Here is a 61078-nt window from a genome sequence, read left to right as displayed (position 1 = left end):
AACTTAGTTAACGAATATAATCAAGAGTGTAGAAGATTTATGTCTATTTATCTATACATATAATAAAATTGGAGTGTCTGTTTGTAGTATTAAAATAGCCCTTTTTCACGTAAAATGTTTGTGTATGTATGTACATTTTTTGTCTGTCTATCTGTCTGTTTGTTCCGGCTAATCTCTGGAACTGCTGGATCAATTTTGACGGGACTCACTGACAGGTACCTAATATAATAAGCAACTTAGGCTACAATAACTTTTATTTTTGTTAAATTCGAACGCGTACAAGGTTGCGGGCACAGCTATTTTACTATACGATCGATAGTGTACAATTATTTGGAATTATGTTTTTATGTGTGTGTCAAAAAAGAATTCTTCAAATTAGTGCTGTGGTTTTAGAGTTTACTTTCTGGAAAGCCAAAAAATTCGCTCTATCTTGATAAGATTAGCAAAGACATAGATTTGATGATAGATTATATTTGAGAGTCAATTTGAAACAAATATAATTTTATTGAAGACGCCGCAATTTAAAGAATAAATTAACTGGTTTAAATCTAATAGATAGTCTCATATTTACAGAGACTATAATACTGTACTGTACTTGTGTGTTAAACAAATTCAAGTCAGAATTATTTAGGTTATATCCTATAAATTGGACATTCAAATGATTCTACTTTTCAGCTATGCTAATATGTATTGAATCAAAACTAAAGATTGCGGTTACGAACTCAGATAAGTGTCACTGATTTATTATTTGTTTTTATTATTCACTGTAATTTGTGGTGAAGGAAAACTACTTGAGAATCTGCATGTTAAGAAAAAAGATCTATATGTACCTATATATCAAATACACATTTATATTAAAAGGAGAGGAAGCCATAGAGGGACATATACGGGCTGTTACTGTGGAAGGATATATTGGACTGCGTATAAAAACTATAGCAATTAAAAAAGCAAAGAGAAGTAATGATAAATAAAACTCAACTCGTCATACAAATCCTCATTATATATTCACAAGAACCAACACTGAAGTACCCAAAATCACAATCAAATTTTAGAAATATATTATTATCATACCTTTAATTGAAAAAATTACAAATATCATTATAACCCTTAAAACAATCAGTACGACAAATGTTACAAAAAAAGTACAAAATTACCTAACTAATGAATATTTTACTCGGTACTGGTATATTTGCCTTAGAACTAAAATAAATTAACCATATAACTATACGTTTATTAATAACAAATACTTAATATAACGATTAAATTTTAATGAATACTTTGTAAAAAATTTATTACTACCAAAACTCCCAACAACGAGTTAAACAGTAATCAACAAAATACTTAGCAAGATTCGTTTTATATTATATTTAAACTTCTATCGCGCGCTGGTTCTCGACCATATTCGTTACAGCATTATTTCCAATTTTGTTACCTTCATGTGCAACTAAAACTCTATTAATAATATTAGCACAATCCTTATTCTCAATTATGCTGACATGGTTACCTTCTACGAGGTGAACGGTCACGTTACTTTCAGTGAGTTTATCTAGACCGTAATTCTCTTCGATAACCATGAATTGTGGATTTTCCTTCGGACGCAATAGAATTATTGGTGCCTTGACCTTCTTGAGCTTACCTTGATTCAGGACCATTTTGAGACGATCGAAACTAGCATTCGCAATCGACGCTACGAATTTATTTGAATATTTATTCTGTGCGGGAGATGCTTGCAAAGCATATTGAACTCTTTCTTCATATGATTCGATATCTTTCAGTTTGTCCATAAGTTTGTCGCTTAATTCGTTTTTCGGACTGATGATGTCCATGGTTTGGCAAATCAAGCTGTTCTGTAGCTGTGTATCGTTTGTAACGGACATTGTCAAGGTAAGTAGCGCATAGAGGAAGTCTGGACTGCCATCTAAGCAGAATATTGTTCCATTGTGTCCTGCAAATTTAATAAAATCGTTAAAAATAAATAAGGCATTTAGGTTTTATCAAAAAGCGTCAGTTAGATAAATCAGAGAAAAAAGAAACGGTAAGACATTTCAAAATTAATCTTTTAGACTTTTGTTAATTGATCAACTAAATTATCTATACCATTTCAGTTGCTTTTTCTAAATAAATTGTAAAGCCTATATAAGACTAGATATATTTGGTTTAGTAATATTAATCTTATATTTTACAAACCTTCGCTTTCCAATATGCTCGCCAGTTTCAACGTGGGCAAAGTACCAAAACTGTACCCGAGAAGTATGTACGGACTTCCAGGAGTTAATCTGGATTTTATCGTCTGAAACAAATGAACCCATGAAACCATAAACATATTTTGCCAATGGTAATGTTATAAAAATTGTAACATTTTTAGTAACTATAAAACAATCTATATTCATATTATAAATGTGAAATTAACTCTGACTGTCCGTCGTTCTTTCACGACGAAACCGCTGAACCGAATTTAATGAAATTTTATATGAAGCAAACTTGAAAACCAAGAAAGGACATAGGCTAACACATGACACAGACTTTTTGCCTAACACATGACAACCAATAACCTAAAAATCGAGCGAAGCCAAGGGCAAATACTAGTGATTAATATATTGAGAAGGTGATGATGCAACGATTCATACCTTGTGTAACCTATCGACTAAAGAATCTAAGGTGTCCCGTTTCTCTTCGTTACCAAACTGCAGGACACAAATCTTGACCTTAAGCCTACGACATAGGGCCGCCATTCCCGCAGCACAACCTTCTAAGCCGGGTAGAATGAACATTATCAATTCCTTTTCATGAACGGAAACGTCGGTCTGCGAAAAAAAACTTGATTGTTATATACAGTATTGGATGACTTATCAAGGAATTAGGGTTAGTAATTACTATATTAATTATAGTACGATACAACTTAGATGTAGCATCAGCAAAATTCGTAAAACCGATCACATCCGAATCATATATGCTATCCCAAATTATCAATATTCGTTTCTTATGTGAATATGATCTTTACACAAACGTAATAGCTTGTAATATCATATGACCTAATATATTCGTCAATTTGAAACGTCGATTTACATGCACTTGCTTTTTCGCGTTAAACTGACGCGAGAATCTATAGCGACGAATGGCGCGATAGGGAGTTATTTCTATTGGTTATATAAATAGGCAGTTATCGGTTTTATTGAACTTGTCGATGCTACATCCAATTTGTGTCGTACTATACCTAAAATGAGTTATGTTGTCAACACTTAAATCTGAATTTCTTACCTCTGAGCCATCGCTAACCATAGACGGCATGTAAATGAATGGTTCTGATGCCAATTTTTCATCGCCGAAGTTCCTCATGAGGACTCGGAGACCAGCCGCTTCTTCGGGGACAACAAGACGTGCTGATACTGATGTCGATGCTTCCGCTTCTTTTTGAGCTGTTAGTTCCACTAACCTGTTTGAATATTATTATAATATAATGATTAGCGGCAGAAGCATTTCTAGAAGCTTCGAGAATTATTGGAAGTATAGAATATAAATAGTTGAGGTGCTATATCACAGTTATCTATTATGATCAATAAATTACCTTGCAAATGTCAAAGTTCTGATATCCTGAGCTGTCAGGAATATCTCGAATTCCCGCTCCAAGGTCTGTTTGATCTCGACCGCCATCATACTGTCCATGCCCAGTTCAGCAAGAGACACTTGTTGGGACACTGTCTTGAGATCCTTAATACCTACAAATTTTAGAATATAAAGTAGTATTCTACCATTTAGTTAAATTAAATGGAAACAAACTAATCATAACAAAAATAACCTGTAAGAAGAGACCATTGGCTCAATCTTAACCAAGAATAAAACGGGATTTGATATTTATGTAATGATACATTTCCAATTGTGATTTTATAATTCACGATTAATTTTATTCGTAGCTCCACATAATATTTCTGTTCAGTTTTTATTTAATTGAATGTTCACCGATGATTTTATTATATTGAAGTTAAATTTTTAGAAGTCTAGGATATTTTTCCTATACCTAGCTGATTATGATTTAAGAGAGTTTAAAAAGTTCACTTTTCACTGTTGACCGGCTAAGGTCTCCTCACCCCTCTTGGAAAAGATTTGGAGCTAATTCCACGACCCTGTTTTAACGCGGGTTGCTGAGATAAGACACATGCAGGTTTCCTCACAATGATTTTCTTCACGAGATGAATTATAAACACAAATTATTATTATTCTTGGTATTGGTTCTTGTCTTTTTATTGGATGTGAACCAACAAACAGTCGCTAAAATGCACTCGTTCTAACCGCTGGTGATCTCAGCTCAAGCATGATTATTTCTTAACAAACAAAGTTCACGTATACGAGGTATAGTGACTACACTTTTTTTAAACTTTTTAGTGTTTTACTTAAAACTTCGATTTCCTTACCCATAATCTGAGCAACTGCATCCACAATGTTTCCACACCCAGAACCACCAGCCTTCTTTTCGGCTACCACTATCGAGGAGACTATCACGGCATCCTGTTTCAAGAACTTGTCGAGAGACAGCAGACAGGAGGAAATCCTTTGCTGCAACGTTCCACCGATTTCCAATTGGACGTCTTCATCTTGCATGTCTGCCACGAGACCGACCTACGCAAAAATATGAAACTAGTTAGTCATTTTTGTTTAACTATTAACGACCCTCCGACGGGCGCAATGCTGATACTAAATATACTACAGATTTTTTCTTGTTTCTTTACTGTATTGTCCATGTACTATATACAAAAAGTTTCTTCTCGAACCAATTCTTCTTATTAAGCTGCATCAAAATCCGTTGCATAATTTGAAAGATCTAAACATACATAGGGATAGACAGCTTTAAGTGACTTTGTTTTATACTATGTTATGATTACAAATTACAGACTACAAGTTTTGAGAGAGCTATAAATTTAATAAAATGCAAAGAGCAATTTTCTTAGTACCTATTCTTTTTGAAACCAACGTCAATTTTATTTATCTATTTATACCCATCCCTCTGAAAAGATCTTTTACGAATATATATTGCATATTTTTGTGGAGGTAACAGTTTTCTAACTAGTCGATTAAAATGTCATCATGATCGATGGCGTCCCCGCTTGCGTTTGAATTGATCGCTGCTGCGATACCTTCGACAATTTATAGAATGAATTTATTTCATACAAACATTTGCCGTAATTTATGAATTGGAAACGACTTTTTGGTGTTTTTTAATACACATAAAACAGAAGTAATAGCAAAGTTGATTTAATGAATATTTTCTTAACAAAAAAGAGTTTGAACACGCTGGATGAATGGAGCTAATATTAAAAATATCGGTTTAAAGACATTTATTTCTCATAAAGAACACAAAAGTTCACTTATAATAAGAAATTACAATTATTTTTCCTGAGGGTACATTTAAAAGTCTGCCTTATGAATTGTATACACTGAGGTAAAATGTTGCGGGTAGTTATAGTACACAAAAATGTTAAGGTAGGGGTTACATTAGCTTATAAATTATTTTGCACATATTCCATTACACGTTTTTTGAATATAGGAAAACTGAAAACTTTGAACTCCTTCAAATAAAATGTTTTTCTTTCCATAGTTGGTTCTGGTTTTTGGAAGTTCTAGTTTATTACGTTTCCTAGTGTGGTATGTATGTGTTTTTTTATGAAAGTGTAATTGTGAATGTGTTTTATTATAGTATTATTAGTATGACCGAACTATTAGTTGTACCTCAAAAGTATATGTTAATATCATCTCTTAATTAACTTTAACGGACCACTTTTCCAACTAAAAAATCACTTACATCTCCGACAGCACCCCACTGAACAGCAAGCGCGGGGAGGCCGAGCTTCTTTCTCCATTCACAGATCCTCTCCATCACGGAGTTGGAGAAACCGTAGTTGGTCTGCCCAGCGTTACCACGACCGCAGGACACGGATGAGAATATCACGAAATCTCTGGCAGATAACAAGAAAGAATTTGTAATGGCTTTATATTAATAAGGTATAAATGTCCATGATCCGAAGTACATTATGATTAAAAAAATAAGTTCAATACAATAATCACAATATTTTTTTTATGTCGGACGAGCAAATGAGCCACCTAATGGTAAGTGATCACCGCCGCCCATAGACGATGGCGCTGTAAGAAACATTAACCTTTCCATTCATCGCTAATGCGCCACCAACCTTGGGAACTAAGATGTTATGTCCCTTGTACCTGTAATTTCACTGGCTCACTCACTCTTCAAACCGGAACACGACAATACTGAGAACGGCTATTTGGTGGTAGAATATCTGATGAGTGGGTGTTACCTACCCAAACGGGCTTGCACTAAGCCCTACCACCAAGACAAAGCCCTACTACTAATACAATACTTACTTCAATTTAGGGCACAATTTCTTTGACAGCTTGTCCAAGTTCATCGTGGCTAATGCTTTGGGTGCGAACGACGCCTTAAACGATTCCAGACTTTGATTCTGGAAGATGGAATCTTTCAATATCACTGCCAAGTTGAATATCGCCTCGACAGTTCCCATAGAGTTTGCCATCTTTAACATTTGTTCACATCCTGCCTCTGTTGTGACATCGTGAGTCGAAATTTGGACATCTGCTCCATAGCCTGCCCATGCTCTGTTAAAAGATAAGTTAAAACTTGATTTGACTTTGAATTAACAAATACAAAAATATATAGAAAGTAACAACAATACAACTGTCTTAAAAAAAATCTCAAAATTAAAAAAAATACTACCACTCTTAGCAATACTAACTTTTTGATCTAAAAATTCAGCTAAAACCTTTTTTTATAAAAAAATATTACTCACCTCAGCCGTGATGATTGGTAACCATTACTAATGCCTCTCCTTGAGGTGAGCAGCACTTTCCTGGCTCCTCTAAGGATGAGCCAATCTGCAAGCTCCAGACCGAAGCCGCCGAGACCTCCCACAACGATGTATACTAATTCTTCATCACACATGTATCTAAAGGATAAATCAACTTAGTTAAGGTTGTACGGAAATACCAAATATTACTAAGTATATTACCTAATGTTCAAAGATCAAACTCTTGAAGAGATTAAACACTTTTCAACCGACTTCCAAAAGGAGGAGGTTATCAATTCGTCTGTATTTTTTTTTTTTTTTTTTTTTTTTTATGTTTGTTACCTCATAACTTTTCACTGGATGGACCGATTTTGATAATTTTTTTTTTGTTTGAAAGGTAGTGCTTCCCGTGGGGTCCCATTTTTTTTATTTTTTTTTCCGATGATGGTATCCATGTGAAAACGACATAAGTCTTAAATTTGCGTTATGTATATGCGCGACAAATAGGTCAATAACTGAAAATCACGTTAACCAATTTTGAAAATTCTTTTTTTATTATAAAATATATAACGGAGCAGCATGCCCGAGCGCGTTTTTAAAAAACATGACGTCAGCACAGCTGACGTCACGAGTGTCAGAGTTTCGATCTTTAACCATCTTCGGTGGTATGAAATAAAACTCAGGAAATAATCCTCTCTGATTTATTCCAATATGAGACGGTCCGATCGCTCCGACGGCTCGACCAAGTCTGTCGATACCGGCGGGCGCTTGATCTTTTATAACAAAAATAGGTGGGTAGACTTATTCACTCAAGATAACAGTTGTTTACAAACATTAAAATATTTCAGAGTAATTTAACATTTCAAAATTCACTAAAAAATTATTCATTTAACAATGAAACAGTTTTAAATTATTAAAATAATCATAAAATAATAATTTCTGGACACGTGATTTCTTAAATTCGTGGTTTCGCGCCGACACGGCCATTCTGACAGGCGGTGCGCGCTCTGCACCTGCCTAAGTTGTGCGATTGGAAATCTGTGAATCAAAAATATTTTTGAAGCAGGTATCTGTAAGCAACACATCATGTTGACCTTTGATAATTGTTTTGTAAAACAGTACACAAAGAAATCTCTCATGCACCTTTATTATAATAAATATGGGCAGATTTTACGCATACTATGCTCATAACTGTTAAAGGTTCTCGTAGATCTGTGGTGTATACATGTCTATACCACGGTCCACAAGGTCTCCCTACGGTATCTCATGGTTCTCTGTGGATACATCAAGGATCCGTGGGTAGCTCGAGGGTAACACGTGGTTAGCTCAGAGGTATCACTCTCCAGACTATGGTATATACATGGCTACTAAAGGTTCTCGTAGATCTGTGGTGTATACATGTCTAACCACGGTCCACAAGGTCTCCCTACGGTATCTCATGGTTCTCTGTGGATACATCAAGGATCCGCGGGTAGCTCAAGGGTAACACGTGGTTAGCTCAGAGGTATCACTCTCCAGATTACGGTATATAAATGGCTACCACGGCTCCACAACGCCTCCCAACGGTATCTCATGGTTCACTTTTGGATACATCAAGGATCCGTGAGTAATACGAGGGTAACACGTGGTTAGCTCAGAGGTATCACTCTCAAACGAGAGTGTACGTGTGTAGTTATGGTTGCATGAGGAATCTCAATGGTAATTAATATTCAAAATTTTTTTTTTTCTTTTTTGTTATTGCTCTTTTTTATTTCTTTAGATTTTAAGAGGTAAGATAAGTAAATTTTGCCTCACAGTTTTATGCGATGATTAGTTCTCGTCGATGCTGACCACTCGCACTGACTGACCAGCTCGTGATATGGACGACAACTCCCACTGTCACGGCCATTCTGCGGGACGGTGCGCGCTCTGCACCGGTCGCGTTTCTGGTTGTGGTGCTCGGCGAAGCTGATCACGAGCGCCCTCTGCCAAGCTGATCACGAACGCCCTCTGCCGACCACCTTCTCCACTGTCTTAATTTTTATGAAACCTGTAAATCTCGAAAGACACACTTAATTAGTCATATCATGTAATAGTGGTTACGTGGACTCTTAGTCTTTATGTTGAAAATAATTAATTTTAGTTTTCTGAGAATAAAAAGATGACTGTTATATTTCGAACAAGGGTCATTCGTTGCTGTAGTTGTGTTATTAGTGACATTCTGCGGGATGGTGCGTGCTCTGCACCAGTCGCATTTCTTGGTCGCCCGGCTGCGGTGCACGACGAAGCTGATCACGAGCGCCCTCTGCCGACCACCTTCGCGATGCGATGCGTTCTTATGAAACCTGTAAATCTCGAAAGACACAATTAATTAATCACATCAAGTAATGGTGGTTACGTGGACTCATTAATCTTTATGCTGAAAATAATTAATTTTAGTTTTCTGAGAATAGAAGCGATGACTGTTTTATTCCGCACAAGAGTCTCTTGTTGCTGTTGTGTGTTGTTAGTGCTGCAAAGTCCTCTGGTTATTAATGTCCATCAGGTTTAAGAAATTCAGGTGGTATGTGATGTTTTCTTTGTGTAATAAGAGAGTGGTGCAACTCCATATACTAGATGCACTGTTCAGTCTCGTAGTTCTTAATAATAATCAAGAACTAATCTTAACTCGTTTTTGAGGGTAGTAATAACTTTTTCCACTTAGCCATTTGCTCGGCTGTTTCCTGACGTGTTGTTTATCTTAGTGTCTCATTTCCCCGCGATATCCATGATCTCCGTGATATCCATGTGGATCACTTGTTGAGTTTTCAATTAAGATGTTCCACACATATGAACAGCATGGCAAATGAGGATGCCCTTGAAGCGTATTGTTTTTAATTGTAAGAAGTAGCCGCCTCAAGTGTTGACGAAGTGGGTACTCCCGCACTAGTCGGCTTTGGAGCTGATGAATGATTTATTGGATCCGTGGCTTGCGGTTCTGCCACATAGATGGGCCCCATTACACCGAAGTTGCTAGCAGATGTACCAAGCAGTAAGTGTGCAGTGCTTAGAGATCTTCTTATCACTTCGCAATATGGTTCTGTCTTGTAGCGATCCTTCTATGACAGGTGGAACCGAAGCTGATGAGGACGTAGCAGAGATCGGAGCTTGTTCCAATCCCACTTCTGATAACGGAGCAGCATGCCCGAGCGCGTTTTTAAAAAACATGACGTCAGCACAGCTGACGTCACGAGTGTCAGAGTTTCGATCTTTAACCATCTTCGGTGGTATGAAATAAAACTCAGGAAATAATCCTCTCTGATTTATTCCAATATGAGACGGTCCGATCGCTCCGACGGCTCGACCAAGTCTGTCGATACCGGCGGGCGCTTGATCTTTTATAACAAAAATAGGTGGGTAGACTTATTCACTCAAGATAACAGTTGTTTACAAACATTAAAATATTTCAGAGTAATTTAACATTTCAAAATTCACTAAAAAATTATTCATTTAACAATGAAACAGTTTTAAATTATTAAAATAATCATAAAATAATAATTTCTGGACACGTGATTTCTTAAATTCGTGGTTTCGCGCCGACATATATACTTCAAGGGTAATTTGGTGAAAGTTTGGTAAGGTTCTGAGCACAGGATCCATGACAAAGTGACGGAACGGAAGGGAACGGAACAATTCTGTGGAGCACGATAGCGATACTCGGTCGAATCTTTTATTTATAGGTTATTTGGATATTTGAGTCACCTTCCGTAATGTGGTTATGTTTATGTAATTATCATAGTCGAATATTGTAATCAACTAGCTACCCGACCCGGCTTCGCACGGGTGCAATACTGATACTAAATATACTACAGAATTCGTTTATATACGACATCACATCGCAAACTTCTAAAATTATCAGTGTTTCTTTACTATATTGTTCATGTATTATATACACAAACCTTCCCCTTGAATCACACTATCTTTTAAAAAAAACCGCATCAAAATCCGTTGCGTAGATTTAAAGATATAGGAACAGAGAAAGCGACTTTGTTTTATACTATGTAGTGATGGAACTCCTATACGGCTCGCAGTTAGGGTGCGATATGGGGCAGAATTTCTTACTATCTTTAATCAAATTTTGTGTATGTGATGTGATGTCATATGATGTACGAAATATAGTTGTACTCAACATATTTTTTAGAGTCTTCCTAAGTTAAATGAAATGAAAAATATTAGACTACTTAAAAGTCGATTAACGATTATATCATGTAGTTATAATTATTGTTATATTTGGAGTCGGTGTCAGCCAATAAAACCCTACAGTATATCTATCAAAAAACAATACGAGAATTCTTTAACAAATATGTTTTTTACAAATTACCTTTTTTACAATAATATACTGGATCAATCAAGGGGCTCGTATCGCTTCTATCTTTTGATTGTTGGGGCAAGGGCACCGTGGCTGACACCGGCTCCAAATATACCAATAACTATAACTACATGATATAATCGTTTATCGACTTTTAAGTAGTCTAATATTTTTCATTTCATTTAACTTAGGAAGACTCTAAAAAATATGTTGAGTACGCAATTATTTTTATTACTTTTTCGTGCATATTCATTTGTTTTAAAATAGTGTTTTGTTTGAAGTCGGTTTTTCTTTTTGTTAAAATTTTTATATGTATTTAAAAACTAAGTTAACAGCGTTTGTCAATTTGTAGAAGATGTTTATATCGTTTCAATTTTCCTTTTCTATAATATTAAAATTATTTAGTTTGGCAATGTTTTTTAATTGTTACATATTCATTAATTAGTTACGTACCTAGGAACAGCGTCAATGGGCATGTATGTTGGTTTCGTTAGACGATTGCTTCGTTCCTCGTCACGAATTTTAATGATGACCTGAAAGATTTTTCTTAATAAATAAAGGACTTATGTCCTACAAGTGGTAGGATTCAATGTCACGTCTGCTGCTCACGCTAACTAATTTGGATTATTTAGTTTTCAGATACTTTCACGTAAAGATATTACAGCAAAATAATGTATGTACCAGTATGTACTTAGATGTGATTATATATGTAAATGTTGTGCTGTAATTCTAATCAATTACTTTCTTGTTATTCTTCATTACTCACCTTTCCAATATGTTTTCCTGCAGCCATGTACCTGAAGGCAGCTTCGATTTGGTCCTTCTTGAAAGTGCAGTAAGTAAGTGGACGTACAGCTCCGCTCTCGATACCAGATAACAGCAGATCTTGAAGATTCTGATCAAGATAATATTTATATAAGACGCTAAAGTCTCGGAAACAATAATTTTGAGTATTATTTGCAAGCAATATAGTAACCGTAACAGCCTGTAAATTTCCCACTGCTAGGCTAAGCCCTCTCTCACACTAAGAAGAGGGTTTGGAACATATTCCACCACGCTGTTCCAATGCCGTTTGGTGCAATTCGCATGTGGCAGAATTTGACACATGCAGGTTTCCTCACGATGTTTTCCTTCACCGCCGAGCATGAGATGAATTATAAAAATAATCAAGCACATATATATAGTGGTGCTTGCCTGGACTTAAACCAGCAATCATCGGTTAAGATGCACACGTTTTAATCACTTGGCCATCTAAGTACTTATTTACAAAACAAAATATTAATTGAAAATAACCTTTCTAAATTCGTATCCCTGATCGAAGATGTAGTCCAACATGATTCCGTGGAAGGAGATCTCCTTAAGGAAGAAGTACATGCCGATTGGTGTATTGTTGCTGATGTCGAACTTTCCGATTTCCAAGAAGCGTCCGCGGTAGCCGAGACAACGAATTGAAGCCTAAACAAGTTGAAAGAGCAATTAGAATATTCTAACGCCAGGAAATGTTGGCATTCCCAAGACAAAAGCATATATTGCGTGTTTTTAGAACATAGTAAGGATGAATATCTGTTATTTAAATATGTTTTTTTTTAATATCTTTCGACGAAGATATAAATAATGATAGTATAACAATTTATTAAAATTTAATTTACAAAAAACAGCAGTCCCTCAGGACTACATGATTACCATTTTATTTTAATTAGTTTACAAACAGTTTCCACTTTTAAGTCTGTATATATAGTTTAATAAAGATTCTAAATCTAAAATACCTGTAATTTCTCATCAGCAAGAGAATTGAGGACCATATCCACACCCTTTCCATTTGTTTCTTTCCGGACCATGTCTTCGAAGGATGTGTCACGAGAATTGCCGATATGACTGTCTGTGAATTAAATATTCAAATTAAATTCAATTCAGGAGTACCTTGTTTTCGTAGCTACGATTATTTTCTATTATTTACCACTGGTTCTTGAATTACTAATAACGGGTTCTTGAATTGCTAATAACGTAATTAGTGGCATTTTAACATACCTTTAAGTTGTGGGAAGAGTTTCTTGATAAAGGCTCGTTTCTCTGGAGTACCAACAGTAGTGAACACTTCACATCCAAAGTGAAGGGCAACGTTGATGGCGGCCTGACCAACACCACCAGAACCAGCGTGGATCAAGATAGATTCTCCTCTTTGGATCTGGCCTACCATCACCTGTTAAAATTATGCATTTAAAATATAACTATTTCATTAGTAAATATATTATCTGAACTAAACTTTTATCCTTATCGTTAAAGTTTGAAGGTTTAAATGGATTTATTTTCATTTCTCTATTTGCTGTATACAATGTATATGATATATGTAGAATAACGTTTTTCTACTCTATGAAAGTTTACTAGTTACTATCCATTTAAACTTATGTTAAGTTCAACTAAATACGTAATACTTAACTTACCAAGGCATAGTATACAGTTCCATAAGCTACAGGTACACTAGCAGCCTCCTCGAAAGTCCATTCATCAGGAATGCCCCATAAGAGCGCCTTATCACCTACCACCATGTTCGCCATACCGCTGTTCCTCACCATGCACATAGCTCGAGTACCACTGTTATAGGAGAGACGAAAGTCAGCAATCACAAATTTCATTAAATATATTGTTGCTTTGGTTCATGTTAGCTGACCTTCTGTTAATATGAACCAAAGTAATTTGACATTTAATGCAAAACGATTAAAGAATATTTTTGCAATGATAGGTAAAATGAATAACGTACTTGGTAGTTCTGCCCACGACCTCGAACCCTTGCACACACTCTTGTGCAAGTCTGCCTCTCGCGACGGCATCGACTGTTACGCGCCCCATAGCCGTCATGACGTCACGGAAGTTCAGAGCCGCACAATATACCTGGATTGACAACCGAATTAATTTTTAAATGGCAAATTCCTATAGTTATGTTCTATAAAACCTGTTAGCACTTCAATCAGTATCAACCATTTAAAGATTTTGGCAACAGACTTGTGTTGTGTTACTCACATGTATTAGAATGTTTTCTGGGTTCTTGAAAACTGGATTTACTCTGATAGGTCCCTCCAGCCATCTTAGCGAAGACAAGTCTCCAATAGTGACGGTGTTCACGTAAGCGTGATGAGCCTTGACCGTATCCAAATCGCCCAAGAGTAAGTGCCGGTACGTACCCCACTGACCCTTAATATAAAAAAAAGACATATTTCAGTTTTTCATTTTCCAATTACCAAGTCTTACTCTCAAGCATTTTTTTGTGTGGCTTATAAAAATGATGAAATAATAAAATTTATTGCCGCACACTTAATTATTAATATAATTTGATTTATAAATGCACTTACTTCTTGATAAACATTGATAGCCAAATCCAAATCCAGCTGTTCCTCATAGAATTCCAAATCTGGATTAAATGGTGGGGCTGAAGGTTCGGCAATTAATAGACCATAGACTATTTCACCACCAGGTTCCTTTCTTAGACAATTGATAAGACCTAATAGTCCATTTATAGGTTCATCTTGGCTATATAAAACTACTTTCTGTCCGACTTTTAGCTCCTCCTTGACTTTGTCTATCCATGCATACGTTTGGTCAGATGAAACGATTTTGACGAATTTAGCCGGCTTTGCACCAACACGTTTCCGGAAGAGAACTATATATTCGAAGCCAGTGTCTTGTATGGTTATGATGTCGTATTTGTCAGAGAAATCTTTTCGATTGATGGGCTCTTTTTCTCGACTCATAATAAAACCTTTTTCACGGAGAGTTGCCAGCGCATTTTTGAGTACCTACAAAAATATATAAAAAAATAAGTTTCAAGCAAAATGAAATAAAAATAAAAGATCTAAAAATAAAAGTAACTTAAAAAGCATAAAATAAAGAAATCATTTGTAATATGTACCTCAGGTCTCTGAAGCAGATTAGCCCCAATAACTATAAGGGTATTATTTTCGCCAACCAGTTTCTTATTCTCCACGGATATGTTTGATGGCATTTCAATTGGATCCTCGGAGATGATGGATAGCTCAGCTTGTACCAACGGAAGATCACCTAAGACTTCTGCTACTTGTTCAATAATTGGTTCCCATCCGTTATTTTTATACTCTTCATCAACTATTTCAATACTTTTAACTTTGTAAGTTTGCATATTTTCAAGGACGAGCTGAATATTACTTCTGAGAATATCCTCAATCTGAAAAGTATTTTATTACTATAGATACGAGACATAAATGACACGACACAGGAATCCCTGTTTTATCATTAATATTATTACATAAAATGAAGTATCCAAAATTGCAAGTTACATTAGTTAAACTTTATTTTTAACAACAACAAACAACAAGAGCAGTCTGTAAATTCCCACGGCTGTGCTAAAAGCCTCCTCTCCCTTTGAGGAGAAGGTTTTGGAACATATTCCACCACGCTGTTCCAATGCGGGTTGGTGGAATACACAACTGAAAAACTTAAACTTAAACTTCTATGAAATTTGTCACATGCAGGTTTCCTCACGATGTTTTCATTCACCGCTGAGACGAGATGAATTATAAAGACAAATTAAGCACATGAATCAGCGGTGCTTGCCTGGGTTTGAACCAGCAATCATCGCTTAAGTTGCACGCGTTCTAACCATTGGGCCATCTCGACAAGTTACATTAATTAAACTTTATTTTTAAATCGTCAAAATAATGTAAAGAAAAATATTATTTAGTATTCCTAGTAAGAAAGCCCAAAAATATTTTACGTGACTACGAATTGGGAAGTGTTTGGCAGGTATTTGGTCGTTGGTAACCGTCTCGATCTTAATTATTGTTATAATTAGGTCCATCGTTACCTTCATCTTAGATTTTCCGAAGTTAGGAATGAATACGTTCTTTTCCAAAACTGGTACGCCGAGTGGGATTTTTCTTGAAATCGGTGTCGCATGTAAGCCTCGAATTTCCACGCCGCCAGCCCTGGTTAAAATATAGATAATTAAATGAGCTACACATTACAAATACCTTATTGTGTAGTAGGCATTTATGGTAAGGTACATTTCTTTTTAAAATGTATTTGATGACGATGACGACCTCCGTGGTCGAGTAGTGTCTACTCCGGCTTTCATGGGTACGGCAGTCCGAGGTCCCGGTTCGATTCCCAGCCGAGTCAAAATAGAAAATTAATTAGTTTTCTATGTTGTCTTAAGTCTGGGTGTTTGTGGTATCGTCGTTCCTTCTGATTTTTCATAACACAAGTGATTTAGCTATATACATTGGGATCAGAGTAATGTATGTGATGTTGTGCAATGTTTATATCTATTTAATTTTATGAGTTTACCTGATAACGTCAACATCCGGATACACCCTGATCTCAAACGACTGCCTCGATGAATCTGGATTCATTTTGGATAGAGCGTCGTAATGCATATTAGCATCTATAGACAACTTCTCAATCCTGGTGGGCACAAAGAGACCTCGAGTATCTTGCCCGATGATCTTCATTTGTAACATACAGTCCATGAAGGCGACCCAGTTGTTGACCCAGGCCAAGCGGCCTCGGGTTCCCTCCACGTTACATCCGATTATGCCTCGGAAGAGGCCGCTGTGAAAATAAATTTCCATTACAACTAGTCCAAAAATTCTTACTATTATAATATCCACAAATATTTAATGAAGACATTTTGAAAAATCGATATTTTTTCTAATACACAGAAAATAGCATTATACCTCGGAAAGGGTGTCTAACAAAATAAAACACTTACGAGTGACTTGTTATCAATGACACCGTCTACGTATTAAAAAGTTAAAAGGAACCAATTTATAAACAATCAAAGATCAAGGGTTAAATGCGTTGAAACAATCGTCGAAAAATTCATGATACATATTAATAATACAAACTGGTACACCTCGTCGCTGCTTTGTTCGAATTATTAGAAATTTTAAATTTAGAATCTGATTCGTGAAATGCTAGATTTTTTAGATCTCACAGCCCATCTCACCTGACGCTTAACTTTAACGTTACGTCACGGAAATCACATTTGTCTAACTTCAAAAATTAGTTTATCGCTTCATTGGATTAATAATAATGATATCCTTAACAAATATTTTGGCAGCTCATAATGATTTATGTTCATAAAATCGATAGTCTTAGAAAATCATTATCGAACTTACTTATAATTGTATCTTACAATAGTTTTTTCGAAAATAGCTACACAATTGACGAAAGTTTATACGATGGTATAAAATAGCAAATTTTGATTTTTAGACTTGTTTACTTTAAAACTTTTTATCGCATTGTAATAAGAATAATTCACAGAAAAATATATAATCTAGTCCTCATTCATTGTTTTAGGAATCAGTTTCACTTGCTTACTGAAATAAATAGAATCTCCATAACAAATTTCAACGAAATCGTTTCAGCAATTTAAACGTGAGAAGATAATAGATAGTTAATTAATTTCTATTTTTTTCTATATAATGAAGAAATATTAAACTTTAATGAAATATATTTTTAAATATTAAAATCATATTATTCGAATGAAGATTTAACTCTAACTATGAATAAAATGGTTGAACTACGTGCATAGTATTATCGAAACTAAAATGGCTGCTTGCATAATGAATAATAATGAATCGAATCAACGTACTTAAAATTTAGTGTATCGTTTTATTGGAGTAAAAAACTAAAATCTAAATATCAAAAGCATCGTTGCTTCATTAATATAAGAATTAATAACATTAAATGCCTAAATATATAAAATATGAACTAAAACTAGTTACTGTATAAATCTTGACCGCGTGGAATGGTGGCAAGAATGCTGGCAGCATTTCCCCGTTGAATCGCAATTCCGATCCTCTGGGCAAAAAACGAACCAGCCCTCCTGTCACCAGTGGAGGCAATGAGGCGAGGTGTTATATTTTGATGAAGCTTTTTGCACCACTACTCCAAGGGCCAAGCGTTTCGATAGTAAATGTATTATTATTATATTATTATTATCATTGCTTTTGATATATATTTGTTAAATATCTTTATGAGAAAATAATCAAGAGCAAACTTATGTAAGTAGTTTAAACTACCTATTCGACTAATGAAAAGTATTATCGACTAACCGACAAGAACCTCAATAAGTACAACTATTTCGGAGCGATTAATTAAACATTTATTTCGTAACTTATGGTAACAAAACTACTTGACTTTGACTTGGATAAAAGGATTGCTAAGACGTAACTTAGCGTTACAATTTTTAGATTTCTTATCGTGTTCAATGATATTCGTTGAGCGTATTGAACCATCTCAATCATCTATACATATAATGATATTGAAATGTTTGTTTGTAATATCAAAATAGCCCTTTTTTATTCAATGCATATGCATGTATACACGGTACTTTACATAAATAGTATTAGTATAGGAATAGTAAATTCCGGCTAATCTGTAGATGGCTGTGTCAATTTTGACGGGACTTTCAGCCAAATAACTGATATAATAAGGAGTACCTTAGGCCATAATATTTTTTTTTTATTAAATTCAAACGCATACAAGGTCGCGGGCACAGCTAGTTATGAATATTAAACCAATCCAAATCGAATTAAATACACTTTATTCAACTACAATGAACTACAGATAACTTTACAACATAGCATTTTTAATTGTTATTGCTACCAACGCTTTGGTAAAAAGTTTGCAGCTGAGTAAAATTGTTAAAAATTTTGCTTTTTTAAAATGAACCAAATTGACTATATGGTTACTCCTCAATTACTGTTCCTGTACAATCCAGAGCTAACAAAGTATTCTCTGAATGAGTAATAAAATTATTTAATTAATTGTGCATTACATAATTTTTTTTAATTTTCTAAATGGTTAATTTGTATTTTGTATATTTTTAGAGTTGTGATGGCCCAGTGGTTAGAACGCGTGCATCTTAACCGACGATTGCAGGTTCAAACCCAGGCAAGCACCGAGATTCATTTGCTTAATTTATCTTTATAATTCATCTCGTACTCGGCGGTGAAGGAAAACATCGTGAGGAAACCTGCATGTGACAAATTTCATAGAAATTCTGCCACATGTGTATTCCACCAACACGCATTGGAACAGCGTGGTGGAATATGTTCCAAACCTTCTCCTCAAAGGGAGAGGAGGCCTTTAGCCCAGCAGTGGGAATTTACAGGCTGTTGTTGTTGTTTATAGTCCCCATAATTTCTTATATATACGTATAAAAAAGGTCTACTAACTATTTAAAGGATTAATGGATATACATTCGCATGGATGAATCTCCGGCTTCATCAGTTAGGGCTAATTAAATAATAACTTCACTTCGATATTAATTGAATTGTAAACCAACATTATTACGTAATCTTTACATATAATAAAATTGGAGTGTCTGTTTGTAATATAAAAACGAGCGTTCTTTACTAAAAGCATGCTGTCTGTCTGTGTATTCCGGCTAGTCTGTTCGCTGGACTGATTTTAACAAAACCTTCAGTGCAGCTGATGAGATTATGAGTAACTTAGGCTAACTTTTTAATAAATTCAAACGCGTACGAAGTCGCGTGGCAGCTAGTATATTATATGATTTAATTAATCTATTTAAACTCCGAACAAGAGGAGACATGATTTATCTAACTGCAAAGAAATAATTAGTTAATGCCTGTTGACTTCCAAGCAGGATACATTAATTTAAATAATTGTATTTAATTAACATGACTTTGTATTTTTTAAATGTTAGAAAAGAGTAACTACTGAGTTTCTTACCGGTTCTTCTCGGTAGAATCTACTTTCCGAACCGGTGGTAGCTTCACTTAATTGTAAAATGATGATACGAAAGTGCTTATAAAAGCCTACTTGAATAAAGTTTATTTTGATTATGAGTAAAATCGATCGCAAGACAGTGCTTACCTGTACTGGTAGCCTCTCAGACGTAACTCCTTGTAGAAGTCCTTTGTGAGCAGATGCTTCACATTGGGTCCAGTGGCTTCCGGCTCAGCTGGGAGCACGCGGTAATCCTGGCCAACGTTCTTCTTAGCGTAAATACGTCCAGTCACGATGGATGCACCACTCTCCACAATCTATTAAATATTGCCTTTTAACATTGTTTTGAACTTGAAAAATATGCGTATAATTAATTTTAAATATAATTAACCTCAAAGTTTCCACTTCCTTTCTGAATCATCACGACAAATTCGAGGTTTCCATCTTTTGGGATGTTAGTTGCTCTTTGGAACCGAACGTTTTCGAGCACGACAGATACTTCCGTGAACAGCTCACCCATCATCATACCCAGGGTCTCCCACACCATCACAATGTAACCGGTTGCAGGGTACAGGTTACGACCTATGATCAGACAAACAAAAAATATGTTTTTATGAACTGATTAAGATTTTTGTGACCGAGAACTGCACAATTTTTTTACGATGTCAATCTTGTAAATTGTGTTTTTATGTAAAAATTAATGTAACATAATAAACAGGTTTGTGCACGAGCGTATGGGCCACCTGATGGAAAGTAGTCACCACCACCCATAGATATTGGCGTTGTTAGAAATATTAACCATCCCTTACATCGCCAATGCGCCACCAACCTTGGAAGTAAAATGGTAAGTCCCTCGTGACTGTAGTTGCACTGGCTCACTCGCCCTTCAAAGCCGAACACAGCAATACTAAGTACTGTTGTTTGGCGGTAAAGTATCTGATGAGTGGGTGGTACCTACCCAGACGGGCTTGCACTTTTACTATAAAAATGTCTAGGATGAACTCTTAGAAGCAGATATTTTAATATACCTATAATATACCAAAGAAACAAGGATACTTACCATCTATAACGTGGCCGACCATGTAATCGCTGTCTTCATCAACAATGGACATCCTCACTGTCCTCTCGCCAGACTTCATCTTCTCTTGTGCTCTATATGACGTCACGTACCTTAAGAAATACGAGGTAATATTAAGTATATCAATACCTACTACTAGATTATACAATAAATTTAAATACTGATATTAAACATAGACATTTTTGTCTCTTTCAATGCGGGTTTCATAAACACGGATACACATAAGTTAGAAATTTCATTTGATCATTGTTGATTAGCTTTCCTCGCGATGTTTTGCTTCATTGCCGAGGACGAGATCAGTTATAAACTCGGTTCTTGCCTAGATTTGGCCCAAAATCATCAATTATCTGACCGATCTGGCCATAAAAGAACAAGAGTCATAAATATTGAGTTATTTTCGCATTTATAATTTAAGTTCAGATGATTGATATAAATTGCAAATCGCAAAAATAATTCTTAAGTAATTTAATAATAATCTAATTTTCACATAGTTTTCACATTAAAAATCACTCGATTCCGACTAAAAAACTCGTTTCACGAATAACACGAGCCGGAGAGCGATTTGTTTGCGGGCGCCTGATGGATGTGCCGCTATTAATATTCGTACGACTTTATTGTGTTGGGCGAGTTTTAGGCGTGTTCGGTTATATTGAACATTTCTCATATTGATAATATAGAAATAATTAATATAACACATCATTACATAGTATAAAACAAAGTCGTTTAACGCTGTCTGTCCCTGTGTATACTTAGATCTTTAAATTACGCAACTGATTTTGATGCGGTTTTTTTAAATAGATAGAGGAATTCCAGAGGAAGGTTTCTTTTTTTGTATACATGGACAATATAGGAAAGAAAAACAAATAATTTTAGGAGTTTCTATGTGATGTAAATAAACAAATTCTGTAGTATATTTATTATCAACATTGCACCAGTGCGAAGCAGGGGCGGATTTCTAGTAATTATATCTTTCTAAACCAAAGCTTGGATTTTAAAGTAAAGTTTGGGTGAGGTGCATGATTTAAAAATGTGTTTATTGTTTGTTTTAAGGGCTCGATAATAAAAGAAAACGTAAAGACGAAACTTGCATGAAATGGATAAAATTCTGCCATATACCATATTTAATCATCAACCTGCAATTGAGAAACTTGGTGGCATAAGTTCCAACCGTTCTCTTTTAGAGAAGAGAAAAAAAGAACTTTACTCAGCATATAAAGACATATAGAGGACAGGACAGGTAATGACATACTTCATAATATTAATACATTACCTCTTTCACTATAAACACCTGTTGATTTTAATAAAATATAATTTAATTAACTCACCAGTCCTCGCTGTGTTCCCATTCAACGAGGTGTGAGAGCATGGGAGTTCCTTGCGAGACGGGGAACTTAATGGTCGGGTATATGTTGGCGAGGTGAGGGTTCAGACCGGCTTCGTATAACCTGTAAACATCGTACTCATTATTCACAATATTCTTTAACAGCATCTTCATCTTTAGCAGCAACAGCTGAATCATTTGATGACATTGTAGATACAGTTCTGATTACATTGACTAACATTCGAATTTTAGGAAAATATATTGTATTCTAACTAATTCAAAATATAAAACTAAATCAAAATTTACTTTTACTGGCACTTTTCAATCATCTGAAATCATTTGAAATCATCGTCATGTCAAAGATCTAGAATGAAGATCTTTTCAAACATATAAAATATAAAGTTAAGTTAGTTAAATGTCAACAAGCACCATATACATATATATGCCGTATACGTAGAAAATAAATATTCGATTGTAAAAACTATAATAACTCTTATCACTTGAAAAATACATACCAGTATTTTGACGCCGATATCATTGATATCATAATAAACCTTAGCAATGCGATAGCATGAACAAAGCTAGCACAAATCCTGGTAACTCTTCTATTAAAATTGGTGAATGATCAGCAAAATTCTATTAATTACTTACTTGCCCAAGGCCGTGAGGAGAACCTGTACGTTGTCCTGGTGCTTTCTCTCGGTGAGAGGAATGTTAATGACGTCCTTTTTGAGGGATCGACGTAGAATTGCTTGCAGCAGCCCATGTGGAGCGATCTCTATTGTGATTGCGTTTGCAGGTATCAGTCGAGCCGTCTCCTCGAAGAGCACTGGGCTCTAAAAAAACCATATTATATTTAACAAAATTAATCACACATTATACAAAGAAAATTAGTTCATTTTTTTAACGACTTACATTCAAATAACAAATATGATTGTTTAGTTTTTAAAGATGATTTTTCAAAAGCTTTGGTATAAGAGTTCATTAAAATTTGATTGAAATTATATTTGTTAACTGTTACAAGATTTCTTAGGAACTTTGTGTGTTTATATGAATTGTACAATTACAGATCTATAGTGGATAGTAAAACAGACTTATGAGTAGCATAAATCTCTTACAAATGATAATTAAGTTTGGTCAATAATATGCATTTGTTCATTGTTCATAATTTATCACAATAAAATTATTTGTGTAATAAACTTAGAAAATTGAACTCTTCAACGGCACTGACCAGGAGATTATTGGTGTGATATTCGGCTGAAGACATTTCAGCCTTGGGATCTTTCCACAGGGCCTGCTGAACTGAAGTGGAGAGCCAGCGTTCTGAGCGTGGTTTTGGCGATGGAATCACTTGCTTCAGATATTTCAGAAGTTTTGGTCCTGTATTAAAATTCATGTTAGTAAGGGTTTTATTGTTTGCAGCTATACACAGTTATCTGCTTGATATGTATATGTCACCGTAAGACTACAAAATTCGTTAGATTAGATTCTGACCAGATTGATTATAAACTGTCGAAATATTGTGAACTGTGTAATTTTTCGCTTTATTGTAATCTATCGAAGTTAAATGGTTATATTACAATCTGTCCCGTATCAAATCTGAAGAGACAGATTGTTATCTAACGAATTTTGTAATCTTATGGTGACATATACAATTAAAGTGATAGATTATTAGGTCGTTATTGAAAACATCTTGTTACGTCATGTTTTCTAATAATTTACCATTGAAAATCAGCGTTAGTTTCTAACTCAACATAAAAGCTGACTGGTATGTACTCCTTTTCACGACACATCACGGTTGCCAAACTCTTAAGATACGATTGTGTTTTTACATGTACAATGTACATATATAAATTTAGAGCCCAGATGGCCCAGTGGTTAGAACGCGTTCATCTTAACCGATGATTGCGGTATCAAACCCAGGAAAGCACCACTATACAAATATGTATTTGCTTAATTTGTGTTTATAATTCATCTCGTGCTCGGCGGTGAAGGAAAACATCGATAGGAAACTTGCATGTCTCATTGAAATTCTGACACATGTGCATTCCACCAATCCGCATTGGAACAGCGTGGTGGAATATGTTCCAAACCCTCTTCTTAATGGGAGAGGAGGCCTTAGCCCAGCAATGGGAAATTTACCAGACTGTTACTACTTAATATCTATCTACATAATACCTATCCCTTTTTTGTTTTCTTATAATAAGCATTTAATTTTTAATTTACTTATGTTTTAAGTTTTTGTTTATATATCTCGAGTACATGTTTTTTTTTTATTATTTATAGTACGGTAATGCTATATCCAACTCACCAGCTTCAGCGATATATCTAGAATGATAGGCGATGTTTGAGCACGGCACCTCCTTGGCAAAGATTCCTTGAGCTACCAGTTTGGCAACGAAAGACTTCATTATATCCGCTGGTCCAGAAATCGTGCTGGAGTCCGGTCCATTGTGACAAGCCACTTCAATTTCAGGTGGAATTATCGTTTTTATCTGTTTTTTAAACAGAAAAGTGTTTTATTAAAATAATTATGAAGTATTTGATTACGTAGATCAGGTAAAAAATTCGTTGTAAAAAAAATATACTGTAATAGAACTCTATATTTGTTGATAGAGCTACGTACAGTCAGGGTAAGAAAAGGTTCGTCACCTTAAGGTCTATTTTCGTATGCTCATACATCAACAATCATCTATACTGTCCGAGAATGACATATTGCGTCGCAATGATTTGACGTTTAGATTCAAAAGGTACTAAGTGTTTAAGACTTGATAAAGGAATTAATTTGAGAACTGACGAAGGTTTTCTTACTCTGACAGTACAAACCCATTTGGATAGTCACTACTGAAATAGGCACAAATACCCAAAATTCATCACACGACATACTGGAAAACAGCTTATTTTCTTCTCCATTTTTAAAGGTAAGTGTTCCAATGTAACAGTGTGTAAACCTTAAATACCAAATAGGGTAGTGGCGAATTGACCATTTAAATAATAATGTCAAAAAATTCTCATAATCATAATGCCCATGGGCGACGAAAACCACTCACCATCATTGTCCATTTATCCAATCAAAAGTTATCCAATTAAAACTTAATACATTTTTCATTAAAAAGGTTGTCTATTTCATGAAAAATATATGTGACTTTAAGTCTATAATAACCTCTAGACCGAATAAGAGTAACGTGAAATTTAGAACTTACTTGGACAAAAATATTAACTATTTGACACATATTAAGATGAGTATTCATATTATAAATACAATATGAACTTACATCACTATATCCAAGACCAACAGCAGCCATGGATCCCTTAATAAACGGAGTCTCTATTGACGCTAAACCTCGACTGTATGCTGAAAGAATCATCTGTTCCGCTGTGAAACACCCATCTGCGTATGCGCAACCTAATTCTCCCACACTGTGACCTTAAAAAAAAGAAGTAATTCACCATATATATTATTTTCATATTCAAAAAGTACGCAGCATTAGCAAACAGAGACAAGATTTTAAATTAGTATCCCATATTATAGCATAAAATAAAAAATATTTTCTGATATCTTGTCTTTTAGGCTTTACCTTAAACAGCAACTAACCCTCAGACAATCTACCATGAAAAATATAATTTGAACAACTCATAATGAGACTCCTGCGAAAAGTATAATAATAACATCTCAGTCAAAAGTAAAAAGTTATTATCAATAAACATATTTGCTAATATTTATTACCAAAATGTGGTAAAACTTACCAATAATGAAGTCAGGTTCAATTCCAACGGCTTTCAAAACGTCCGTGAGACCGATCTGCACAGCGGCGATACCAATGAAGGAGTTGAGGATGTTGTCGTATATCTTGGGGTCTGGATCCGTTATGAGCTTGGTTAAGTTTATGCCTTTGGGCTCCAGAGTTTTGTGGCATCTATAGACGTTAAATAAGTGCTTAAATTAAGGATCATTGTAAAGTAGCAGTTATTTTTTAATTTATATTTTTTATTTTATAGGTCTGATTAAAAAAGAGAGATATTAAAAAAACGGCACAAGCGAAAATCTTCTCCTTAATTAAAAAAAAATCATACGTGTTTGTCTTGCACCTTTATCTATAAATATAATATTAGATAATTGAAATAATTTTGTGTCTTTTCTTTCCAAATCAAATAATGATGAATTAATGTGATAAATCAAAACCAGTAAGGTCGCTTAAATGGACATGACGTAAACACACTGTTTACACATTAAGCATGTAATAATTTTCACAATTACTTTTCAATAGCAGCAGCGAAGATAGGGATCCTCATGAGCTGTGTAGCCATTCCTGCCCACTGGGAACCCATACCGGAGTAAACAAACCAAACTGGACGGCGAACTCCGGAGAAGTACTGGATGTTACGAGATACTGACACGCTCTTGTTCGGTGTTGAATCTGAGTATGGAAAAGTTTTACGAATTTTATTTAATTGTGTTAAGAAATCACAACTTTATGAAACAATTTATCTGTTATCTTTCTGATAGTAAAGTCTTAATAATTGGTTCCTCTCATCTATATATCTACCGCCGCAAATTCGGCCTAGCTTAAAGTTCAGGTTTATGTAGTTAATCGTCTTATTCGAAACTTTTCAGTGACAACTAAGGTCAGACGGAAAACTGCGAGTGCCTCTGAAAGTACCTAGAGGTATTCAGTCAGCGCCTGGACTATTTCCGGTCGTGTCGTGATTATATTAATCAAAGATTTGAACTATAGGATCCGCAGTCTTATGAGCTACAAAGCCGGTGAGACAGCCGTATCTTATAAAAACAATATATATATATATATATTCTTAAAAGTTAAAGCCTATATCGCAGGCATCGTTTATTAAATTTATATCATGGATAATATTAAAGGATTCTCTATCTCAACAAACTTGACCATAACAAAACTTATTTGACGCATGCTTATTATGAAGAGTTCAAAACCTAACGAAACATTATTAAACTTAATATAACTTGACGACTCCGTGGTCGAGTGGTGTGTACACCGGTTTTCAAGGGTACGCAACTCCAAGGTCCCGGGTTCGATTCCCGGCCGAGTCGATATAGATTATCATTAGTTTTCTATGTTGTCTTGGGTCTGGGTGTTTGTGGTACCTTCGTTACTTTTGATTTTCCATAACACAAGTGCTTCAGCTACTTACATTGGGATCAGAGTAATGTATGTGATGTTGTCTCATATTTATTATTATTTATTTATTATTATAAAACTTATAGCTTACTCAACAATGTGTATCCTCTAACAACATGGCCCGTGATGTCCTCGTCGTGAATCGCGTGTAAAAGTCTTACGAGCTCAGCATCAACTGTTCTTGATTCAAGGTCATCTAGAATCTTAGCCACCGCTGATTCAGTGCGACCTGATACGCAGACCAATCTAGGCAGATCATCCGATGGTATTCCATTGTTGACCTAATAGTGAACAAATTATTCGATATCATAAATTATAGGCATTTTGTGTCTTTGATAGTCTTTGAGAGTTTTGTAGACATTATAAAAATAGATTATGAGAAATATTCGAAAAAAATAATCTAGTAATATTATTACATTATGATTAAATTTTATCTAAAAATATACTCATTATAAGACAGTGTGCCATTTACAACAAAAATGGAGTACGACAGATTTTCCAAGGTTAAGTCCAAAATTTCGCAATTTCATTGATTAAAATATTGTACTATGAGTGAACTAAATTGAATATACATTTTCAATTAATAATGGCAAAGGCAAATAAAGTAACGAATTTAATTTTCACTTTCTATTATAATCTGAAGTTATCTGTGAATTAATTAATTTTCTAGAGGATCAGGGAAATTAGGAAAATTACGCTAAATACAATAACTGTCTTACCTTTGGTCTCGCAACGTTCTTGAGCAATGTGTGGGCGTTTGCACCACCGAAACCAAAGCTGTTAATGCCAGACATTCCTCTGCCCCAGGGCTGCTTCTCTGTTATCACCTTGAGCCTCCCCTCCATAAGAGATGGGACGCCTTCTCTCGGAACTTGGAAATTCAGGTTTGGAGGAATATATCCAGTGGTATAGGCTATACAGAGCTGAAAAAATATTCTGGTGTTAAATAGTAGATAAGATTTTTTAACAAGATTCTTACCAAGAAACGGTTCATATAAAAATAACACAGTCATCATAAATATTAATCAGTCAACAGAATCAGTAATTGTGGTATACAAAGTGCAATACAAGAAGCATATAAAATTGTATTAAATTATACTAATGTGTACGAGCTATGAAAGGTCAATATATTCTTTGGAAAAGTACTGGAAATCTGTTTTTATTTTCGAAAACAACAAACTTTCCTTACATTTCTTCTCGTTACTTTCTGATACATTGGTTGGAATATTGACGATTAATATATAATTTACTAGTAGACGCCCGCGGCTTCGCACGCGTTTTAGATTGTTGATTGTCATGAATTAGGCAAAGAAGTAGCCATCCTTGGAGTACAAATTTGCTTCACACCAAATTAAATCAAATTCGTTGCAGTGGTTTGGCCGTGAAAGAGTGTCAGACAGACAGAGTTACTTTCATACATACATTTTTAATATTAATATAGATTAGAAAGTTTACTTAAACAAAATACATTTGATTTGATTAAACTAGAAAAAGAAATGTGGAAAAAATGTTTACCAAAGAATAATATAAATATAATTACCTTTGCAATAGAACAAAGACCTGACGCAGGTTCGCTGTGTCCCAGATTAGACTTAATGGAACCGATCATAAGAGGTTCAGATCGTCCAGTACAGAATATTTCATCGATAGCTTTAAGTTCTTCCGGATCTCCTACTTTTGTACCTGGTGGGGAAAAAACATTCTTGGATATTGAAAAACTATTGTAATTTGACGTTTTGGACATCTGGATGGGTTAAAATTGGGATGACTTCTAATTCAATCATATACAGGGTTATTGGTAACTCGACGTATAACCCTTAGGAGCTGATAGGGGTGACTATTTGCAATAATTTTAACCCCCATATGCATTATACAATAGTGAACCATTTTTGAGTTATCACGTTTTTTAGCTTTTTTCAAAATTTGTCAAAAATGTATGTAAATGAATGAATCATTTATTGAAAAAAAAAGTATCAATTAAATTCGTTCATGTTCGAATACGAATGTCCGTCAGCATCCTTTCTGGTGATTTTATTTCGATTGTTTTGAAATAATTTCCTTCTTTGAAATTATTGCAAATAGTCACCCCTATCACCTCCTAACGAATATACGTCGAGTTACCAATAACCCTGTATAATAAGATTATATAGGACATTTCCAATTTATACTGAACATTGTCCAGAAACAAACATTTGTTACAATGTTACTGAAAAGTATTCTCCAAAAACCAAATGGAATGGAAATTGTCCATAAAAGTATAAATATTTATCCATTTGAAATTTCGGGTGGCTTAATGGTTGAAAAACGTGAATCTTAAACAAATGTTGCGGACAAGAGTAAACACCTGCATAATTTTTATAATCTCATGCTTTGTCTTAAAGGAAAATTTCATTACGAAACCTACATAATATGTCGCAAGAAAATTCACTTCAATATTTACAAGTAAAAGTTTCACATTATCCTCAAACGGAAACAATATTTTGGCCAAAAGTAGGACATGTTATTTTAAGTCTTCTATGTCAGTGAATGTTTGAAAAATTGTAATGAAAACCTACCAAAGGAAGACATCGTCACAGCCTTTGAAAAAAGCAATTTCAGCGTCCATTCGATACGAATCAACAAAATTATTTACATGTTTTATTGGCGTCCTTCTATTCGCTCGTATTTTTCTTAAAACGAAATTTTATCTCGTTCCTTTGTGTCGACGACAATAGTTGAGTTCGTGATGAAAGAGCTTTTTAATTTCATGTCAGACTGCTTTCTAAGTAAACGTTGTTTAAGTTTTCCTATCTTTGAACGTTATCCATTAGTCGTTCCTGTTGTCGTTTTTATTTTTATGCGCTTTTGTATTTTTGCTCCTTATTAGAAGGACAATTTAATATTGCACTTTTAAACTTTATTCTCTTTTTATATGTATCATTTTTAATATGAACAGACAAGTGAAGGGGTAATTATATTAGTGTTTTAAAGTAAAAGATAAATAAATTCAAAGAGTTTTCTATTTAGTAATTTTTACGCTCAGTAGTAAAAGTCACAGTTCCAAGTACTTAACTATTCTCTTCTATTTTTATCCTGTCTGAACGTACACTTGTAAAAGAAAAAGAGATGAAAATAAGACCTTTAGTAAAAAGGGTAATATTTATCAGTAAGTAAGTTAATATAGATAAAGAGGAAAAAAATCCTCGAAATCTCCGAATAACTGGCACTTATTATTCCGTCAATAATTCAAATATATATTAATTTTATTACATGAAAATGACTGTAAATTTCTAGAAAAATGTATCATAACATCTATGTCATATCTTCATCATATGACACATCATATAAACATACCTGTTCCATGAGCTTCTACGAATTCAAGCGTGCTCGGTGGAATGGAACACTCTTCATAAAATTCGCTGAGGAGTAACTTCTGGATGTTACCAGCTGGGTAGGTGATACCTTGCTCTTTGTATCCATCACAGTTGGTCTTAGCGTGGAGAACTTGGGCATAGACCCTGAGAAAATAAATTTTACAATAATACTAAGTTATGGCCACATTATTATTCTAAAAAACGTATGACAATTTTTTTTCTGTTTCTGGTGTCATAATTTAATTGACAAAATTAAATTTGTGAAAAGAAATAAATTTAATTTGGAAAGTATTGAACCAGTCGACCTGATAATGTGAACCGATAATGTAAATACGCTGACAACCAAATTCATAATAATTTACAAGTAAGTAAGGTATGTAACTCTGGTTATGGGAAATCCTACCAGTAGTTCAAATCGATCAACACTAAATTTCATATTACCTTCTTGAGTCCTTAGCCTTCTGCAACAAACAAACAACAATTGCTTCAGAACGGGCGTATCCGTTTGCACTGTTGTCGAAACTCTTGCATCTTCCATCAGGTGATAACACACCCAATCTAAAAGAAATATTCGAAAAACATTTATGAGATAACTACATAAGTTATAACATAAATCACAAAGTTAGTATAATCAGATTAGTTCAAAAGAATTCTACATGAATGGGGCTAATTAGGAATGTATTCCAAAAGAAAATTATCCAAAAAGTTTTATCATTCGCAATATATTTACAAAAATATAATGTATATTCACAGTGACATTGATCACTTTGATAAAAATCAGTGATAATCATTGTACGTGCAATAGGAGTAAGGATAAGGTAATAACGACAAGTTTCAAACTCCGCAAAGTCAATAAATCCTTCTTGGGGCGAGGTATCCGTTTCTATAATAAAATTCCGCAGACATTTTTAACTTTGCCGTTTCGTAAATTCAATCATTTGAAAAAAATACATTGTTTAAAAAAAGCATATTATTCGATACAAGATTTTATAGATGATAAAAAAGGTAATACCTGTTGACTTCCAGGCAGGATATATTAATTTAAATAATTGTATTTAACTCTTGTATTCTATTTGTCTTTGTATTGCTTAAATGTTAAAAAAGAGTAACTACTTAGTTTCTTGCCTGTTCTTCTCAGTAGAATCTACTTTCCGAACCGGTAGTAGCTTCACTTAATTGTAAAATGACGATTCAAAAGTGCTTGTAAAAGCCTACTTCAATAAAATTTATTTTGATTTGATTTGATTCAGATAACCAAAAGAATAAAGCAAGAAGATACTCTACCTTGAGAACTGCAAAGATACGTAGGGATGGAGACACAAGTTCGATCCTCCAACAATAGCGGCGTCACAGTGTCCATCACGTATAGCTCTGAATGCGTGTTCCAAGGCGTACAAGGAACTGGAGCAAGCTGAATCAACGGTGTACGAAGGACCAGTAACTCCAAGCCAGTAGGAGATACGGTTGGCTAACATAGCTCGGGAACAGCTAAAAATCATATGAAACTTTAGAATCTTCAGCTATGGATAAGAAACCCTATTGTTTCGGCAAATAAATTCTTTTTTCCCAAACATAATATTTTCTCAGAAATTTCTTTCAACGACAAATTTTGTTTGATGGGGTTAGCTTACAATATAATATTGTTTCTTACGTTTCAAATCACTTCACGACATATTAAATAGTTATTAATCGTTAATTATAATTTCTATTACTTTCGACACAAATGCCCAAACGATTTATTTTCCCAAAATACTTAATGATTTTCTCGTTTCGTAATGAAATGCATCAACGACCATAGTAATTTAAGCGTGTATCTCTTCTCTGAATTTGCACTTATAACGCCACGCCAGCATTTTAATCTCGTATTAACCCTAAATGACACAAACTTCATCATACCAAATTTCCGATCAGAGTTTATTGACCTCTATTGATTAAATGAATTGAACTATTTCCATCATTATTAACAACCTAATAACTTTACCATTTTAGAAATGAAAGTTAACTTTTTCATTGTAAAAGCGCAGTATTACTTCGTTAATGCTCGATATTAATAAGTCCACAGTTAAAACTCTTTGCTAGTAAAATTAAACGATATTTAAGTTTTGTTCCGATAAGTCACAGAAGATTAAAAGGAAAATGTAGTCCACATTTTTATTGAACAGTAATAAATATAAATATTGGACAACATCATATACATTACTCTGATCCCAATATAAGTAGTTAAGCAATTGTGTTATGAAAAATCAGAAGTAACGACGGTACCATAAACACCCAGACCCAAGACAACATAGAAAACCAATGAACTTTTTCTACATCGACTCGGCCGGGAATCGAACCTGTGACCTCGGAGTAGCGTACCCATGAAAACCAGTGCACACAATACTCGACCACGGAGGTCGTCAAGTGGTTTATGGTGTTCTTTTCTCTTTAGGTCATTGACCTTATTTCGTTTTTTTGTATTCGGCATTACTTCTTACTTAAATACACACGTAATGTTATACAAATATAATCTATATTTGCTTGCACACTCACCCAGTCACACCGAATCCGTTGACTTGCATTTTTTCGTAGAACCATGTCTTCTCAGATTCGGAGAAGCAAGCGCCGATGAAAACCCCAGTCTTGGTGTTGCGAAGTTCTTTTGGATTCAAACCTGAGGACGATACTTACTTTTAAAAATTTATTTTAATAATAAATTTCTTACTGATAATCACATAGTTTTGGAAAAACGTAATGCCTTTAACAACAGCCTACAAATTTCCCACTGCTGGGCTCAGGCCTCTTCTCCCTTCGAGGAGGAGGTTTGGAACATATTTCACCACGCTGTTTCCTTTTAAATTCCTTTGAAATTAGACACATGCAGGTTTCCTCACGATAATTTCCTTCACCGAATGAATTACAAACACAAATGCCTGGGTTTGAACCCACATCATCGGGTAAGATGCACACTTTCTAACCACTGGGCCATCTCGGCTCTCATGATGCCTTTGAGATACTAAATTAATCGAGATTAATAACATATTTCCGATTATAAAATGATACGCTGATACTAAATATACCTCATAGTTTTTCTTGTAGCTATATTGTCCATGTCTTATATACAAAAATCTTCCTCTCGAATAACTCTATCTATTAAAAATAACCGCATGATAATTTTATCTCATCTAATAAAGAAATATGTTCCAAACCTTTTCCTGGAAAGGAAAGGAGGCCTTAGCCCAGCAGTGGGAAATTTACAGGCTATCGTTGTTGTTGTAAATAAATATTGGACAACATCACATACATTACTCTGATCCCAATGTAAGTAGCTAAAGCACTTGTGTGGGAAAATCTGAAGTAACGACGGCTCCACAAACCAGACCCAAGACAACATAGAAAACTAATGAACTTTTTCTACATCGACTCAGCCGGGAATCGAACCCGGGACTTAATTATACATACATAGCAAATTATTCTGCTCTATTTATTTAATTAATCGTATCACAGATAACTAATGAATTGATGCGACATATATACATAATGAATACCTAAACTGTGTCTCGGCTCATTAATCAGATATATACAATACAGTTCCATACGTTTCACGTATTAAATGTAATACTATTGTATATTCACATAATGGATGAAAAGAGGGCGATTCTACTAATTTATAACAGCTGCGATATGTCGCCAAAATAACATCTGTTATGAGCAATTATTTACAATGTCATGATTTTTTTAAATATACTTATATAATTTTAATTTTAATAATAACATTTAGTACAGGTTTGATTTTTAAATACGTTTTTAATTGATCATATATAAGTATAATTATTGATTCGGTTATCGACACCGTATAGTGGGACTCCCGTCACTTCCTCTCGTCGCGTGGTGCGGTGACTAGTACTGCCTGGCACGAGAAAAACAAAAGGTGGTTGATTTTGAACGAGCAGGAGAAGAAAGCTACATTCGTGGATAGGCGGTAAAAGTGTATAATCATATACAATAAGCGATTAAATAACATATGTATCGATTGGTATAATATAGCGACATAAATTAATGTTATGTTAGTAGTCTTATCACAACATCGTTTACGATACGTTCTCGATTCTTAATAGAATCCGATCTAACGAAATGTGGTTGAATAGAGAAATCGCGACGAATATATTTCGATTCGATTGCGATAAAGTCTACTGATAAATTGACATTTGTTAGTAGAATCTCCCCCAGTTGTATGATCCGGATAGAACAATCATATCTATCTACTTATGTTACCATGGTGTTATTGTGTATATTATTATGTATATTGCATTAAGAGGTAGGTTTTGTCTGTTTTGTCTACTTGCACTAATTCTTATATTAATTTTACCAAAAAAGTCAATAACAGACAGTGTCCAAACTTAGGGTTGTTACTGAGATAAATAATTTTATGTTAAAAAAATAACGACATATTTAGTAGTAGAATAAATCGTTATAAAAAAATATAATATATTATTATTAAACATTTCACAAAATTTATTGACAAACATCACCTATGGATGCAACATCAAGCTCGCAGGTGCGTCCTCACCTTTATAATATTACTTTCAATGTACAGTGAAATTAACTAATATGTTATATCATATACTCTTAAACGGCTGACGAAAACTTATCCGTATGTATAATAAAATTGGAGTGTGTTTGTAATATTAAAATATCCGCTTATTACAAAATGCTTGTGTGTACACGGTGTATATACCAAAATAACATTTTTGCAATTTTTGTCTGTCTGTTTGTTTGTTCCGGCTAATCTTTGGAACTATTTTGACGGCATTGGCCGAAAGCTGATATAATAAAGAATAACTTAGGCTACAACAATTACTTTTTTGTTTAATTCGTACGCGAAAAATTGATAACATTTTTCACCTCTTTTTGAGTATTTGGACATTTTTGTGACGACTTTTAGGATCATTAATACAATAATGTTTGGAATAGTGCGAATTATATAGCTTATGCCTTAAATTATATTATCCTATTAAAGAAATACGCTTCTTAAAGTCTTGATGAAAACATCGATCAAATTTTCGGATAACTTCGGAATAATATTGGACGGTCAAAGAGATTTATCCGGTTATAATAATTAACGAACGGAAGTTTTAATGTACGAGATAAAAGTACTCGCTCAATAAAGATTGTCGAGGCTCGTTTTACTCGAATCAAGCGAAGTTTGTTTTAAGATAAATTGTTCGAGCGTTCTGTGTATCTATAACTTCGTATAGTACGACACAACTTAGATGTCGCATCGGCGATATTCGTAAAACCGATCACATCCGAATTGAGTACGCTATCCCAAATTATCAATATTTATTTCTTATGTGAATATGATCTTTATACAAACGTAATAACTTGTAATATCATATAACCTAATATATTCGTCAATTTGACACGTCCATTTACGTGCACTTGCTTTCTCTGACGCGAGAATCTACAGCGACGATTAGCGTCGAATGCCGCGATAGGGGGCTATTGGTTGTGTAAATCGGTGTTATTGAATTTGCCGATGCTACATCTAAGTTGTGTCGTACTATACTGAACCGAAATGTTTATCAAACAATTGGTCACCAAAGAGATCTTATATATTTTAAGCAATATGATGTTTAGAAATATTACACATAACATACAAATAAGTAAAATAAATTTGTCATTATCATTGCCAGATTATTTTTTTATACATCATTGAACTCAAATTACCGAAATATGTTTACATAGGTACATAACGTTACAATGAATAAAAATGCTTTTCCTCTGTACTGTGTGAGCCCGGCTGGGTAAGTTACCTGCCTGCATCATATATATCACCGCCAAATTTTGAAAGGTAAGTGAGCCAGTGTAACTACTGTCACAAGGGACATAACGTCGTAGTTCCCAAGATTGGTGGCGCACTGACGGTGCAAGGAATGGTTATTATTTTTTACAGGGCTTTTGTCTATGGGCCGAGGCCCACCACTGAAGAATGACCATTAGATGGCCCATATACTCGAAAAAATTCACCACAAAAATCTCATTAAATTAGTTGAAACATTCAGTGAAACAAAATGGCAGAGTCAGTGTCCTCGGAAATTGACGTCTCGAAAATCCACTGCGAATTTAGTCTAAGACCTCTGAATTCACGGATCAAATAAATTGATCCCATTAGCAAAGGAGATTGGAAAACTAGATTGTATTATGACTTAGAAACTAGTCAATAGATGATCACTATGTTGTTTATACTTTTCATTCGTATTTACTTGTAAGATTTTGGCCCACACACAAATATCAAAAGAGATCTCTTTGATGGCTCATTGGTACCAACATTACCATTCTATAAATTTTGTTTAAGAAATCATCACGGAACTTAATTTGACTTCGGTTTGACAGTTTAAAAAATAACGGACTTCTGTAGTTATTTTTGAATTTTATTCAAAAATAAAATGAAATTTTATACTTTATTTCAAATGCACATTTTGCATTATGATTGTTGTTATAAGCAATACTTTTATTTAATTATGACATTAAAGATATGAATTCCTTGTGGACGCTCCGTGTTCAAAGGAGTAAATCTATATTATATATATAAATATTATAAATGTGAAAGTAAATCTGTCTATCGGTCGCTTTTTCACGGCCAAACCGCTGAAACGAATTTGATGAAATTTGCTATGAAGCAAATTTAAACTCCAAGAAAGGACATAGACTACTTTTTTTGAATAATTTCATGACAACCAACACCCTAAAACAATGCCGGGAGCGACTTCTAGTTGTAATATAAATTGTTAAAAAATATATGACGTTTTAATGTTATGTTTTAAAACAAATACAACATAAAAATACATTATATACAAATACATTATAATCGGGGTTAATTTCGACATATATTTAATTAAATTAATTCACGTATCATTATTCTTTTCGAAGTTGAATTAAAAATTGTTTTTACAAAAACAACTGTATACATTTTAATGAACACTAATTACATTAAATACAATTAAATACAGGTAAAGGGGAAGGGAAGGGAAAAGCTTACTTTTACAAGGAAAATTATTTATACCACTTCCTTATTTTAATTTAAAAACAAGCAGGATTAACGTGCCAGCTGATGGCAAATGGTCACCACTGCCCATATCCCTTGGCATTGTTATAAATATTGACCATGCCACACATCGTCAACGATGATATAACCAACCTTGAAAAATGAGATTTTATGACTCTTATATACATATATAGTTACACTGGCTCACTCACCCTTCAGACTGGAACATCATAAAAAATCAACTGTTTGGAAGTAGAATGTGATCAGTGGGTGGTACACAAAGGATCTTGCACAATGCAAGGTGTTAGCATAGTTCAGACCTGACCTGTATTATAACATACTAGCGCTCCGTGCCGGCTCTACACGTGTGAACATAAGATTTATTTTATATGTTTACGTTGTAGTAGATATAGGTTGATGTAGGTATAACAATTGTTCGTGTATTACAACTTATTTACACAAAAACCTGAATAAATTATATATTTAAACCAGAAATCCGTTTAGTAGTTTTGGAGTTAATAGCGAATATACATACAGACAGAAACCAGGGGACTTGTGAGTTTGTTTTATATATATGTATCGATATTTAAAGAACGTAGAAACGTGAAAACTATTATCAGTTTTACAGTAAGTCGAATGATTACTTCATGACAATTTGAATTAATGAAATTATTCATTAATCATTAAATTCAGATTAATCATTTTCTCATTCAATAATTAATCATCACTGTTTTAATGTACACAATAACATATATCGATATAATTTATATTGGAAGGTACCTACTACATATGTTTATACGGCATGTACGTATTTAAAATACAGTTTGATAAATAACAAAATTATAGTTCAGTGAAAAGGTCACTCAAGAAAGTTTTTATATTTTCTTTACCCATGAATATTTAAATTGGACTTCAGACGTCAGAACATTAATAATATACCTTTGACTCAGTAAGAGTTATACTCGTCACAAATTTACAACTATCTAATAATTCATAGATGTTATTATTAAACGTTTCACTTATCGCTAAAGCATTACTTCCAGACAATCTTTAGACAGGAGACTACTTTTATAATAAATCTGAGAAGAGGTATAGTTAACTATAATACTAAATTAGATGTAGCATCGGAAAATGCAATAAAATGATGATAAAACCGATTACTGTCGATTTACACAACCAATAGAAATAGCTCCGTATCGCGCCATTCGACGCTATTCGTCGCTATAGATCCTCACGTCAGTTCAACCCGAGAAAACAAGTGCATGTAAATCAACATGAATATATTACGTCTTATGATATTACAAGTTATTACGTTTGTGTAAAGATCATATTCACATGAGAAATAAATATTGATAATTTGGGATAGCGTGCACAATTCGGATGTGATCGGTTTTACGAATTTTGCCGATGCTACATCTAAGTTGTGTCGTGTAACTATTATATTATATTTAATAATGCCACGCCCCTCCACGTCAATAATTAAGTGTATGGAGGCAATCATTCGTGAGATAAAATATTTATACGATAAAACAACTTAAGTGACACAGTATACTAACAAGCGCCCTCATCTACACTACGCTTTCCCTCTTACTCCTTCTATCTCCCTCCCTCTCTAACACACATGTAAACACAACCTACGAACGCACACACATGGTATATTAAAAATCTATATGGTCATAGTTCTTTTAGATATGGACGTATGTATTTAAAATTGGTCTTATAATTTCTATAATAATTAGTTAAGCAAATGTGAATTTGGAGAGCGATTAGATCCTAATCTCCTGGAAGGGGGAAATGCCTCAGCGTTGCAACACTTACAGGCTACTATTGATCATCTTTGCTGTCTGTTCGAACATTAATCATCTCATACAGAGACATATTATAGGCACGAGTATCGTCATAGGAAACAGCCCCGATAATTTGACATAAAGACACACGCCTTACTTAGTTAATATACGATTGATATAAAATAAAATAATACTATTCTTAGTAAGCAATTCTCATTTTACATCTCAATGTAACTCGCTATAGCACTTGTGCTATGGAAAATCAGAAGTAATGACGGTACCACAGACAGGCAGAGCCAAGACAACATAGAAAGCTAATGAAGTTGTTCTACGTCGACTCGGCTGGGAATTGAACACGGGACCTCGGTATTTCGTATCCACGAAAACCGGTGTACACACTACTCGAGCACGGAGCATTTATATGGATAAATAATAATAAAAAACTGCTAATAGTAGACTTCTGGATTGAATTTTAACCTATTAACTTACCAGCATCAATAACAGCTTCATAGGCTTTCTCCAAGAGGATCCTACACATGGGGTCCATGGTGTGCGCCTGCTTGAAGTGCACGCCGAAGAAGGAGGCGTCGAATTTGTTGACATTGTTGATTTTTCCCGTGCGCTGCGGGATCTCGGGGTGAGCCAACTTCCAACGACGACTGTCCCCCGATATGAGGTCCACCTGATACCAAATAAATCACCAATTATAGCTCAACCTTTCCTAAGTCTGTCGGACGAGCATATGGGCCACCTGATGGTAAGTGGTCACCGTCACCCATAAACAATGACGCTGTAAGAAATATTAATTATTCCTTACATCGTCAATGTGCCACCAACCTTTGTAACTAAGATGTTATGTTCCATGTGCCTGTAGTTACACTGGCTCACTCACCCTTCAAACCGGAACACAACAATACTGAGTACTGTTATTTGGCGGTAGAATAACTGATGAGTGGGTGGTACCTACTCAGACGGGCTTGCACAAAGCCTACCACCAAGAAAACACTGCTTTAGGGCCTCCTGTTACAGCTTCAGAGTTTCAGAATACAAGGTCTGTTGAATGAAAATGACTGGGATATTAATAATTAGCAACGGTACCTTATTAAACAAATTGTCCTGCAAGTGTGCAACGGAGTCCGAATCGGGAAAGTAGCCGGAGATGCCGGTGATGAGGACTTCGTCTCCGGGTGCTGGATGCGACAGCCGGTGACCCGACGTCAGCCTGTCTTCTGAGACGATCGTGGGTGCCATCTGGTTTAATAATACATTTCACTATTAAAATTTTAACGATTGACTTTTTAAGAGTTAGAAATTAAGACATGACAATTTCAAAATCAAAATCAAAATCAAAATAAACTTTATTCAAGTAGGCTTTTATAAGCACTTTTGAATCGTCATTTTACAATTAAGTGAAGCTACCACCGGTTCGGAAAGTAGATTCTACCGAGAAGAACCGGCAAGAAACTCAGTAGTTACTCTTTTTTAACATTTAAAAAATACAACGTCATGTTAATTAAATACAATTATTTCAATTAATGTATCCTGCTTGGAAGTCAACAGGTATTAACTCCACGCTTTTTTATCATCTACAAAATCTTGTATCGAATAGTATGCTTTTTCTACCAATGTATTTTTAACAAACGATTTGAATTTACTAAACGGCAAAGTTAAAAATTTCTGCGGAATTTTATTATAGTTTGTAGTTGTTTTCCTTAGTTTTTGACTGAGAAGATTTATAGTCCAAAGGCAGCCATCCCACAAACTTAAGCTTAAGCTGACAACTTTGTTTTTCGTTTTTCCATCGTCATGAGGAAACCTGCATGTGTCTAGTTTCATTCTGCCACATGTGTATTCCAACCACATTGGAACAGCGTTGTGGAATATGTTCCAAACCTTCTTCCACAGGGAGAGAAAGCCTTAGCCCAGCAGTGGGTAATTTACGGTCGAATAATTTTTTTTTTTGGAGCGATATTATACGCAATGAAATGATTTAATTTACGTCAATCATAAATAAACATAATGTGTAGAAAAACAATGTAACACATGTACCGGGTAATGATACTCATTAGCTGGTGTTGACTTGCAAATGCTTGCACTATGGCCTAGCTCTGACTGATATGTATAAACAATAATTTAAAAGTATAATATATTTTTATTGTATATTAATTTAATTCCATGAACTTGTATACGGTTACGATTTGAATCACTTCTCATGAATAAAAGAAAAGAATAAATTAATATTAAATTTATTATTTAGTATTTGTTTTCATCTCGTGTGAGGTGAAGGAAAACGTCGTGAGGAAACCTGCATGTCTATTTACATATGTATCAACCAAATGTAAATTAACTACAAACTTTCTATACAAAGGAAGACGAGACAGCAGTCTTCTATTATGCCTATATTATATTTGACTATTACAGGTATACCTTTAATTTAAAAGTGCCTATATGTCTTACAGTTGAACTGAAGACTGCTCTACTTCTTTTGAGAGAGCGTGGGTTTTGTTACATCGAATTATAATAGTATGTTTTCTCAGAATGTTTTTCCTCTTATTTGACGTTGTTTCAATTCTACTTACTAGTTATTGATCTATATTTATAATACATAGAAATATTTACTAATTGGAATACTATTTATTTATATAATTACTATTACTAAGAAAAAAGGCAATAATTTGTATGTATGTTTGTTACCGTAAAAACCATTGAAAGGATTTCAATAAAACTTTACAAAAAATATAGCTTATATATTAGAATATAACATAGGCTATAATTTATAAAAGAAATACGTGAATACCTAACAGCCAATCACTGAAACGCAATCGAAGACGCAGGTAAAAACTAGTATCACACAAAACCTAAATTATATTATACTACATATTGTTAAAGATATACGCTTGAATATGACGTCATCATTTTATCATCACAACAAAAAAAAACACATCTTCTATGAACTATGCTAGTCACTTAAAGTTACTATCATTATAAATAAATTGTCTTGTAACAAATCATTGTATCGACGACAATCATTGTCCAACACAATTTTGACAAAATTTGTGAAACTAATTAATAAAATTTTAAAGTGGCTGACTGACAATGCCTTAAAATGAACAGATGAATATTAAGGAAAATTTCAAAGTTCATCTCTTTTATCGAAAATAAAATAGGCATTCTTTAAAGATAGATTATTAAGACTCAAAATTCATCACCGAAGAGGATGAAACTTAGCATGAAAGTTCGTATAAAAATGCTTCTTATATAATTCGTGTAGAAGGCTTCCTTCAATATCTGAATTATGGAAATTAGTGTTATGCTTAATAAGTGGGCATACTGACAAATGACTTAATGTGAGAAATATTAACCATTTCCCATACCACCACTCAACCTACACAAGCACGGCAATGGTAAAAATTGTTATTCGACGGTAGAACCATGATAAGTTGGTACCACCCAGTCTTAACCTACCACTTGTATAACGTCTATTAATTAGTAAATAATCAACTTCATACTCTTCTCGAATTATAATTACCATCAATTAAAATGGCTAGTAAATAAATAAATTGGCATAGAGTTTGCGTCAGCGATGTCTAATTCCTAGCAAACTGCATCTATTAGACACCAACTCCACAAAGCAAATAGCAACGAATTATTTTATTTGCGGACGGCAAGCGAACGCTATTTACTTTACGTGTGCAAAGTCTAAAACTATAACTTTATATTTGCAAACCCTTCGGACCTCCCGCTATATCTACACCAAGTCTGCGTCGATGCTGTTTACCCCACTACATACGAAACGATACACTAATTTATTGCGTCAATTTAATTCGCTAACGAGTTTTTTATTTAAAATTTATTATAATATATTTTAATTTTTTTTTCTAGTTGTCGTTTATCATTGTAAATTCGACGATCATTTACAAACAATGAATAACAAGATACTTTGATCGGAAATAAATTAAAAAGTTAGGTTGAACTGGATGATACCTTGTCATTATTACGATTAAAAAGTTGAAATGTCAAATGAGTGATTCGATTTTTTTAATTTAATTTTTCATTTGAATATATGTATGTCACAACATTATAAGGAAATAATTTAGTCAACATTTAATGCGTATTACAAACTCTCTGCACTCCTTATAAACTTAAACTATGCCAAATTTCATATTCAATCCGCTTAATTTTCGTTATAAGGGGTTAGAAGTATCTCTTCATATTTGCTATTTCATTTATGTTTACATTTTCTATAATAATATTTATCTAAATATCATTTAATAAGTTATTTTCAGACTTAAAACATTATTACATTAACCCATAACTAAATAAAAAAATGTTTATGCTAATGGTAATGCTTTAAATATTATTACGTCCATTAACAATAGGCTATTTAACTGGTTTTTAAAATCCATTGTAAATTATTTAGTACAGGTTAAGAAACCCAGTAAAAGTTTATTTCTTTTATTTCTAGTACATATTTGGTGACGTCAGATGCTTGTATTTTAATCTGTGGTACAGTAGGCAAGTAAGGTTAACAAGCACTGATATCATAAGCCCGGCCAACCAGGAGCGTTTTGTGTCACGTGACAAACGTTTAAAAAAAAACATTGTTATTTATGGATTTTTGAATAAATTAAGTATTATTTTCCACTTTCGTTAATAAATAAACATTTTTAAACTACGTAACAGGAACGCACGACCGGGATTTTGCATTCAATCAATTTCATCTGCTTTTTGTTTTATTATCTATGGGATCAATTATTTACTAAACTCGAAAGTAAATATAATCTGGATGTATTTGTTTTTTTCTATATCAATCACTATTCAATTAAATAAAGGTCAGATATGTATGAACTCTTCGTAACCCTTAAGCTGTTTGTTAACTGAACTAGCTTGTATTTGGATAACAATATTAATGCAGATTAAACTATCTTAACCAATTTTTCAATGTCACGGCTAGACTCGAGGACAAGAAAAGTATGTAGGTATTAATACTAATAGGTATATACATACTCAAATAAAGTTATTCTCTATTCCGTAGATCTCTTAGTCTTATTGGTTGGTAGTGCGACCCAACCATTAACACTTTGAGTGTTAACGAGCGAAATATGTCTATGTGATATTAAGTTTAGTTTAGTATAGTTTGGTATCTAAGTTTACAAGAACGAAATCAGTCGACACATACGCAATACTGGTTGTCGTCCGCGGCTTCTCTTGCGTTTTAGTGGATTGGTTGTCATGAGTTAGGTAAAAAAGTAACCTATGTCCTTCCTTCAAGCTTTCTTCACAACGAATTTCATCAAATTCGGTTCAGCGGTTTGGTCGTTAAAGAGCGACATGCAGATTGAATTACTCTCACATTTAAATAAATATGAGACATGAAAATCACATACATAACTCTGATCCCAATGTAAGTAGCTAAAGCACTTGTGTTATGGACAATCAGAAGTAACGACGGCACCACAAACACCCAAACCTAAGACAACATAGAAAACTAATGATAATCTACATCGACTCAGCCGGGAATCGAACCCGGGACCACGGAGTGGCATACCCATGAAAACCGGTGTAACCGGTGTGTCAAAATTAAAATAAAAGTAAATGTTCACCAAAAGTTTTTCAAAACTATTTACAAAAACAAACAACTGTGTTTCAAAAGCTCAGTTTTCACAAACACTTTCCAAAAAGTTTTTACTATATTTTAGAACTAGCGCGCACTAGTAACTTTTGTCACGGTGACTGTTTCGTCACTCTTGTCGAGTCCCTGAATATATTGTATAGAGGTGCGCGCAGATTACGACGTGACATTTGTGTCTGCATCTGTACATATTCACGGACTTGACAAGAGTAACGAAACAGTCACCGTGACAAAAGTTACCAGTGCGCGCTAGTTCTTATACTATAAAAATTAAAAGAAATAGGCTCACCGTTAAATTTAATAGAAGTAACTTGGTTAAGTCAGCTTATAGTAAAATTCCTGGATTCGATCCTGTTACACGGACACCGGCCACTGCACGTCTGGTCGCAAATGTCCAACGAACTTTGTTTTTAAAACATACAATTTAAAAATTATATACAGGGTGCTCAGTATTAGGAGAGGCATTTAACAATATGAAAATATATATCATTTTCTTTATGTAATAACTTTATTCCCCGTATTAATTTAGCAAATCATAATTATTGCAAATATTTGCATGTGTATGGAATATAATTAAAATTTAATTCAATAAATAAATATACAATACATTTTAAATACTATTTAAATTATTCAAAATCAAAATAGACTTCATTCAAGTAGGCTTTTACCATCACTTTTGAATCGTCATTTAACAATTAAGTGAAGCTACCACCGGTTCGGAAAGTAGATTCTACCGAGAAGAACGGGCAAGAAACTCAGTAGTTACTCACTTTCAACATTTAAAAATACAGTTATGTTAGTTAATTACAAATGTATGTATGTATGTAATTTATCCTGCCTGGAAGTCTACAAGTATTAATTCCTCGCTTTTTTTATCGTCAGCATAATCTGGTACTGAATAGTACGCTTTCTTTACCAAAGTATTTTTTACATATGATTTAAATTTACGAAGCGGAAAAGTTAGAAATGTCTGTGGAAATTTATTAAAGAAACGGACTAAGTATGTAATAAATATAAAAAAGAGGTACAAGAGGCGACCTCTTTGCTACGACAGTCTACACATTCATATACAGCGTTAAAAGAACGAAAGCAATAACAGAACAACAGCGGTTCATTTTTCTTTTGTTTTGCGATTAGAATTAAATATATAGTATATATAAAATAATAAGGATGTTTTCAATGACAATGTGACTGTGAATGTGTGATGATTTTCAATGACAACGTAAGTGAATTAAAACATGGTACATAAACGGTTCTTTTCACGCTTATTATGGTCGCTCTAACAATAAGACCGGCCAATCACGAAGAGCTTTTGACAGTTGACAACTTGACGCGGCACAGATTGTTATCTAACAGTTTAACTTCGATAGATTACAATAAGCTTAAAATAATGCGTTAAATTGCAATCATATTTCACGGTTCACAATGTTTCGACAGTTTACAATCTGATGAGATAGATTGTAATCTAACAGATTATGAAAAAAATCATAAATATATTGTTAACATAAGAATTAATAACATTAAATGATTAAATATATACAAATATGAACTAAAACTAGTAACTGTATAAATCTTGACCGCGTGGAACGGTGGCAAGAATGCTAGCAGCATTTCCCCGTTGAATCGCAATTCCGATCCTCTGGGCAAAAAATGAACCAGCCCTTCTGTCACCAGTGGAGGCAATGAGGCGAGGTGTTATACTTTTGATACGAATTATGTAATATTACGGTGACATTTAATTAGTTTAGTTTTCAATCTCAGCCAATTCGAGTGAAGTCAATGTTGGTACACAAATCTTTTCACGTTTCGTTATACCGAATTGAATTAAGGTGTATTTTAAAATTGCGGTACTGAATAAACACATGCGTACGGAACCTCTCCCCGGTACCCACTCTATTAAATTCTGACACATTGTTTACCGCCCTCGTCGTTTTTCAGTCACAAACAGACGAGATCTCCTTCACGCCCTACGATTAGAATGATCGAAATCTTAATATAACCTTTAAATATTCTACTTGGAAAATGTTATCGTTAATAAATATTATGAAGTTATTATGTTATTATTTGAAAATTAAATACAATACTAAAGATATACAAATATAAATACAATATACAATATTTTCGATTTTTAAATATACAATTAACCGCCTTCTAAAAAAGGGCGTTATCCTTTCGACGTATGTATGTAATATTGTTAGAATTTAATACTATTTCATAATAGTATGATGATGCATTTAAGCTTCCAAGCACGTGTTTAATTTCGTTAGTGTAAGTTGGTCCACAAATTTATCTGTAACTGAAAGTCGTATTGAGATAATCGAATACTTTATAGAAATACTTTTTTTTTTGTTCACTAGCTGCTTCTAACTACTGTACCATCTCGGCTCTCAACCCTTAGGTGTCTGATATATTTTTAAGTCTGAATGCACATCAAATATTGCTCGATTAAGACAGTTTTGACTTTCCAGTCACAGCAATATTTATCTTTATATGGCAAAGATGCAATACTGGATTATTTTAAAGGGCACTAAGAATATAATAGTATAGGTATGATAGAGATAGCAATAGCAATAATTGTATGAGTGTGAGATGAGAGAATTACTAATACTATAATTGCAGTTAAATTATTGATTAAAATTCTTGGTATTTCGTGATTTTCAAAATCCAACATAGATACAGGACATGAATAAAATATTCCATGACTACCCATCCATTTCATGAATAAACGTTTTATAAGATTTATCTGATGTGATTTCTAAAGTCGTATCGAATCCGTACTATACAAAGTGTTCGCTTAGGCACAATCTGCCGAGTTTTCTTGTGGCTGACACTTTGACGTTTGACTCGCTGGGATTAATACCTTCATTGGAAGTTCGGAACTGTCTAAGCCCGATGTTGGCTCGATGATCACGTTTGTCTATGAATCTAAGATAAATTTCATGCAACGCGGTTATTCAGAGATTACGGCAGGTGTTCTGGAAAAGTCAAGATGGACCAATGACAGCCAAGATAACCCAGTAGTCAGAAGGCGTTGATTTTAAATGATCATTGCGGATTCAAACCTTTGTAGAAAAATTTTTATGTGCTGAATTTGTGTTTATGATTCATCTCGCGCTTGTCGAGGAAAAAATCTTGAGGAAATCTAATTTCAGTGAAACAATTTACAAATCTTGTACTTAAAGAAGCCTTAGCCCAGCAGCGGAATATTTGCAGGTTGTTGCTTTAGGTTTTCATTATCATCATCATCATTAGCCGTTATTCTTCAACTGCTTAACGTAGACCCCTCCACGCATGCCCTTAATCTTAATCTTCAGCTTTTATTATTTAACCAACACCTGTCCGCTTTCTTAGGTCCGTACTCCACCTAGCCCGAGGCAACTATTCTTGACTAACTTATCATGCGTATGCACGCTTAAAGTTGTATACGCCAAAGTAGATTTTACCTTAATTATAGTCATAATTAATTTATTATAAATATGTTCAAGTCTTTTTATGAAACCAATCTCGTTTTTACTCTGAATTAATTCTTATTAGCCCGGAATCAGGAAAATGGCTTTTTTAAATGTAAATAAGAATCCAAGTAACATCTAGAATATAAACAGAAAGCATCGAGTATTTAATAACAGCCTGTATATAAAATATTGCATTATTTAGAAACAGATATGTAGCAGAAATTTATTGAATCGGTCAGTATGTGTAATGACGATAAAAAATATTAGTAATGAATTTCGTCAGTGATACATTTTATAATGGGAAAATAAATAACTTTCGTTTTGCATTATAATTAAATTGATACTCTACAATTATTTTTATTTATAAACGAATTATTTTATAATTAAAATTAAGTTAAACTGACTAGAACGTCTAAATCAAAACAATAAATTCTCTTTATTTACCTTTTTAGAGCGAACGACTTAAGTCAAAAATAAACTACGCGTTACGTTAAGTATTACTACAGGCTGATAAGAATTATTCTAATTACAATAACCTTAATAATTATTAAAAAAAAATAAAAAAAAATCCCTAAACACCTTAAGTGTTTAAGGTTTTTTATTTGTTTTTAAATTTAATAGTTCTCAATGCGTATTCAAATAAAAAAGTATCCAAATATCTTAACGTCCCAAGATCGGTGAAAATCACCTTAAAGATTACATACGTATTTCCATCTCTTTTAAATTCTTGATCCTACTGACACAGCATCACTGAGGTTGAGGGCAATTACTAGACTTCACCTTGTAATTTTGAGCCTTATTCGGCGCCAAGTGACATCAATCCTGAGGGTATCGTCGGATATCTCACCTCGCCTTAGGACGTGGGATCGCTGGCTCGTACAACCACTAATATTGTTGTAGTAGTTAATGTCACGAATGTTAACAAATCGAGGACCTCGTTTTCACCAGCAATGTTATATAGAACTCCAACTAATTATACATAATTATAAAGCAAAATGTTAAAGTTCCAAAGCCCATATTTATAAATCACAAATTTCCATTATCTATAACATTTGACAGATAATTTATTAACCTTAAATGTCAAAAACTACAACAAATTCCAAAAATAAATCAACAACCTTATATACATGATATCTATTCCGAATATCTATCTAAGAATAAAAGTTATTAACAATTCCTCTTTTGTTGAAACAATAATTAGCTTCTAGGCATTTTATAAAATGTCTTTTGTTTACAATTGAACCGTAGCATATGTAGCTTATGGAAGGACATTGTTTGTTAATGAGTGTTTATATTTTAATAGAATCCCGTGACCCGGCGCGGTCGACTATATTACCCTGATTATTCCATAGTTTTACATGCACTGGTCATTTCAATATTGAAAATCTAAATTAATAAACGAGGTAAGTTTTTTAACGAATAACTGGGAAAATATTAAACTATGAAGTAGTCGGTTTCTATTAAACCTAGTAGGGTAGTACCTGATATATATTCTACACCTAAGAAGCAATACTTATTCATCTTAGTCCTAATAAATTAATACTCGTCAACTTCCAGGCATTGTATATTACATATATAATTAATTGTAGTTAACTAACATGACTGTATTTTTAAATGTTGAAAAAACTCTACTAAGTTTCTTGCCAGTTCTTCTCGATAGAATCTACTTTCCGTTGGCTACCACCAGAAAGTAGATTCTATCATATTATTATTATTCACTTAATTTAGTTGTTAAATGACGATTTAAGAGTGAGTTTAGGCTTTACAAAAGCCTACTTGATTTAGTATATATTAATTTTGAATGTTGGTGGTACATTGGTGACGTCTGCTATGGTAAATATTTCTTTAAGCAATAATTTCTATTGCGGTGGTGATGACATGACATCAAATCGCCCATTTGCTCTTCCGGTATCTATATCATAAAAAAAAAATCTCTCGAGTATATGGACTTGGTTGACCTCTTACCATCAAAACCCTTTGACATAGTCTCTGGATCAAAATTTAATTGAATTGAGACAACATATAATGTGATTATTTCAACGAAATATGTTAGTACTTGAGTTTTAAAACAATTTAAAAGATAGTATTCACTCGGTTCGTCCTCGCTTATTTTCTAAAAAAGTATTGTCTTTGTACATTGTGCCCGCAACATTGTGCGCGTTTGAATTTAACAAAAAAATAATAATATTGTAGCCCAAGTTACTTCTCATTATATCAATTATAGGCCAGTGAAAGTCCCGTCAAAATCGGTTCAGCCGTTCCAGAGATTACCCGGAACAAACAGACGGATAGACAGAGACACATAAAACAATTGTAAAAAATATTATTTTGGTATATGTAGCGTGTATACATACGTATGCATTGAGTAAAAAAGAGCTATTTTAATATTACAAACAGACACTCCAATTTTATTACATGTATAGATTTACTACCCGTATAGGATATACGCAAAGCAGCGTATACATACAGCAGCCTTAGTAGTGGTTCCATGCCTTATTCTAGATGCCTTTGATTTGGTTTATATTGACGCCACTGCTTTGTGTGTGTGTGTGTGTGTGTGTGTGTGTGTGTGTGTATACATACATATTTCTCAGGTTCTGTCTCTCAGGTTTATTTAGTTGCTCTACACTCAAATAAACATAACGGTCAACATCAGCTGAGTATCAGCAAAGTCAAGAATCGCAGGAGAGTTTGTGCTAGCGATACTCTAACTTGTAGCCGTATTTACTTTACGGAGACGGAACTTGGGATATCGAGTTTGTCTTAGATATTCTGTGTATGCAATGCCTGACGCGGTTTCTGTCGGTCTAATTTTATTACAGTTATATAATATTGTTCTGAATAACGACAACAATTGCCAAACATAAGAATAATTAATATTAAAAAGAAAATCAATTCTTTCTATCTCTGTGAGCTGAGATGGCCCAGTGGTTATAACGCGTGCAACTTAACCGATGATTGCGGGTTCAAACCCAGGCAAGCCACTATGTGTGTGCTTAATTTGTGTTTATAATTCATCTCGTGCTTATCGCTTATTGGTAGTCACTTTCCATCAGGTGAGCCTCCTGCTCGTTTGCCACCTATGCCATAAAAAAAAAAAAAAATAACAGTATAGTATATATATTTATATTTTTGTACGTGATTTAGAATGAGTTTAGGAAAATGACGTCAACAATAGTTATACACTCGGTCAGAACATTGGCCGAGTGGGGTGAACGCACGTCAACTAATCATAATTATAAATCATTTAAATGTAACACAAACGAAAGCGACATAAAACAATTCAAACATCAATAATAATATATGCACATGAATAAACCTCGCTTATTAATAGGAGCATAAACATCATAGAAATTTCAATTAATATCTAACCATTTAAAAGATCGTACGAACTCGGTTCATCCTCGCTTGTTTTCTAAAAACGTATTTTAATTCTTGTATAAGTATTTGATTTTGATCAATGATGTTCTAGTAAACAGATATGTCATTAACGCGCAAAAAGTGAAGACTAGAAAACGTCCTAATTGGGACGTTTGCCTTTAGTCGTTTTCATCATTTATGCTAGTAATACGTTATAATACATCATAATTATGTAGTAATACGTTTTGGGTAATTAAAACATCTAGTTATCCCTTTTACTTATTATTTTTTTATCAAGTTATCCTTTTTATTTGTAACGAAATATAAAATAAACGGTCCCCGGCGCGGCACACTTTTTTCTGTTGTTTAGTATGGGTATAACATATCTGTTTATTAGAATATCATTGATTTTGATACAATTTGTTCAACTATCAGATGTTCAGATGCCTAATCCATTCATGATTGGTGTTCAGTGATTCATGCATACGAGTTTGTATATATTGTTTTTGATCACTGGATCTAAAACCTTGTTTTAGAAAGGACGTATGATGGCTGGTTGAGCTACCAACTGCCACTCATATGCTACTTGGAAGACGGATCGTCGAAAGAACTGGGAAAATTATATGATCAACGATACATTGTTTTCGATTTAGCCTCAAATGCTTTAGCTGTTCCATTGAAAGGTTCAATCTATACTTTTTCAAATTCACTTCATGATCAGAAAATATCACAAGTATCCTATTATGAATTTATCTGATCATGTCCTCAAGCTAAGATGTTATTTATATGCAATGGCTATACATCACCCTCTTCAGTTGTTTTAGCGTTATACTAAACGTTGAAATACAACGCAAAGATATACAATAATAAGCTGCATAAGTAATAATAGAATAGGGGCAGCGAACGTCACTATCCTAAAGCAATCCCGCAGCATCTCCGTTTCCGTGCTGATAGCAGCATCACAGGGGTTTTTAGTGAGTACAATCTCACATAACACGACATCCCCTCCATGAGTCGAGTATCGACGAATATGTATAATTTGCCCCTTTTTTACGCTGGAAAACGCATTACGCGCTTCCCCCACGTGATGGAAAGTGGGGGCGAGCGTGGATCTCCCCGCTCCCTGGACGCCTGGTGCGCCCAGGTCCACCGGGTTTACCCACTAAAAAACCAGCGGTACCCTCTCCATCTTTCAGCGGGCGCCACGGGATCGCTTGCACATACTACCGTGATGCCCTGACAAAAAAGATTTACCCTGCGTCAACAAAAAAAAGTAATGACAGAATAACAATCTTCCTAAAGCCCAAATTTCGCTAGGATATGATCTCCGCATACTATATTAACTGTATGTCAAATGTCACCAAGAACGATTTCGTATGAATATTACATTCACCTTTGTGTACTGAGTATACAAATAACACCGTAAAATTGTAAACTGTCGAAAAAAATCGAACAGGGCATTCAATTTTCACCTATGACCTGTAAATAGTATATACAGTTTCTATAAATTGTGTAAAACTGCGCCGATCGTTTAATGGTTAGAATGCGTACATTTTAACCGATGATTGCGAGTTCAAACTCAAGCAAACACCACTAAATTTTCATGTGCTTAATTTGTATTCATAAGTCATCTCATGCTCGGTGAAGGAAAGCATCGTGAGGAAACGCACAACAAATCTACGGAACCAGCAATCGCCGGCGTTTTTATCAAAACAATGGTCGTAGATTTTTGAGTATCATAAGCAAGTTTAGTCACTTTATATAATTATTTATTACATTCGACCATTTGAAAACCTCCCAACTTTTTATAGAAATAAAAATTTTAACCAAAAGAAAAACCGACTTCAAACAAAACACTATTTTAAAACAAATGAATATGCACTAAAAAGTTATAAAAATAATTGCGTATTCAACATATTTTTAGAGTGCTCCTAAGTAGAATGAAATGAAAAATATTAAACTACTAAAAAGTCGATTTACTATTATATAATGTAGTTATAATTATTGCTATATTTGGAGTCGGTGTCAGCCAAGAAAACCCTACAGTTTATCTATCAAAAAACAATACGAGAATAATAATAAAAATAATATGAGACAACATCACATACATTACTCTGATCCCAATGTAAGTAGCTGAAGCACTTGTGTTATGAGAATCAGAAGTAACGACGGTACCACAAACACCCAGACCCAAGACAACATAAAAAACTAATGGTAATCTACATGGGCTCGGCCGGGAATCGAACCCGGGACCTCAGAGTGGCGTACCCATGAAAACCGGTGTGCACCGGTGTTTTGAAGTCGGTTGAAAATTATGGTTTCTCCCAAATTGTTACAAGCTATAGACTGCTTAACTACCAGTGCTGACCTCACTAGGGTAGAACAAGGACTAAGAGATATATATACAATTATACATATAGAACTCTATCGTAATACATCCAATAGTGATACAAATCATGACAGTGAAACTCTGGGCGTTAATTTTTTTGAGAAAGAACCTTCCTTTACGCGACTTATTGACTCTCTTCCTCAATATTTCTTCACTCTTTGGAGAAAGATAATGAGAGAAAGTAACAGTGGCGGATTTACAAATCTGCCGCTAGTAGGCTATTCAATTTTTGCCGCCCCTACTTTTTTTGAAACATTTATGATTTGTGTTCCATCGTACTCATTACATCGGTTTTTTCCCTTAGTATGATTATAAACTAGGTCATATTTCTGTCAGTTACTAGATTATTTTTCCAAACCGCTATGTATTGACGAGTATACGGATTACGGACGTAGTGTATACATATAGTTATAAGCTGTTTTTTAATTTCTCTAAGATAGTAACAAACTTGGGCTAAATCTAGATAAGTTTAGTAGCTTTGGAGCACCGCGTTCATAGCAGACAGATTGTATAATTCTATAACTGTAGCTGCAACAATTAAATGAGCGTTATTAAATACACAATAGTAAAATAAAGCACGTTGAAATTCTCTTTAGAGTTTAATAATATGTTGCATTCATAAAATACAAAAGGCGAATAGGACAGGAATGTAGTTACATACTTAGAACTGTGTCACACTTACTGATCGAATTAATATTTACTGATAAACATATATAGTTATACAGCCTCGTTCACCTAAAACCTATACTATACGACCAATCTCAAGACAAAAAAAAAACACATTTAAATGTGTCAATAATACCTTAGCTGCTCGCAGTATGGATGGATTACCTTTTCTTATATCTCCAATGCGCCTTTAACTATGGCAACTAAGAAGCTATGTCCCTTATTCCTATAATCACGTATCTTATACCTTCAAACCGAAACACAAGCATACTACTACTAAAATTTGCAATTTTCTAAAATTGTTGGTTGTGGGGTGTATAGACAGAGATCATCACAGATAACCTTGCCACCGAGTAATCAATTCATAATTTATGGTAACCTTGGGAAATTAGGATTGAGTAAAAAAGGGCTATTTTAATATTACAAACAGACACTCCAATTTCCTTATGTGTATAGATAATAAATATTCTTAGCCAAAATAATTTACAAAAATATAAAAATGTCAAATACTTAACACAGATATGCATATAGAAATTGAATAAAACAGTCAAAACCTAAGATCTACGACAAACTTAATCACCGTGGAATGCGCTTGTAAACAATGTAAATGAAATTTACAGATAATTGCGATTCGGTGCTGTGTGAAAGCACTCTTCATCCAACGAATAATTCAAACGAGCCGAGTGAATTTGCGGTATCATTTTGTAAATCCCCGAAATTCAAGCTAAAATATATGACCGAAATTTTATTTCACCGCACTAATGGGGATTTTAGTATAATTATACTAGAAAGCTTGAGATCTTTTTAATCTAATTTTAGTCTAGCTAAAGAGGCTAATGTGCTTAGGCTGTTCGATTGTACAGACTCGTTCGGCTAACCGGACCGGATCTGGAACCGGATCACTAGGATTACCGATAGTCTGATTTAAACGGATGAACGCTGAAATCGATAATGGTCACATTTATGATATAACTAGTTACCAGCGGTTTTGCTTGCGTAGATTATGAAAACACTCCTGGATGTCATGATATGATATTTTATAAGACAGTGTAGATCAACCTTAAAATATAAGTTTTATGCTTGTAGTTCTAAAAATGACAATACTTTACAACCTTTCATCCCCCTTTTCTACCATTTACAACACTTTTCCCTTCTCAGGCTATATACTATTTAAGTACCAATTTTCATTTAAATCGATCCAGTAGTTCGGGCATGAAAGCGAGACAAACAGACAAAGATATTTTCCCAGTTATAATATTAGTATGTATGTATATGAATTTTACTACCAAATGAACTAATTATCACTACAAAATTGATACTACTAAATGTGTTTTCCTTATTTCGTGAGCAAAAGCGTGTCTTTTAAGAGGAGCCAATAAAATATTAATGTCAAATGAACATGGTTATTGTTATTACTAAAGTTATTAATTTCGGGATATTTGTCTTGTTAACGAGACGAGACGAGTGTTTTCATATTTCGACATTATCTACGAATGTCTTGTTCATCGAGCTCCACCGAATAAAAATAAAAAACATAGTAAATATCCCGAAATTAATAACTTTAGTAATTAATGTCAAATTCAAAAATATTCTTTTTCTACATTTCGTTCTCCTGGAGAGGACATTATATTTTTTTCGCGACGATTTATGCCAGTACAGTGAACTGTAAGAAAAGTTGTTCTTCTATACATATAATAAAATTGGAGTGTGTTTGTAAGATGAAAATAACTTTTTCTTCACTTTCTATAGACGATAACTGTTCTTATAAGGAGTAACTTAGGCTACTTTTATTTTAGAATTATGTATAAAATTGTAAGAAAGTTACGGTGCAATGTGTAAGTATTGTCCAGTAGCGCACGCAGCCCTTACGCATGCCTCCACACGATTAAACTCGAACGCGCGAAGTCGCAGGCAATTGAGAAGTTCTTCTATATACTTGCAAAGGATGCATAATCAGGCTTCATATGAAAATGTCAAAAATTAATTAATCGTAAAAGTTTAACTGCGTAAGATAATATCAGCAGGTCTAAGTCAGCTCACGAGATTTAACCTCAGCAAATAAACATTTTAAGTTGAATAAAAGCTTGTAAATAATTTCAGAGTTTGAGATATCATACAATTGCTGTCAAATTGCGACAGATAATATATATACCCTCCTCGTATCCGATAAATTATTCCCTATACATTAAACTATGTGTAATATATCATAGTGTTGTCAAATCTTCGACAACTAAAGCAAGGGCTGCCAATATAGAAATAAAAATATTTATATTTTGAATTTTATATGAAACTAATTATTATTTTTCAATGCCTGATATTCTATTACAATTTACAGAAAAAAGACATATTTTCTTCCGATTTAAAATTCAGACTCTTTTTTAATATTTCTGTATTATTAAATGATTCCAAGTTTTTATCTTGCCATATTTCGGCAATTGTTTAGGTTATAAGTTGCAAGCTGAAATAGAAACCCTTCCAAGAGGAAGGATTTATGGGAATCTATCACATTTCTTTTACATCCGAGGTCCATTTTCCTACTTGCTTTATTTAATCATCTCGCTAAATATGATATTATATTCTAAACCCTTTTACCTTGGTGATCGGGCTTTTTGCAAGCTCAGCAGGAACTGGAGATATTCTACCACCCCACAGCAATTATTATTACTTATTTATCCTTAAATCGCCAATGCGCCACCAACCTTCAGAACTAAGATGTTACATACCTTATGCCTGTAATTACACTGGCTCACTCACCCTTCAAACCGGAACACAACAATACCATGAACTGTTGTTTGGTGGTAGAATATCTAATAAGTGGGTGGTACTTACCTAGCCGGGCTTGGACAACGCCCTACCACCTATTTCATTATTTTATTTTTATAATATTCATTTATTGACATATTAGGTAATTAGTGTCTAAAGTATATCAGATAAAATAATCTTTAATATAAAATTATTAATTGTTTTACCAAGAAAGTTCCTAAGTAGATTTTAATTACTAGCTCGTCGTTCTTAAGATTGAAGACACATCAACAGACCTAATTGCGTTCTAAGATGAAAAAGAAAACAAAATTTATGATGAAAAACAAGGCAATTGCTTTTTTATTTAAATAGCATAGATGACTTTTTGTGAACATATGTCGAGGTTTGTAAGTTTTTAATTCCTTTTATTGTCAAATAAATAAAACGAAACAAATAAGGCTTAATTTTTTTATTTTGGCTTTTGTTTGTGCCAAGAGGGCACAGATTATTTCGACAATAGGCTTAATCTTAACTTTTTAAACAACAGACGGCCATATTAGACGTTTACTGGAATAAACATCAAACATGGCCGCCCTTTTTTTAACTTCATGTCATTGCATTATATAGTATCGAAAAATTGTTGTCGACTAAAAAAAAACATTATTTTTCAGTAATCTATAATTGTGGATAGGTTATGATTCGATCTTTCGTAGACCCACATGAAATTTAATATATTTATTATCTGTGAGTACCTAGCCAATCTAATACATATTATATTATAAATAGCGTAAGCTGATTTTCTCCCAGTGATCATAGGCGGCATATAAAAAATCAATTATGGTCTCAGGTGCAGAAAATTAAAGAGTATTCTTCATGTCATGACATCCCGACGTTTCGAGCACTTTACAGCGTTCGTGGTCAGGGGTAGACTAAGGTGGCATTTGTCTATTTGAAGAACAAAAGAAAATATTATTTGCAACTACCGCCAACGATTTCTCAATTGGTATCTTGAGTAACGTTCCGGTTGCACGCAGAAGGCACTGACTGTATCTTTAGGTCTTGCAGTCTGTTGGATTTGGGATTTTAAGTTTTAATAAGTGGATCCCAGGTGTAATTATCCTTATTATCGATTAAAATCCGTAATGACTAGTTTTATTTAAATATATAATAATCGCGAAAATTTAAGACAACATTATGTTCTGAACTTATCGAATAAGTTATTTTAGAAAACAGAAACACGTCACTGGCCGGTTAGAAAGCAGCATACTACGGCGGTAGAAGAAAAATAAATGAAAAAATAAAAATAAATAAAACACCATTTTAGAACAAATAAATAGCCACTAAAAAGTTATAAAAATAATTGCGTATTCAACATATTTTTAGAGTCCTCGAAAGTTAAATGAAATGAAAAATATTAGACTACTTAAAAGTCAATTTACGATTATATAATGTAGTTATTGTTATATTTAGAACCGGTGTCAGCCACGGGCACGCGCCTCAACAATCAAAAGATAGAAGCGATACGAGTGCCTTGATTGGCGCAGTATACTATCGTATCAAACCAAGAGCCTAAATTCAATATAGCATTACAGTTACTTATTGATAGTCAAATTAACTACCACCGGTGCGGAAAAGCAAACTGACCTGACTTGAGAAGAACCGGCGAAAGAAACTCAGCGGGTCTTTTAGTCAAACTTGTTATATACATATATTGAATATGAATAGACACAGCCAGGAGGCGATCGTTTCATTCCCAAAGTGTGTTATCAATCATAAACCCAATAATTGTATTTTAACCTTTCCGTATCAAAATTGCTTGTAAAAGCCTACTATTACTATTTGACGACCTCCGTGGTCGAGTGGTGTGTACACCGGTTTTCATGGGTACGCCACTCAGAGGTCCAGGGTTCGATTCCCGGCCGAGTCGATATAGATTACCATTAGTTTTCTATGTTGTCTAGGGTCTGGGTGTTTGTGGTACCGTCGTTACTTCTGATTTTCCATAACACAAGTGCTTTCGCCACTTACATTGGGATCAGAGTAATGTATGTGATGTTGTCTCATATTTATATTTATACTTGGGTGAAGGATATTTTGGATTTTTGAAATATAACTTCGTTAACAAAGAACAACTGTGTTGTGCAATCCAAATAAGAACTACTACGTCCATCCTGTGAATTGACATGAAAAGTACGGTTTGCAAAAAAAAATTTTAGACTACCTGAATACCTTACTGTTTTTAATAGTTATTGTATCGTTAAATAATCTTATCAAAAGAGGATCAAGTTCTAATGTCTTAAAGTAGCATGGAAGCATAAAAGTGTAAAACTGTAATTCTTGATAACTATTTAAGTGGAGTGAGAAAAGCTTCCATATATTTAGTAGCTTACAAAACGCAAAACACTGGTGCACAGTACTTTATCATAGACACTATACCAGTTACACAACAATGGATTTGATTTTCAATTATTTTAGTTGATAGTTAGTTTTGCTTACTGACGAATGGCCTATATGACAGCCACTACTTATCCCTACCATACAAATCCCACTGTATATATTACTATACGAGGTACTTTCAAAACGCCATTAAACTTGGAAATTAACATGATATTCTTCACTCAACCTCTAAACCGGAACCTATGATAAGTGGATGCCTCTCAAGCTTGCTCAAAGCCTTACCATCAGATAAAAATACACTTAAATCGTGTTTTAAAAAATGTCATTGTGATGCTAACCGTACATACAAAATTATATTGGCTATATACTAACGAGCGGTTTCATAACGCAATTACTCAGCTACAGACAAGACGCTGTTGCAAGTTTTATTTTAGTTACTTAGTGATGTACTTCACTTCGGTGATTTATCGATATGTTAAATATCTAATGAAAATATATATTAATGTTATGTAGAACATTATTCTTTAAGGATTTTAAAGAGATGTCCCAGTGGTTTGAACACATACATCATAACTGATTCATGTTCAAACCCAGCACCATTAAATTTTCATATGCATTAATAAATAATAATTCATCTCTTGAAATTCAATAAAATTCAGCCAACATATGGCTGCACCAACCTATATTTAAGCGGCGCGGATGAAACACTTAACCCTCTCCTCAGACGGACTTATCCCAACAGTAACATCCTGTAAATTTCCCACTGCTGAGCTAAAGCCTCTTCTCCCATAAGGGTTTTGGAACATATTCCACTACGCTTTTCCAATGCGGGTTGGTGGAATGCACATGTGA

The 61078-nt window shown here is 34.0% G+C and overlaps 1 protein-coding gene across 1 annotated transcript; it reads right to left on the bottom strand.

Annotated features, from left to right (window-relative positions):
• Positions 1 to 982: 982 nt before the first annotated feature.
• On the bottom strand, positions 983 to 45593 carry LOC124532761 (fatty acid synthase-like). Its single transcript, XM_047107822.1, has 41 exons — positions 45510 to 45593; positions 40687 to 40839; positions 40078 to 40270; positions 33307 to 33427; positions 32059 to 32262; positions 31216 to 31332; positions 30755 to 30918; positions 28962 to 29104; positions 28141 to 28344; positions 27513 to 27702; positions 26527 to 26686; positions 26016 to 26185; positions 25544 to 25695; positions 24580 to 24763; positions 23500 to 23648; positions 22920 to 23104; positions 22273 to 22392; positions 20930 to 21039; positions 20261 to 20451; positions 20017 to 20186; positions 16456 to 16719; positions 15974 to 16094; positions 15044 to 15334; positions 14487 to 14930; positions 14158 to 14328; positions 13898 to 14028; positions 13581 to 13731; positions 13168 to 13339; positions 12906 to 13018; positions 12433 to 12594; positions 11906 to 12034; positions 11593 to 11672; positions 6816 to 6971; positions 6373 to 6624; positions 5795 to 5948; positions 4410 to 4614; positions 3566 to 3716; positions 3259 to 3433; positions 2628 to 2804; positions 2188 to 2290; positions 983 to 1945 (listed from the first exon to the last, which is right to left on the bottom strand). Exons 2-41 carry the CDS (start codon positions 40837 to 40839, stop codon positions 1368 to 1370), a joined length of 7260 nt encoding a protein of 2419 aa, XP_046963778.1. The 5' UTR covers positions 45510 to 45593; the 3' UTR covers positions 983 to 1367.
• Between the last annotated feature and the right edge of the window lie 15485 nt (positions 45594 to 61078).

Source organism: Vanessa cardui, chromosome 10, assembly GCF_905220365.1.
Source record: "Vanessa cardui chromosome 10, ilVanCard2.1, whole genome shotgun sequence".
Taxonomy (NCBI): Eukaryota; Metazoa; Arthropoda; class Insecta; order Lepidoptera; family Nymphalidae; genus Vanessa; species Vanessa cardui.
The sequence above is the reverse complement of the archived record's forward strand: the minus strand, read 5'-3'. Positions and strand labels throughout refer to the sequence as shown.

What these genes read in the sequence shown, in the direction of transcription:
- LOC124532761 (XM_047107822.1), bottom strand. Translation starts at nt 40,839, where the DNA reads ATGGCACCCACGATCGTCTCAGAAGACAGGCTGACGTCGGGTCACCGG. An exon ending in AACGGATTCGGTGTGACTGG is followed by an intron (nt 32,263 to 33,306) that starts GTGAGTGTGCAA and finishes TATGATTTTTAG; the next exon opens with CTGTTCCCGAGCTATGTTAG. An exon ending in CAGGAAAACATATTGGAAAG is followed by an intron (nt 11,673 to 11,905) that starts GTGAGTAATGAA and finishes AAAATCTTTCAG; the next exon opens with GTCATCATTAAAATTCGTGA.